Source organism: Neltuma alba, unplaced genomic scaffold (genome assembly GCF_004799145.2).
Source record: "Neltuma alba isolate B1F8T4 unplaced genomic scaffold, ASM479914v2 tig00013042_pilon, whole genome shotgun sequence".
Taxonomy (NCBI): Eukaryota; Viridiplantae; Streptophyta; class Magnoliopsida; order Fabales; family Fabaceae; genus Neltuma; species Neltuma alba.
The window spans coordinates 4750-55758 of record NW_021637386.1 but is presented as its reverse complement, the minus strand read 5'-3'; the positions used below and the strand labels follow the sequence as shown (position 1 = coordinate 55758).

Below are 51009 nucleotides of genomic sequence, written 5' to 3'. Positions count from 1 at the left end.
AGAGCAAGGGTCGAAATCTGGAAAGAGGGAAAAGGTAAGCAATTTTTCCGTTAAAACGCTAGTATCATCCGATTTCTTGACTCGTTTTTGCTGCAATCTCGAATGGGGATGGGTCTGTGAGTTGTAGAGGGTTTGGATGAAGAATTTGACCAGGATGAGAGAGTGACGCGTCGGAAATGGAAAAATGATGACAAACAGTAGGGGTGTTCATCAAGCCCGCTAGCCCGATATGCCCACCCGAGCCCGCAAGAAAATGGCCCTGCCCAACCCGAAAAAAAACAGCCCAAAGAAAAATGGGCATTTTTGGGCTGGGCATATTATGGGCAAGGCTGGGCTGCGGGCATGATATGCTGCCCTGCCCATTTGGCCCTGCCCGTGATATATATATATATATATATTTATAATTCTTTTTTTTATACCAGAAATACTTATAATGATATATAATATATATAATAATATATATTATTCTCTCCTCTTCCATTTGCCATAGATATATTTAGTGGTATGCGTAATTCTTCCTTCTTAGTATCTTTTTAATTTTTTTAATTTGGTTTAGTATCTTTTAGTTTGTTTTTATTGTTGGTTGTCTTGCAAAGATGCAAAAGCAAGCTCATTTTAGTGTTGCATTAAAAGATATATCAATTTAAGACAAATCAAAATTATTGATTTGTTGAATTTATTGTTTATTCAAGTATTTATTTCTTTATAGTTGTTATATAATACCTTTAACTAAAAATTTTTTCACCAAGATATCACTATTTGGGCTTGGAAGCCTGCCCTGCCCAGCCCATTATTGCCCAGCCCAAAAATGGTTAGGGCTTCTGTGGGCAGGGCAGGGCAGCGGGCCGCAAAATGTAGCCCGCTCATTTTTCGGGCCGGGCATCGGGTAGGGGACATGCCCTGCCCAGCCCTACCCATGAACACCCCTAACAAACAGTAAGCATAAGGTGGTCAGTGTTGTTAAACTCATTAATGAAGTTGTAAAATCCTATATTTAAGTTGTTAATGGAGTAAGTGGGTGTGTGTGTGTTTTTTGGGTGTTTCGAAAGATAAATGAAATTGATTATTGGGGAACTAAAATATTGATTTATGCTTCTTTGTTGCAGGTTAGCAGGCTTTGATGACATCTAACATTGGGTTTAACATTGAAGAGTAATTTTTTTAGTGTAAATAGAATAACTTTTGAACCCTTAATTTTTTTGGGAGAATAGCTGATAGAGAGGTTATCCTTTTTGTAAATGATGTTAACTGGGTAGGATATGTTTGTAATCTGAATGACAAGGAAACATTAGGTGGTGGTTTAATCTTAATGTTAACTTGTCATTTGAATACAAGTTATGTAACTTCTGTCATAGGCGTACTGGTTTTTGGTAAATATCATCACTTCAGTAGTCAATTCCATTATACATGTAGTAAAGTCTGAATGTTAATACAAACATATTATGATGTTCTTCAGGTGTACTTGTATGCTATTTTGTCAACACATTTTACCATTTGCTTAATTCCTCCAAGGGAGATGGTGGAAGTTGCCAATGGACATGACCGGAGTGGTTAATTTGATTACAAATGCTGTTATTCACATTACAAATGTTGTTATTATCATTATCGGGGTAGTAAAATTGGCTGAAAATATATGTTATTTAGATTTGAAAGAAATGAGTTAACAAATGGCAATAGTAAAATAGTAACTCTTATTACAAAAGTTGTAATTCACGTTACAAATATTATCATTATCAGGGTAGTAAAATTGGCTCCAAATACATGTTAAATTCATTTTCACATTAACCAGTTGCAAATGGCAATAGCGAAATTGTAACTCTCATTACGAAAGTTGTAATTCACATTACAAATGTTGTTATTATCATTATCGGGAGTATGAAATTAGCTCAAAATACATATTACTTGGGTTTGAAATAAACGAGTTGCAAATGGCAATAGCGAGATGATAACTCTTATTACAAAAATTGTAATTCATATTACAAATGTTGTCATTATCATTATCGGAGTAGTGAAATTGGCTCCAAATACATGTTACTTTGGTTTAAAATAACGAGTTGTAAATGACAATACGGAAGTGGTCACTTTCATTACGAATGTTGTTAATCACATTACGTGTGTAGTGAAATTTGGGTTCAAATAGATGTAATTTGGGGTACAAATAATTGAGTTGCAAATACCATGATAGAAGTTACAACTTTCATTATGCATGCTGTAATTATCATTACTTGTTTAGTGAAATTATTCCAAAAAAGATTTAAATTAAGCCAACAAATATCATAACTTACAACTTACAACCATAAGTCAAGTATTTTGATAATATCTGGACACTATTTTCACAAATACTATATGTTTAATTTATGTAATCTTTACTACTATCACAGATGTTGTCTTTTGGTCAGTATGGTGGCTTCATTTGATGAAAACAAGCTCAATGCTTTGTCATGTCTTGAATTAAGGTCATGATTCACTAGCCACCATACGAATGCATAATTCAGTAACTTGAAACTGATTTTTCAGCTCCTACTTTGAGCTCATAGGCTGTAAAACAATCTGATTCAAAACACAATCATAATTCAGCACATTAGAGACATAAATCATTATGTTCAAATCAGTTTTTAATCTCTAGCTTTTCAATCCTCAAACCAACAGTTTTTTTTAAAAAAGAAAAAGAAAGGAAAATCAATTTTATGCCTCGATACTTTAATTCACAAGCATCAATTCACAAGCAATAGCCCACATACTCATATATATACAACATTTTACAAGTATTGAATCAGCTTTTAACCTTCAAAATATTTCAACTAGCAGTAATATATAATCTGTAAATTATTATCACTTTCAGAACATGCTAATATATAATTCAGATTCATTAAACAGTCTTTGAACACCATTATATCAGCTTCTAAATTTCCAAAACTTGAATCCCACAACCTCAAGCATTAATAGCCCCAGCAGTAATGAATACACGCACATGCTTGTAAGATGACATGCCATAGCCACTCACTACCCTGATAATGATGATAACACATTTGTAATGTGTATAACAACATTTGTAATCAAATTAACCACTTCGGTCATGCCCATTGACAACTTCCACCATCTCCCTTGGAGGAATTAAGCAAATGGTAAAATGTGTTGACAAAATAGCATACAAGTACACCTGAAGAACATCATAATATATTTGTATTAACATTCAGACTTTACTACATGTATAATGGAATTGACTACTGAAGTGATGATATTTACCAAAAACCAGTACGCCTATGACAGAAGTTACATAACTTGTATTCAAATGACAAGTTAACATTAAGATTAAACCACCACCTAATGTTTCCTTGTCATTCAGATTACAAACATATCCTACCCAGTAACATCATTTACAAAAGGATAACCTCTCTATCAGCTATTCTCCCAAAAAAATTAAGGGTTCAAAAGTTATTCTATTTACACTAAAAAAATTACTCCTCAATGTTAAACCCAATGTTAGATGTCATCAAAGCCTGCTAACCTGCAACAAAGAAGCATAAATCAATATTTTAGTTCCCCAATAATCAATTTCATTTATCTTTCGAAACACCAAAAAAACACACACACACCCACTACTCCATTAACAACTTAAATATAGGATTTTACAACTTCACTAATGAGTTTTTAACAACACTGACCACCTCATGCTTACTGTTTGTCATCTTTTTTCCATTTCCGACGCGTCACTCTCTCATCCTGGTCAAATTCTTCATCCAAACCCTCTACACTCCAGACCCATCCCCATTCGAGATTGCAGCAAAAAACGAGTCAAGAAATCGGATGATACTAGCATTTTAACGGAAAAATTGCTTACCTTTCCCTCTTTCCAAATTTCGACCCTTGCTTAGCTTCATTTCGCAGCTCTCTCTCTCTTCTGGTATATTATTGTTTTCTTCCGGTTCATATACTTCAGAGAGGTTCAGGGTATTTTAGTCTTTCTACCGAATTGACAAAATTCCAGATTGATACCCCATGCCCATTTGGTCATTTCACTTATTTGCATGCCCATTTTGTCATTTCCAATTTCAACAGTCCTTTTTTTGTCATTTTCCCTTTTTTTTATACATTTTTTTAATTCATTTTCTTATTGTTTATCTTTCTCACTTACCCTAAATGTATTTAGGACAAAAAAAAGTATATTCTTACACACACACACACGTTATTTTAATTAATTTTAACTACTTTGATACTCCTCTTGTCCTTAATATAGGATTCAATTCTTGAGTTAATTTTGGTCCTAAATATAAGACCCGTTTATCATATTTATCAATTTTTTCTAAATTACCTCTATAGATATTCCATCAACTATAATCAAGTAAAAGAGAGATGAGGTATTAAGCAAGATTATTATGGTGTTTTAGAAAAAATGTGTCACTTTTCTTATAATTAACTCACTTACCTAACTTTCTTAATCTAATCAGATTAGTTAAATGGGTCTTATATTAAGGATCGGAAGAGTATTATTTGTAGGTGGAATAAAATGAGTTGATATGACAAATAAGTTTAAAATAAATAGCATTATATTGATGCCAATTTTTTGGGTAAAAATATTGATTCCCATTTAATCAAAAAAGAAACAAGAGACACAGAAAACTTATGCCGGAATATGTTATCTCGTTTATTAACCACATATTGAATCGTACACTAGACTTGATGCAGTTTAATTCAATTTGTAATCTTATATATCATTTTGTCGGCGTATTATTTGATTCATTATCATTCTCAATTCATATTATGCCTAAACGAAAAATAATTTCCCAATGAATTGCATTATTTGTAACTTGTGCATGTTGATGAACGATGCCTTTTTATGGCTCTTGTAACTAAGAATAACATGACAACGTGTTTTAAAAAAAAAAGCAAATGGCAAATCTGAGCATATCTGCTAATACAAATCCCACAGAAGCGCGAAAATCTTAGCCTGTTCGCAAATCTGACTATCTGCAAAGAAATAGGATTTAAGAGGTGTTTAACGACTCTTAGAAGTACTTTTAAGAAATTTTTTTGACAAAACAAAACAAACTCATCTATATATTTAATTCATAAACTGTAAAAACACTTTTAAAATCATAATTTGGTTTTCATTTAAACATCTCTCTAAAAAAGACATTCATGAAAAATAAACCTCCTCGGAGGAAAATGTTCACTGGGAAGTAGATGATGATAATAGAATGGAAGGGATCAAAACAGGAGGAGATGACGATAGTGAAAGATGGGAGGCAATAGACGCGACGCCTTTATTGCTTTTAATTAAAAGTAAATTTCATCACCAAACTAAAGAACAACTAAACACATTTTCTTAGTAATATTATCTCTAGTTTTTAATATAAGAGCTGGCTTGATATTATTAATTTAATCCTTAATATAAGACCTTAATTTATTTTGTCTTTTATATTTATTCATTTTTTTCCAATGTAGTATTTATAGTAATTGTAAATGTTAAATGTTTTATTAAGTGGTAATTCTAGCTAATACACATGACTAACAACGACATTTTAGGAAAGAAAGTACATATTTATTACAAATAACTAACTTAACTAATTTTCTCAACTTACTCAAATTGGTTAACTATTACCTTCGGTTCTATTTATAATACCTCATTTGTAGATCATAGGTAATAGTTCTTATACTACATCCATTCTTTAATATAAAAGTTAGTTGACTAATTTGAACAGATTAAGGAAGTTCGTTATAAATAAGTATTATCTTTCCTAAAATATCTTACAAATCAAGTTTATTAGTTACAATTATCATTGTTATACGCACTACTTTGAAAAAAATAAATAAATATGAAAGACAAGGTGGATTGAGATCTTATATTTAAGATCGAAAGAAAAATCAAAAGAGTTTTTATACTACCTCCGGTCCTTAATATAAAACCCTGTTTGAATTTTATTTTGGCCCTAAATATAAGATCCCAATCCACTTTGTCTCTCATATTTATATATATTTTTTCTAAAGTAACATTTTTAATAATGATAGTTCTAGTCAATACATTTTATTAGCAAAGATATTTTAGAAAAAAAACAACGCTTATTTAGGACAAATAACTAACTCAATTTACTTCTTTAATCTCTTCAAATTAGTCAACTGGCTCTTATAATTAGGATCGGAGGTAGTATTAAAAACTGGAAGTAGTATTTAGTAGATAGTCGACTAATGTGGCAACATATCACCACTTCTAAAAAAAAATAAAAAAAATGCTTTGAAATGATCTTTTTTTTTGGTATGGCTCCTGATAAAAATTGGGTGACTAGTAAAAATTCAACTTGGGTTTGTATCAATTTTCCAGAAATACTTTCATGCAAATCAAACAAAATTCTCTGTGAATATTTTATATATTATAAAATTACTCTTAAAAAGCTAATATAAATACTCCCAACAAGTAATGAGCGGGAGATATAATTCCTTTCCTCGAACAAAAATCTTGTTAACGGCTATAATAGTATGTTTGCAAATGTTCATTGGGCGATTGATCAACCGCTGATTACTTTTCCAAACTTGATTCCTCATCGACCTAATGTTCCTGTGCAAAATTTGAAAGAAATGGCACCATTGTGAACAAAACAAAACCATAATTGAAAATCAAATCAAACCGAATTTAATTTCGGTTTTTCAGTTTGGTTATTTTAGTTTTCGGTTACATATTTAGTTTTTATTTTTTAAATAATTCGGTTTTGGTGTTTGGTGCTATTAGTAGAAAAAAAAAATAGTTATAACCGAAAAACCAAAATAAATATATTATATATTTATATTTAATAAATATTATTATAATAAATATATATGTGGGTTTATATGAATTCTTTAAATATATTTATATTCAATAAATATGGTTATAATAAATATTATTATAATAAATCATATTGAATGATGAAATATTTATTAATTAATGGGTATAATTGTGTTTTATTATTATTTTTAATTTAAAATCACTTTTTATATTTATATATTTCGATTAACTGGTTAACTGAATTGAAATATTTCAGTTAGTTCGATTTCAGTTTTGTGTTTAAAATTTGCTTTATTCGGTTATTTGGTTAATTCAGTTACCACTGATAACCGGACCGAAAAACTGAATACTCACTCTTAATTCATTTGATGAATATAATTATATATTACCTTTTATGCTTAATATTCAATTTAATCATAAATATAAGATGATAATATACTTTGTTTTTTATATTTATTTATTTATTTAAAATTAGTCTCTATATTAATTGTACATTTTAAATATTTCATCACATGATAGTAAGAGTATTAAAAATTTTCTTAATCTACTCAAATCAATCTTTTTAAAAAATTAATCTAATTATACACATAAATATTTAAAAAAAATCATGTAACATATATTATAATTAAATAATTTTTTAATTTTATTAATTTTTTGAAATTAGCTAACTGAATCTATACTACCGTTAAAAGGTGGTGTGGTAGCATGTATCGGGTTTGATGCGTACCATGAAACTGGTGTAAAAAAAACCAGCTACGTATCATGAAATGAAACACGTGCGGGGAGCAGGAATCGCTCCCTGTGCGTTCCCGCATCACATCGCTGCCGAAACCGACAAAAGAAGCATGTGACGATGCTTATCGCGCAATCGCCACGAAAAACGACACGGCGGTGATAAAGCATTTTCAACGGCAAGGCTTCATACTTGGGCGAGGTAGACGACGACGGGAGCGGACAAAAGTCGCCGGTTGGTGGTCGAGCCGTACGTAACGCTCTGTGAATCTTGATCGCGTGTAGAAGATATTAAATTGATCGCCATCCTCGAACCCCCATCCTCTAGAATCCCCCAGACGAGAATTCTCGACTCCTTAAAGGTACGCCCTATTCCGTTTGTTCGATCGGAGGTCGATTTTCCTTTCGAATTGAAATCTTGGAGCTGTTGAACCTATGTATGTTGTTTAGGGCAGAATCTTTCAAATTTCATTATGTAAATGTGCTGAAAATGGCGTTTTAAGGGGACGTATGCGTTGTTTCCCGATCTTTTGATTTCATTTATATGTCAATTATGGTGTTCTAGGAGGTTTATTGCCCGGGGGCCCTACGGTTGTTGGGAATACTTTGGTTTATCACTTTTATCTCCTACCCCCAATCCCCAGGGCGATCCTCAAACGAATTAATTCTAGTTTGTATAAATTTCAAATTCTTAATTTTTTTTAATTATGAGCTCTTCTGGTGCATCAATATAATTGATCACTTCGGTGGGACGTTGTTGAAGTATAGATGACTTGATCAGACATCAAAATATTTACTGAATATCATATAATTTCTCTGTTGAATGGGAATTTCTATCCTTTTTCAATAGCTGGTGAGAACATAAAATTATACCTCTTCCTTGCTGCAAATCATACAGGGAGCATTAGTTTTAATTTTTTTTTTTCTCGGTGACAAGCATTAGTTTTAACTTACTCCCATGAGATACCGTGTTTTACTTATAGAAGTAATTTGAATGTTAACCAAACACCTAAAGTAGAATGGTGTAGAACTGTAAATTCATCTAGTGGTGGATAAAGTTCACCTTATCTTTATATCATCGGTGCAAACTATTTTATTTTTCTTTATATTCTGTTTGGTTGCTTGAAAATTTGTTGTTTCCCGGAAGAAATTTATTTGTTTGTGCTGTTGCTTGAGATGAATATACCTTAGTTGAATAAGACAAGCTTGCTGTAATGTCTCCACGGTTATTCAATGCATCCAGAGGGTGGTAGATTGCAATCCTTTTGGACATTGGACTATTTTGTTAACATGTATCTTGCTTATCATATGGATTGGAAAAGTTCTCTATATTGCCAGATAATATTTGAATTTTGGTTGATAATCCTAGATTCTAGGTTACATCACTTAATGTGACATCCTGCTTACCGTTTGCGTGTAGATACTGTATTCTTTTCACCTAGCAATGATTTATTTTGTCAATTTTTATCAGGCCAATGGCATCGTCTTCAGACTCATGGATGAAGGAGTATAATGAAGCCGTGAAACTTGCTGATGATATCAGTGGCATGATTTCTGAACGGAATTCGTTTGCTACATCTGGACCTGAAACCCAGCGCCATGCATCTGCTATAAGAAGGAAGATAACAATATTAGGGACTAGACTTGATAGCTTGCAATCCCTTTTGTCAAAGCTTCCTGGGAAACAGCCTATGTGAGTGTTTAATAATTGATTTTTTTTGTCAGTAAGAATGGGTCTTGCTATCACAGCAGAGAGAGTTCGGTGACTCCAATCCTCTGAACTTTCAATTTTTGAAATTAATGTTTTGAAGAATATTCCTTGTCACAGTGATCTCTTTGCTGGGATGTCTTTAGGGCTATACTCTATTCTGGTACTAACCAAGAGGCCATAGTAAAGGCAGTGCCTTTTTCTTTCCCTAGATCTTAAAGTTTCATTATCTTTATCTGAAGCCTCATTTGATGATGACAGATCTGACAAGGAGCTGAATCGGCGTAAGGACATGATTGCAAATTTGAGGTCAAAAGTTAACCAAATGGCATCAACATTGAATATGTCTGGCTTTGCAAACAGGGATAGTTTGCTTGGACCAGATACAAAACCGGCTGATGCCATGACCAGAACAGTTGGCTTGGATAACGGTGGACTTGTTGGACTTCAACGGCAAATTATGAGCGGTCAGTTAATTTGAATAGTTTGAAAATTCAAATATATTCTAGTTTATACTTTGGATCTTGATTGGAATGTTACTCAATCAGAGCAAGATGAGGGCCTTGAGAAATTGGAGCAGACTGTAACAAGTACAAAACATATTGCACTGGCTGTAAATGAAGAACTGGATTTACACACAAGACTCATTGTATGCTCCCTTTCTCTGCAAATTGTAGATGTGCTTTTCTTCCTACTTTTTGTTGGCCCATCTTTATCTGTGTCTTTAAAATTGAATCCTGTTGACTTCCCTGTCAGGATGACTTGGACCAGCAATGTAGATGTTACAGATTCTCGGCTGCGGGTAACACATACATTTTATTCTATAACTTTATCTGATAAAATAACTTGCAATTTACTCAATATATCCGTACTGATATTGTTTTGTCTTTTGAAAAGTGATAATTCAATATTGTTGAAGTTTTGGTTAAAAAGCATGCCTTTATTGTTCCTTTTGTGGTGTGAAACAGAGGGTGCAGAAGAACTTGGCAGTTTTGAATAAGCGTACGAAGGGTGGTTGCTCCTGCTTGTGTTTGCTTTTAGCAGTTGTTGGTATAGTGGTTTTGGTTGGTGTTATATTTCTGTTGATCAAATTTTTGTAAGGATACTGATTCTGGAGTTGGCAAAAAAAGTAATGATACTGATTCAGGGACTCGATTGCCTTCTCCTCTCACCTATGTGTCTTGTGTGAGTTGTTATACTGTAACTGGGTTTCCTGACTTTTTTTATGAGTGATTTGTCACCGCCTTTGAAGTCGTTGAAGTCTTGGAAGGCTTTGTAAGATAACTATATGCTTACTGGCAGATTCTACTGTTGTGTGCGTGTCTGCTGTCTATCTATTTTGTAATTGTGTGAATGCTTAAGCCTGCACTTGATCACTTGATCACTTGTTCCTAGCCAGAAGGCCCAGACATTAATATTGGTTCCTATCTCAGAACCTGGGATGCCATTTTTCTTTGGACGTAACTCTGGTAGGTTTTCTCTGTTTTTTTTTTTTAAAACTGAACTCTGGTAGATTTTCCTAGAAGGTTTCAATTTAGATTTTAAATGTTATCCTAACGCGTGGTATGGGTAGTTTTTTCCCTCTAAATATTCCCTTTTTTTTTTTGGCCCTTCTAAATATTCCATTGATTCGTTGACTATTGTAAAAATATTTTTCCACATGTCATGGTAACCTTGAATGATGAATCGGAGTAAATTTCTTGCTTCTTTCCGTGGATATGTGCATTGAATGGATTCATTGGCAGCCCCAGGTTGAATCTCTACTTTCCAGCATAATATGAAAGTATACGTTCTTCATTACGGCAATGTAGGATGGATTGCTCTATATTTGGTTTGAGTCTCGTTAAAAGCATTCGAAGTCGTCGATATGGCTGTTTCAAATAATCCCTTAGAAATAATTTTTTTCCAGGGGATTGCTATATATTTCAAATTATTCCTTTTTCTCCTGAAATTATCTATGGGATATTATTTAAAATAAATAATCTTATTAAAATAATGATCATTCAATTAAAATTCATTCTATCTTGAAGTGTTCGTATGTTGCGTAGGGTTAACTTCAACAAACATCAGTGATGAAAAATTTACTGCTCATGTACATGTCAATCGTTTTTAAGACTATTTGGAACCAAAATTGTATGAACCATGCTGGCTTCTTAACATACTCCTCCAATGTATTTTATAAGTACTTATTAACTTTATCTATATTAAAAAAATTAATTAAGAACTAATCAATTCTTATAAAATTTCAGAATGGTCTTTAATAAAATTTATTAATTAGAAGAGATTGCTTAGTTAGTGAACATGTTTAATTAATTAGAAATTTTTAAATCAGGATATTTAGAGAAAAATCGACGTTTTAGGGGGGGAAAAACTACATTACGAAGGGATGTAGTTTTTTTTTTTTTTTGGAGTGAAAAGATGTATTATTAATCAAAAATATTTACAAGAGTTTCATTACAAACAAGGAACGAAACTAGCAAAAGCTTTTATAATCAGCTTGGTTTAATTCTAAGAAGGGATGCAGTTTTTCTTGTAACATCCAAAACTATGGATTTAGAAGTACTTTTTTGCAAAACGAGACAAATTCTTTCATATATTTACTTCGTAAACCGTAAAAATATTTCTAAAATCATGGTTTGGTTTCTATTCAAACACTTCTTTAAACACAACATTTGGCTACAACACCCAAATTCATTGGCATTATTCACTTCTAATTTAAATAATTATTTAAATCTAAATTATATAAAATTTATATAAAGATGTTATAAATAATGTAAGTCACGTTAAGATTCATATAAGTTTCTTCAAAAGTTTTCTGTTCTTTCTTCCCATATTTCATATAACTCCGTATAATTTTATTTCCATCTTGACAGTCTTTAAAAATGAATTTTATAATATTTTTAAAATGTTTAACTATTATTAGCATTTTTATTTGGTGGCCAAAAATTTGTTCTTAACATCTGTAATTAACAATATATTTATCTATTTTTTTTCAAAAAATAATGTTTATTTAAAGTTTCCCTCGCTTTACAGTCCTGATTGTCCTAAACGCATCAAATTCCCTATTTTCCTCTCTCTCTTTCATTTATTTCAACCAACACTGTCCGATTCAGGACGGGAAATGCAGAATGCTTCTAATTGAATCTTGGACAAATATAGCCACTTGATTATTCGATTTTCATTTACTGGAAACCTGAATTATTTATTATGCTAGTGTTCAGCTAGGTTTTTGTTGATTGTTCTGCCAAATCTGTGGAAGGCCTCTGCGACCATTGATTGATTAGCAAAGAAGGTGAATTGAGATGAGTGCCGTTCCGAAAGAGTCAATTGAAGTCATTGCGCAGAGCATTGGCATCCCCAATTTGTCTCCTGATGTCGCCCTCGCTCTCGCTCCCGATGTGGAATATAGGGTTCGCGAAATTATGCAGGTATTAACTATTAAGAAGCAGCTACGATAACGCCCTTGTTTGGGCAAATTTAGATGTAAAATGTGGGCCATCTGAGAGCTGTCATTAAGTAGAAAGTGCTAGTGGATGACAAATCTCTTTGTTCATTCTCATGTATAGGAGTCTATAAAATGCATGCGCCATTCAAAGCGAACTGTTCTTACGTCAGATGATGTGGATAGTGCACTTAAATTAAGAAACCTGGAGGTAAGTTGCTTTACTTTTGCTGTGTCTCTGTTATTAGTGTCAGTTACATGTTAGGAATGGTAACCTCGAATTGAATTTGAAAAGACTATGGATACATTTTAATGGTAGTTCCATGCTTAAATCTTTCTACACGTACGAGCTTTTTTCCCATTATTATCTCTTGGTTTAGTAGGTAGGAGTTCATGGACAACCGGTCAGATTCAGATGGGTTATTTTCTGTTTTGCATCATGTTTGTTATTCAATTCAGCTTATCCAAGCACTCCTCTTTTCCTTGCATAAAAAATTGCTTCTTCTTGTTCTTGTTCTTTTTCTTTTTTACCCGAAACACTTCTCTGGAAATATGCCTTGAGGGAGTTGCGGCGTAGTGGGGATAGAAAAGGAAAAGGAAAAGGAAAGGGAAAGGAACGGCACAACAATGTTACGATCTTGTTCAAAGAAAATGTAAATTTCATTTAAAGACCCTTGATAATAGATGAATAGATAAATCTAACTTAGTCAAAACATGTGAGAGATTCTTACACTTCACATCACTCACACACACACACACATCATATAACTATCAGAAACAAAATCTCAAAAAGCTGCATATGGGAGTTCCGTTAAGTATGTCTCTGAATTTGTTTGACAAGCAGGTACAAGAAGTGTGCTGGAACCAGGAAGTGTTAGAGTAGTTTATAGGATCACACCTTTTCAGTTTAAGATTTTTGATGATGCTTCAGTGCGTGATTGGTATGTGCCGTAGTTCAATGGTAGAGATGTCGTATTACAGTGAATGGCACCGTTGATGCTTTGTAGATTGGTAAAAAATTCTGCAGTGCTGGTCCAAAAATTTTGTGAATTTGACCATGCGTGATAGTCTGTAATCTCCCTTTGAAAATTGGGCTCCAAGAGGCTAGACTTTTGTACAGTTCATGCACATGAACTCACGTCCTTTATGACTGGCTTGGCTTTTGTGAGCTGGGAACCTATTAAGCCGTGGTGGCATATCTACATAAAGATGTCATGTCTCTGCCAGTATAAGCATGTGTGGGCGGTAAATTGTAGAGCATGCTAGGAAAGTTACCATGTGCTTCTCTATTTGGTGTGTTGTGTTTATGTTTAGTGTTTACCCATAAAATCTTTAATGCCAGTTCCAATCTGCTCTCATTATGTTGGAATTGCTGTTTTTCTCATGATACTCTTTTTGGTTTCATTTACTTCTTGCGTTTATTTATCAGCCAATATATGGTTTCACCTCTAATGATCCTCTGCGGTTCAAAAGAGCTGCTGGACACAAGGATTTGTTCTACGTTGATGACAAAGATGTTGAATTTAAGGATGTAAGTATCCACTAAGTATAAGATTCGTGTACTAAAAAGGTCGAGCCACTTTCTGAAATGATTCTCAATCTTGACATTTTTCCCAATTTGAATAGGTGATTGAAGCACCACTGCCAAAAGCACCTCTTGATACGTCAGTTGCCTCTCATTGGCTGGCAATTGAAGGCGTACAGCCTGCAATTCCTGAAAACGCTCCAATTGAAGGTATTTTTATCAACTGAGGTGCAATTAAACTATATGCATGTCCCTAGTGCACCGGATGTAGGTGCATTACCACCTGCCAGCTATATGCTCTTAATTTTTTGCAATGCAAAATTTTGAATTTATAATGTGCATTCTCTTTTAATTGCTACGAGCCATAATAATATGATGGGAAAGTTTGATTTTCCTGTCCATTGTCGTTTCAGTCCTTTGATTTTCCCTTCCATTGTCACTTCAGTCTGTTTTATTGTTACTTGCAGCTCCCTTTGAAACAAGAAAACCCGACTATAAGGAAGATGGACTTCCTGTTGATATTAAATTACCTGTTAAACATGTAATTTCAAGAGAGCTTCAGGTATGCACTAACTATCATACTGCATGCACAGTTTTTTTTTTTTTTTTGGGTTTCATTTTCTTATGGTAAACCTCTATAAACTTTGTTTTCCTCTACAGCTTTACTTCAACAAAATAACTGAGCTGATATTAAACAAGCCAAATACCGTTCTCTTTAATAGAGCATTAATTAGCTTGGCAACAGATTCAGGGCTCCATCCTTTGGTTCCTTATTTCTCATACTTTGTTGCTGATCAGGTACAGTCAAGATTTTATCAATGTTATTGTTTTCTCTTGACCTTGTGCACTACATATCTTGTTTGAAAGCCATCCTTTCGTCAACTTTATCCTTTTTTCCAAATATCATTTCAGGTGGCTCGAAATTCAAATAATTTAAATCTTTTATTTGCTTCGATACGCCTTGTTCGGAGCCTTACGCAAAATCCTCACATACACATAGAGCCCTATGTAAGTATGGTGCTAATTTTGTAACTGCATTTACATCTATAACGTGCTGACTCCAGATGATTATTATCTTCTTTCTTTTGCGTGTGAAACTCTGCTGAGATTGATTAATTATTAGTTACCATGCATAAACCAAACAATTCTACCTTTTTTGGGTCACACATGGATGGCTGTTATACTTTACTAATGCTTTAGCCGTAATTAATGCAAATGGACTTTGATTTGATTGGCCATCTAATATCGTCTTTCCATTGTCAGTTACATCAACTGATGCCATCTATTATGACCTGCCTTGTTGCAAAAAGGCTAGGGAATAGACTATCTGATAATCACTGGGAACTCAGAAACTTCAGTGCAAACCTGGTTGCTTCAATATGCAAAGGGTGGGTGACATTTTTTCTGAGTAATTCAAATTACAGAAGAATAGAAATATGATAAACATGCTATGTTCCCTCAGTATTTTGAATCTTATTCTCTGAGTCTGAAAATTCGCAGATTTGGGCATGTTTATCATAACCTTCAGCCACGTGTGACAAAGACATTGCTTCATGCTTTCTTGGACCCTAAAAAATCTCTACCTCAACATTATGGTGCAATTAAAGGGATAGCAGCTCTTGGATCCAACATGGTATCTCTGACCTTCATGAAGCTGTTTTCAGTTTTGACATAAATTATTTCTTTCTTGTGGGCTATGAGCTATGACTCAAACTAGAGAGCTGTGTGGCTGTCTGTTTGAGTAAATATGATTAGTTACATAAAAGCTCGACATGATATACCAGAGACACAAAGAGGCTTCTCCTTTAGCATCTCAAATATATGCAACTGTTAATTCCTGTTTCTCATTGCAATCATATGCATGCATGCATGTTTTCTTCTTTGGTGATGTAAGACCTTCAGTATATTGGATTCAGACAGTTATGGTGTCTTTTCAATTTGAGCAGGTTCGCATGCTTATACTTCCGAATCTTGAGGCATATCTACTCCTTCTTGAGCCAGAAATGCAACTTGAGAAACAGAAAAACGCATTAAAGAGGGATGAAGCATGGCAAGTTTATGGAGCATTGCTGGTTAGTTCATCCTATAAAATAAATAGGTTTTACTGAATAGGGATCTAGTTCTTTTCTCTTGGAACATCCCTCAGGCTAATTACTGAACTCATAAACATTTCAGTGCGCCGCAGGCCAATGTATTCACGAAAGAGCCAAAGTCTACAGCCGTATGCTCTCTCCTGCTTCTACTCGTGCTTTTCAAGCGGCTGTGGAAAAGGGTCACAGCAACGCCAAGTATGATTTCCTTTTCACCAAAGAAGCTTAACGTAGTAAATTGGTACATCACTACGAGAGAAATTTCAAAATGATGGATTAAGAACCTTCAATATGTCAGTTGCATTTCATTGAAAGGGTACTGAAGGCATGAGTTTGTGATTGCCCTTAAACTTTTTCCCCTTAGAACTAACCTTCTCCATCAATTTCGTTGCTTCTTTCGGTACTCATTTTTCCTAAGTCTACATTAAACCTTGAGTTTTTAATTTTTTGATCCTTGTGCCATTTCTTATTTCCCAATGAATGAAGGCAAACGTAAAGCCAGCACAGACAATCTAATGCAGCAACCTCCACTGAAGAAAATTGCAACAGATGTTTCTGGAGGTTTGATGCCAATGAACTCCTTGCCAGTTGATATGCAAGGCACGCCAGGTGGATTTTCCAATTCAATGGTAGCTTCTAATGCCGGCATATCCTCTGTGAGTCGTCAGTTATTAAATGAAAGAAACCAAGGAAGAGAGGTTGGAGGTCAACAAGGAAGGTATCGGCAACTCTTGCTCAGGCTTGGAAGGATGACATCGATGCTGGACATTTGCTATCATCTGTGCATGAAATATTCGGTCACGGTGTATTCTCCTTTATTCCAAAAGCTGAAGCATCCATATTCTTGTGAAAGGTGCAATACTATACCGGTAATTACTGGGCACGCGTTTGTCCTTGTAGGCTAGGAGAGAACAATATGTATGCAATCAATTGATATTTTATTACAGTTCCAGAGTTGTCCTTGATTGTTCTGGGAAAAACATTGTAGCACGGTAGTGTGAATATGTTTGAATAAGCATTTTTCCCTCACACTTCAATCGTTGTGTAAATAAGTTGTTTTAAAATTCTTGCAGCATGAATATAAGAGAAATCTTTGTCATTGCTTGCCTACAATTTGTCTCGTCTTTCTGAACGTATTAATTTTACTTGCATCATATCAAATTTTTGCATACCTCGGGGATGGCTGGAGGCACGAGGGGTATGAATATTAATTAGAAATTACTATTTGTTCGATTCGCAATAAATCAATTTTTACTGATTTCATGAAATATAACGAGAAATATTATTTATCAATTATAAATAATGTTCATATTTTGGACTTGCATTACACAGGACCCACATTTTGTTTTTACAAATTTCGACTAATCTTGAATAAAGTAATTAGGATCTATCTATCTTATTGTTTGATAGAATTCAGTGAACTATGATTAGCTTTGGATGTGATAGTAGATCAATGTCGCTAGAACCGGGGGGGGGGGGAAAAACTGTTTCAGCACTTGCGGAGGAGGGTTTGCGTTACTCGTAAATGATTAATCTAATACCGAATGTATCAAGAAAAAAGAAACAAAGCACAACTTGGAATCTGAGGCAGATGCTTCATATTCATATCTCACCCTGCTAAAATGACAGCAATATATCTCTCAATTAAGCTTCAAGATCAATATACAATCGAATAACTACAGCAAAACTTGACTACAGAAGAATAAAATCACAAGGTAAAAAGACCTAAGCAAGCAACTAAAAGAAGAGCCTTCGTGAGGATGCTCTAGATGATGGAGCTGTTGAGAGTGGAGGAGACATTGCCTTGCTTTCTTGGCCTCCATCCTTCTTATTAGCCAGCTTTGCAGCCTTAGGATCTGTTAGTAGTGTCTTCTGAAATGACTGTGAGAAGCCGGTTGCGATTATAGTCACATGAATCTCTCCATTGTAGCGATCATCAACAACAGCCCCAAATATAATATTAGCAGAAGGATCTGCCAAACTTGTCACAACCTGCGAATTACCAGTGTTCAAGATAGAGCTCGAGGAAAGAGGATGCAGAAAGGAAGCAAATGATCAGGGAAAACAGCACAAGGCAACCGTCAATCAAAAGCAAACAAAATAGTAAAATCCTACACATTAAATTAGGTCCTTCTGAGAAAGAACTAATGATCCTCAGCTGCATGAAAGTAGAAACTATATTGCTTTTCTAATGAAGTGCTGGGTTGTTCATCAAAGGCTCAAAGCTCCAGTATTGAGGCAAGTCAAATATTATTAGGTCTGTTTACCATGCAATTAAATATAGAAAAAAAGATAAATTTTTAAGACACAAAATGTTCCTGGCGTCATTACTTTAAAAATAATAATAAGATAAAAATTGCAGATTAAGTATTAAAAGGACACAATAGACATTGCAAAACCAGTCCCCCGAAAAAAAGAACAAGCATATCAAAAATTCAAACGTTGCAGAACTCAAATTGGAGTCACATAAAATCAATAACCATTATCCAACATGATTCTAGGAGTAATTTCTGTACTGATATGATACATTTCTAATTCAGAAGGTTGAAGAGGTAAATAACAGAATGTTTATTTGACAAGTGCTGATATGATGAAATGATTTAGTACCTGAGACACTCTGTTCACCTCTTGTAGGGTTATGTCCTTTCCTCCAGTAATGTTATATACAATTCCAGTAGCTGACTGGATAGATGATCCAATTAGAGGAGCCAAAGTAGCCTGTTCTGCTGCTTCTTCAGCACGATTTTTGCTGGAGGAAACACCTACTCCAAGCATTGCAGTTCCAGAATCTTTCATCACAGCTTTAACATCAGCAAAATCCACATTTACCAGCCCAGGTATCTGACATAGCCATTAATATTATCGATAAAAACCAGCATACACATGTCTTAGTTGAGTAAAAGTTCAATTATGAATGCAACAATGTGTGGATGCAGGGCTTTAGTACTTTGGGCTTCTGGAGGCTCTTTCTTTTGACAGGTTACCCATATTTTTGGGAAAACATAATTACATTATTCACAATAAACTCACTGTGATGATGTCAGCTATTCCTTGTACTCCTTGGCGTAAAACGTCATCTGCAAGTAGAAAAGCATCCTGAAGAGGTGTCTGCTCATCAGCAATGTCAAGCAGACGATCATTTGGTATTACTATAAGTGTGTCAACATTTTTCTGCAGTTTTTCTATGGCTTCCAGTGCCTGAAGATAGAGCAAATGAAACTAAATAGTTAGTTTCAAAATTTCAAATAACAAACTAATGTTTTCAGAGAATACTAACTGTGGTGAGCTATCAGCTCAGAACTTTAATCATTATATTCATACTGACAATAGTTAGTTTCAAAATTGCAAATAACAAACTAATGTTTTCAAAGAATACTAACTGTGGTGAGCTATCAGCTCAGAACTTTAATCATTATATTCATACTGACATTACCATTGGCTCTAGCATTTTCTCTATAGCATGAATTCATGACAAACAATGCTAAAAATGTAATTTATTAGATAGATAAAATGATGAAATCATATTCCAAATAAGAACAAAATGACACCTGCCTGCAAGGATCTTTTGCGTCCTTCAAAACTGAATGGATATGTAACCACACCAACTGTCAAATAACCAGCCTCCTTTGATATTCGTGCCACAACTGGGGCAGCACCAGATCCTGTGCCCCCACCCATACCAGCTGTTATGAACACAAGATCTGAACCTTTAAGAGCATTAGCAATTAATTCTTGTGATTCCTCTGCAGCTTGCTCCCCCAACAATGGATTCCCACCAGTACCTGCGCATCTCTATCAAGTAATTTCAATCAAAGGCCACACAAGTATAGATTGTAGTCATGAACATAAGTTCAGATTCACAGGAAAGTCGAATAAAGGAGGCTCCAAAACAAATGAGAGAGAGTGCCTGACCTAATCCACGAGTCAGAAGCTCCCCAATTTTAATTGGATTCTCGGAAGCAGAATGTAACAGTGCCTGGGCATCAGTATTTATTGCATAGAAGTCTACTCCCTAATAAAAAAGAATCAGAGTTTAACATCAGTAATCACTTAAAGATGCAGGAAAACACCGAGGCTTCTAGGTAGATAGCACCACATTGACAGATAATTCATTTAACTAGATGCCCAATTAAAAGAGCATTCTTAAATAACCGAACTTCATCAGGGTAAGAGCAAAGGAGAAGATTTGAAATTCCAAAAAAGAAGAGAGAAGGGAGGGGGAGAAGAACCAAAAAACCCACTTGCAAACCACTACCAATCATGCGATTAACAGCATTGTTGCCACCACCACCGATGCCGACCACCTTAATCTTGGCATTGTCAAGAGATGCGAAGGAGCAGCTGACGGACAGAGAACGACGACTCTGGCGTTCGAAGGAACCTCTTCTTCTGGGGTTGCAGGAAACAAAGGAAGAGGAAGAGAATGCATTGGGGTAAATTAGAGTGGCAATTGAGGAGGAAGAGACCAGCTCGGTCGGGCTTGACAGGGGAAGCGTGGCCATGATTATTCTGAAATCTTACGGTGTGAAATAAGATGAGGAATGAGAATCCTATTTTGCAATTTTAGAATTAGGGTTTTAGGGAAAAGAAGTAAAAAAGACGGGGAAAGGTTTTTCCATTTCGTTTATATGCGTTTCCCCTCCATCTTACGTGGATCGAAGAAACGGCTTCCTATTACAAAACCAACGGCGTCGCATTTTTGCCGCCTTCAAATGAGAATGTTAATTGTTAACTAATCTTTAACTAATCTCTAGCTCTAAGTAATATAAAAATTAATTAAAAAAATTAAAACACCTAACAAGCAGTATGAATATAGAGAATTGTGCGATTTTTCATGCCCCTCACCCCATTTATCTATTCATTCGAACATAATCTTCATTTTTTATTATCTACATTTAATATGTATGAAAATGTATTTATAAATGGGGCATGTCATCCGTATTATAGTTTTTCAAGTCAACAAATAAGAATAGGTTTTTTTTGAAAACACTTAAAATAATCTCATTTCTTGATATACAAAAATTCTATTTCTTTCTAGTAATAACATGCAACAAACATCTAAAAAAGAGTATTATGAATATAATAATATTTATATGGATTTTATATCTCTTTTATTATCTTATTTTATCTCTATGATTTATAGTTATCTCTTATTATTATGTAATCGGTGGATTCTTTTAAAATTATAAAGTTGTGACTATTAAAAGAGAACATATATCATGTATTTAGTATTTTAAATGAATGAGAAATATTTTTATCTTCTCTTCTCCATTATTCTTTCTTTATTTTGATAATATTTTCCTAAATTTTTTAAACACCTCGTTTTGGAAATATTATTCTTACTCTAATTTAACATAATTAAAAATACAAATGTTAAAAACTATAATTGTTCTTAAAGACTTAAAATAATATTTCGACTAAATTCAAAAAATAATATCACTAACCTAATTAAAATGGTATTTTTTATGAAATACTATAATTATACTTTTTAAATTGATTTAATATTAAATCGAATTCTGAGATGTAATTTTTCTTTTTTACATTTTCGATTACTCAATCCCAATGGAATTGGATTCAAAATTAAAAATCATTGGATCCAACAAAGACCCAAACAAAAAGAGGCCTTTTCTTTCCCAGTGGGTTTAAAGCCCAACCCAGTTCATATTCAATCATGGGACGATCTATATGCCGTGCGTGGGCAGATCAAGCCACAGCACCGTGAGATCTAAACGACGACGAGCTTCGGATCTCCGGGTAAGATCTTCGTGTTCCTAAATCCTGCTTTTTCTTTTCCTGCACTTTCTCGGCACAAGGACGCCAATTGAAGGGGCGATTCTGTGATTCATTTCAATAGTAAGCGGTCTTGAAACTATTTTTACGTTGTAATTTTTTGGTTTCTAGTTGTACTGGAATGTAAAATTAGTTCGTTTTCTATGACCGTCGTTGCAGGAATTCATATCCTGATTAGGATCTGGTATAATCGGCATGGGTTTCTTGATAACAACGCTAATTTTCGTTGTGATTGGGATAATTGCGGCCCTTTGTACCAGAATTTGCTGCAATAGAGGACCTTCTACTAATTTGTATGATTCTCATCTTCGTTTCTTTCTGAAATCTGCATATATTTGGTCTCTCAACTGTTCTTCGGATTTTCTTTAATTTGATTTCTTCTCACGTATTTGATGATGTTCCGGTCCCCAGCACGCTTGAGTTACTGCATTTGTTGATTCAGGGTTCTATACTAATGTGTGGAGTGGTTTACGGGATGGCCTTATTTTATTAACTGTTTTTGCTATCAGAGAATTAACCGCATAACGGGAAGCCGGTTATGGTTTCCTGATCTAATTTGTCCTTCGCTGTTTCATTTTTAAATTTTGTCGATTTTTTGAAGTTGGAAGTGGGTTCTGTTATTGGCATCTTAACGGTACACCTTTTGAGCGAATGGCGGAAAATTGCGTTTTCATTACTAAGGCAGATAAAGCTGGACGATAATAACTCTTCATTGTTTATCTGGAATTGTATTTCTTTTTCTTTTTGTTTTTTAGATAAAATGGAATGGTATTTTCTACCATTTTGGACTCAGCTATCAATATGGAATTCAGAGAAGGCTACCTAATAATTGAAATAGTTTGATGCCCATCCTGCAGAGAATAAATTGACTTTAACGGGCATTTTTACTCAACCTAGAGAACGAAAATAGGCTATAGTTTCGGAAATACTACTTTACTTCAAATCTTTAGCTGCTAGAACTATATAGTCCTGCTGCTGCCATGCTTTTAATTAACTCTTTATCATTTTTGTATCACTGAGGGCGAAGACCCTTCACACGAGTTCCTTTACTGGATTTAAATATTACTATACGCCCTTGCACATATTGTGCCGAATATTGATCGGTGCTTGATGTTGTCATTGATTGTTCACCCCAATTTCTTGCTGCGTTTGTAATTCGTCACTTGTGCAATAATGTGTTATTCTCATTTACATGTTACTGAACGTCTATCACTCTACTGCAGGTTTCACCTTACTTTGGTTATCACTGCAACAGTATGTTGCTGGATGATGTAAGTGCATGCTTGATTAGTGTTCTTCTTTTGTTTTGTGCTGGTCGGAATAGGAATTGGAACATGTATGGCTTGTATACCTCGTTTGTGGTTATGGGTATGCTTAAAGTATTCTAATATACTTCTGGTGATGTTACTGTTCTGAGTAGTCTGTGATTCAGTTAGCAAAGAAGGCTGTCGTTTCTTACAACTGCCGTGTCATACAAAAGCTGCATTCTAACTACATGATTTTACAAGGAAAAGCATAACAGTAATTTACTTATTCATTTGAGATTGGATGGACACAGGACATGGAAAAGAAAATATCTTTATTCAATTATGTTTCTGTTTTCATAAACGAAGATCATATGTATTATTCTTTGAGAGCTAATTTCCGAATATAAATTGTATGCCTTGAATTAATGAACTTTATTGTTATTTTGCTTTTGATAACTTTGTCATCTGATAATAGTAATTCTAATATGTGAATAATCGTGTTCATTTTTTTTCCCCCTTGTTTTAACGAGCTCACATGGGTCTTTCCTTTGCGTTACTAGGTGGGCGATTGTATATTTGGCACAGATGAAACCACTCATAGTACCAGTGCTGAATGAGGGCGAATAAATTTCTGCACGTAAGGTATTTATTTACGAATTAGAAAATGTGGTTCACAGATTAGCTCCTGGAGAGAACATGTTCTCGTTATTGTGAATTATCAGTGTCTTCCAAGGTTGGGTTCATATGTATTTCTTGCCGGACAGTGAAGTTTCAATATGCATTATTGCCTCATTAGTTCCTCTCTTGATATTGTTGTAACTGATCCTTATTCATTTTGGGGATTCTGTAGACAAGGTTACTGAAGTATGTATTTTTGTTCAATAAGTTGATGGAAGAATATCTTCTTGAAAAATAAAATATGTCAAAAGTTTAGAGAGGAGGAGAATTTTGGTAATGTCATGTAGCATTTTCCGAACTTTGGTGATGGGTTATGAAACTGTGGAAATAAAAATGTCGCGCGGATACAATCTGCTATAACAATAAATTTTTCTAGGATAAGAAAATGAGATGCGGCTTCAAAGTGTTTGTTATCATTTTCTCTTTGAAAGGCTATGCTCATACTCGTAATTTTAAAGAATTTGGGATCACGTATGGAATTGAATACAGAGCTAGTTTCATGCAAGATTGCAATGCACTGCCAGGTGAACTCTTTCAATTAACTCAATTAAAAATTAAATGCACAAATATAAGGTGAATAGTTTATGAATAGCAGTAATAATTTAGTTTATATATCCACACGCTACTAAGTAATTAGGTTGGGATAAAGTGAACATATATAAAACGAAAACGTATGATGAATATATTGACGCAGGATGATAAGGGATGAAAGTTTGACTTACAGAAAGAGAACAGAGTACTCAGGATTATTTTTAGCTGATAAGCGTTGCTGCGGTCAACCGGGTTTTATAGATTCTTAGGATGACATTTGGAATTTAATTTCTAGATATCATCTATATCTTCTATCAAGCTTTTGCTTGCCCTTTCATCTAAAAAAAAGAAAAAAGAAATAGAATAGAGTGACACAACACATCTAAAATATTATGCCAGAAGTTAATGATTTGAATTGTATAATACTATCTCCGGTCCTTAATATAAGAATTTGTTTGATTTTTATTTTGATCTTAAATATAAGAGTTAAATCCACTTTGTCTCTCATATTTATCTTTTTTTTTTAAAGTAGTTTTTGTAATAAATAGTAGTTGTGTTCATTGCACTTTATTAGTAAAAATATTTTAAAAAAGAGAACACATAGTTTTTATAATAATAGTAATTTTAGCTATTACACTTTATTAGTAAAGATATTTCAAGAAAAACAGTACTTATTTATTATAAATAACTAACTTAACTAGTTTTTTTAATTTACTCAAATTAGTTAACTAACTCTTACATTAAGAAACGGATATAGTAGCAATTTTTGATGTCTTTGGGGACTGTAAGCCCGGAAACAAGAAGTTCAAATGAACACATTTAACCATGTAATGAGGTAAGGCCTGCTTTTCCCATCATCCATTCCAGAAGACTCATGATTTCTTTTGCGGCTTTCTCATCCGCCCCGTTTCTCACCACCGGCGGAAAGAACCACCAGTGGGCCGTGACAATCACAAACGCCACCATCATGGGCCCATACACAACAGAACAAACCCCCCACTTGGGCCGGCCCAACAATTTCTTGACCCTAGACTCCACAACCACGCTTACTCCGTGGAGCACAAAGAACCACGTGACCTCCCACGTCGGAGCCTCGCGCGTGACGTAGTAGAATATCAGCTCGTGCATCAGCCCGGATACTACGAAAGCCGCCACGACTCCAACAGTGCGGCCCAATAAAGGCCCACAAATTGATCTCAGCGGCGTGTACACGGCATCTCGCAGAAGGCTCGTGACCGTGAGATTCCACCGTCTTCCCCAGAAGTCTTGCAACGATGTTGAGAGGTAGGGCTCATCGGACGGCATTTCCAACTCCATTCCGAAAACGGCTTTCGTAAAAGAATTGCAGATTCCCGAAACGACGTCGACTAGAAGATACAGCAAGCAGCAGTAGATAGCGAGGAGGAGGATCGGGTGGAGATTCTGTTTCTGGTTCAGAGTTGGCAAAAGGAGAACGAAGAGAAGGGATTTGAGCGGGGAATTGAGAGGCAGCTTGGGGGTTTTCTTGGGGCTTTGGCTGGTTTTGATTGGGAGGCAAGAAATGAGGAGGAAATTCTGGAGAGATTTCGATTGGTGAGAAGAGAGAGGGCCTAAATCGAAAGAGAAAAGGACGAGTTTGAGGGTGGAGAGCCATGTGATGAACAGCGCGATAAGACCAGTGGGAAAAACAGAGGAAAGTTTGAGAGGGAGGAGGATGAAGACGAAGAAGACTGGGGAAAGAGAGAGGAACCTGAGCTTGCCTTTGGGAATTCTAGAGCCAATGAAGAAAGAGTAGGATAGTGAGAAGAGGACGGAGAGATGAACCTTGATAAGGTTATTGAACTCTTGTTCATGCATGCCCTCTGGTCTTGACATCTCTCTCTCCCTCTTTTTCCCTCTCTCTCTCGCTCTCTGCTCCGTACCAGGCTCTGATTTTTATTTTCAGATGGTGATTGGACACTCCAAATTTCATAGAAGAGTGCAAAATAAAAGCTCGAAATGGTGCTATTTTTATCCATATTAAATAAATACTTTATGCCAGCACCTGGGGTCAATCCCTGCCTTCAACTACAAGCTCTGCTTGCCTATTAAATGAATAAATAAATACTGTAAAAATGATGGTTTCAATCAGAATATGGCATCACCCTTCCACTAAGAGCATCTTTGAACACAGTTAATGAGAGTGGTACAGTCAGATTCAGAAGTGACATCTTCCATCTCGTTAGAGGCGAGTCATGAGCTCTGCAAAAGCTGTGATTTCCCACTCAGAATCCATCCACATTGGCAAATGGCAACAGCCGCCAGCTGAAAAAGAACCATCACTGATAATTTCCAGACTATCACATTCATCAGGAAGAATCCAATACCATCAATAATTCTCAAAACCATTATTATTTTCGCTTTTTGTGATGCATAAAATTAAATACTATTCATTAATTGAGACCATGTGGTTGGTCTGAATAGATAACTTTTTTTTAAAATAATTAATTGTTGACATAGATAGGACTAAAACCACTGTGAATTGGAAGATGAGTTTGAGATGATTGATGAGCTTCTCTAGTTCTATCATCCATAGCCAAAAAATAAAAATCAACCAATGAATAAGTCAAATAGTGATACGAGTCAGTTGTACAAGTCAGTTTGTTAATTAGCACGTGTCATTCTGTTACAACTTGTATAACTGATTAGTTGTTAAATACCCCGTAATTGTACGTTGGATGGGATATTGGAAATAATACACTTCTACGTAATTCTCTCTCTCTCCTCTGCTGCGTAACAACTTGGCATCAGAGCCGACCTTCCAGCTACGCCATCATGCCGGAAACAAGATCCGGTGAGCGGATCAGTGACATTGAGCATCGCCTGGATTTACATGCTGCCGCAATGGAGATTGCTCGTGCGCGATTGGAATAGAATTCTTTGGACATTGGCGAACTGAAAACTTCAATTTCTCGTATGGAGAACTATATGGGGGATTTGATGCTGAAACTTACGTCCATAGCTCAGTCCTCATCACACGACAACGTTGGTGCTTCTTCTTCTACTCCTAATCGCCAGCCAGTTCCTCAGTTTGGCACTTATGGATCTTCTTGATCGCACTACGCTCCTCCGACAAAACAGAGTCGCGTGGAGTTTCTGAGATTTGACGGCACCGACTTCAAAGGATGGGCTTACCGATGCCAACAATTCTTTGCTGTCGATGGTACTCCGACTGATCAACGGATACGGCTTCTTAGTATTCATCTTGAAAAGAAGGCCCTCAAGTGGCATCTTAATTTCATGGCGAAGAGACAAGATTCGGAAGTATCTTGGGATGACTACTTCAAACAAATGGAAGCCCGTTTTGCCGAAGTGCGTCGCATATCTCCAATGGTGGAACTTCGTAATCTCCATATGACGATGTCGGTTGATGATTACATTGACGCGTTTGATGAATTATTGACAGAGGTTGATATTCCCGAGAACGTTGCTATGGATATTTTCTTGGGAGGGCTACATTTTGACATTCAATCGGCGGTGGATACTTTTAAGCCGTCTTCGCTCGCGAGTATGATGCAGATGGCGCGACTTCAAGAACGAATGCTTGCGGCTATATTTGTGCATGCTCCTACATCTATTCCAGGCCATCGTTTTAGTCAGCATATCAGACCTTTAGTGGAGAGTTCTACCAAACCCTCCATGACTTCCTCTATTTCGAAAGGTTCTGTGAATGACAGGGAAGGATCATCTCCTACTCTAGCTACTTCAAAAAGGCCTGCTCTGACCTTGTCTAAAAAAGAAATGGAAGAACGGAGGAGGAAGGGGTTGTGTTATTGGTGCAATGATAAATACACAAGCTCCCATAATTGCCGTACTTCTCATGTTATGATGCTTGTTATTCAGAATGACAGTGATGAGGATTTCCTAGATGCAGCTGAACAGTTTGATCTGGGCAATGATCCAGCTAAGGTTGATGCAACCATTAATGCAGCAGAAGGTTGGGAGGGCTGTTCCACCTTGAAGGTTGAAGGGTACATAAAGAAACAGAGAGTCCTCATTTTAATTGATACAGGCAGTACGCATAATGTACTTGATGCTACAGTGGCTAAACGTTTGCGTTTACCTGTCCAAGAACAAGAGGGTCTACGTGTCGCTGTGGCTGGAGGACGACGCATAGTAATCAATAAATTTTGTCATAACTTGACTTGGACTATGGCTGACCATAATTTCTCTGATTCATTTTTGGTGATGGACATAGCAGGATTTGATGTTATTTTAGGAGCCCAATGGCTTAAACGGTTAGGCCGAATTGTTTTGGATATGAATGACCACTTTATGGCTTTTTGCTTTGATCATAAATACTTTGAGCTGACAGGTGTAGCGAGAAGAGACTTTCCACCTAATGAAGACACCTTGTATTCGTGTGATCTATCGGTGGCATAACACATGTTTCTAATCCAAGTGTTGGACCATGGTGATGGGTCTCTTATGTCTCTATCTGCCACCTCCGCATTAGCTGGCCCTCAACAGCGACAGCTTAATGATCTTCTTCTCTCCTTCAAAGATGTTTTCGCTGAACCACAGTCGCTGCCCCCATTTCGAGATTTTGATCATCAGATTCACTTAAAATCAGATCAACCCATCAGTTGCAAGCCGTATCGTTATGGACCGGCACAGAAGACCGAAATTGAAAAACAGGTGCAACAAATGCTTCAAAATGGCATTGTGCAAGAGAGCCATAGTCCCTTTGCCGCTCCAGTCATATTGTTCGACGCATCGGAAAGGGCTACCTGCGGAGGGGTTGACTGGCAAGGGCCGAGTGAAGCGTCGTAGAGTGGAGCTGCCGGGACGTCGGCTTTCCGGGGAGGATGTATTGATAGGGACTTTGTATGGGCAAAGTCCCACATCGGGTAGTATAGGCTGCTTGATGGGGTATTTAAACCAATGGCTCTCCCTCCCTAACAGCTAGCTTTTGGGGATTAACTTATGAGATTGTGTATACTAAAGGGAAGGACAATAAGGCTGCCGATGCTCTCTCTCGCCAATTTGAGGTTTCTTTAGCTGCAATTTCAGTACCCACAACTGAATTACATACTAAAGTCAAACAGACCTGGACTACAGATACTCACGTGCAGCAACTTATCAAAGATTTGGAAATGGACCCCACTTCCCATCCTAAGTATACATGGCAGCAGCAACTTTTAAAAAGGCTTGGCAAATTGGTAGTTGGAGTTGATCATAACTTGCGCCACGAGTTACTTTCTTTCTTCCACTCGGACCCTGTAGGAGGACATTCTAGAGCCACTGCAACTTACAGACGCCTTGCCTTTGTGTTTTATTGGAAAGGAATGCAGTGTGACGTAAGGGAATTTATCTGTTCTTGTTCTACTTGTCAACGTTTCAAGTCTGAACATGTCGCTTCTCCTGGATTACTGCATCCCCTTCCCATTCCAGATCATATTTGGTCTGAACACTCCATGGATTTCATTAGTGGCTTGCCTTCCTCTTTTTCTAAAACAACTATTTTAGTAGTTGTTGACAGACTTAGCAAAGCTGCCCATTTCATGCCTCTTAAACACCCATTTTCAGCTACAGATGTAGCCCATGTATTTTTGGATAATGTTGTCAAACTTCATGGTTTTCCTAAGTCTATTGTGACTAACCGTGACCCTCTTTTTTGTGGCAAATTTTGGAAAGAACTTTTTAGGCTTTATGGTGTGAAGTTGCAGTACTCTTCAGCCTATCATCCACAATCTGATGGTCAAACAGAGGTTCTTAATCGTTGCCTTGAAGGTTACTTGAGATGCATGACAGGTGACTTTCCCAAGCAATGGGTTCATTGGCTTTCTCTAGCTGAACTGTGGTATAATACGAATTACCACTCTTCCTTAGGTATGACACCATTTGAGGCAGTCTACGATGTGGCTCCTCCTGTTCATTTACCTTACTTTCCTGGAGATTCATCTAATGATCTTGTTGATCGACTTTGCACTGCACGCGAAACTACTGTCCAAGTGTTGAAAGAAAGGCTTTTGAAAGCTCAGCACCGTATGATACAACAGGCCAATAAACACTGCTCTGAAAGGGAATTCTCGATTGGTGACATGGTTTATCTTAAACTTCATCCCTTCCGAAGAAATTTAATTAATAATTCTACATTACATAAGCTTGCCGCCCGGTACTTTGGTCCATTTGAGGTACTAAACAGAGTAGGCAAGGTTGCTTACGAGCTCAAGCTTCCTCCCACAACAAGGATACATCCAGTCTTTCATGTGTCATTGCTGAAGAAGTGTGTTGCTCACAGCACCCTAGTAGCTACTTCCTTATCCATGACGGATGCTGACGGCCAATTTTCACTTGAACTTGTAGCTATTCTCGATCGCAAGCTTGTTAAACGTGGTACACTACCTATCACTCAACTTTTGGTTCAATGGCAACATAGCAGACCTGAGGACGCCACTTGGGAGGATCTTTCTTTCCTCAAGCAACAATTTCCAACGTTTGACTTCTCTGCTCCACCAGCCAACACCATCCTTGTGGACAAGGATGCTCCTTAGGGGGGGTGTAAATTGATACGAGTCAGTTGTACAAGTCAGTTTGTTAATTAGCACATGTCATTCTGTTACAACTTGTATAACTGATTAGTTGTTAAATACCCCGTAATTGTACGTTGGATGGGATATTGGAAATAATACACTTCTACGTAATTCTCTCTCTCTCCTCTGCTGCGTAACAAATAGGAAGTACCCCTAATATTTGAAAAAGAAAATATTTTCTGACCAAAACCAATCAAACCAATACCTGCCAAAGGGTGGTATTAACTGTCCAATCACGTGGATTCCATTCACATTAACACTTAATAATCATTCCGTAATACTACCTCTAATACTATCTCTGCTCTTTAATATAAAAACTAACTAGTTAATTTAAGTAAATTAAAAAAATTTGTTGAGTTATTTATTTATAATAATTAGATATTGTCTTTCCTAAAATATCTTTACTAATTAAGTGTATTAACTAGAACTACCATTATTATGAAAATTATTTTAGGAAAAACTAGATAAATATGAGAGACAAAGTGGATTAGGATTTTATACTACCTTCGGTTCTTAATATACGACCTCATTTGACTTTTATTTTGGTCCTAAATATAAGAGCCCAATCCACTTTGTCTCCTATATTTCTGTATTTTTTTTTCAAAATAGTCCTTCTAATAATGGTAGTTTTAGTCTACACACTTGATTAGTAAGGATATTTTGGGAAAGACAATACGTATTTATTGCAAATAATTAACTTAAATTATTTTCTTAATTTCCTCAAATTAGTCAATTAGTTCTTATAATTAGGACCGAAGGTGGTATTTGAATCAAAATAAAACTCAAACGAGATTATATTAAGAACCGCAAGTAGTATTAGATTATTTATATAACTAAGTTATACAAACTAAAACATTAGTTAAAATTGATCAAAGGCAATAAAAAATATACTACCTCTGGTCCTTAATATAAGACCTTGTTTGACTTTTATTTTGGTCCTAAATATAAGACCCTAATCCACTTTGTCTCTTATATTTCTGTATTTTTTTTCAAAATAGTCCTTCTAATAATGGTAGTTTTAGCCAACACACTTGATTAGTAAGGATATTTTGGAAAAGAAAATACGTATTTATTGCAAATAACTAACTTAAATTATTTTCTTAATCTCCTCAAATTAGTCAACTAGTTTTTATAATTAGAACCGAAGGTGGTATTTAGAATTAAAATAAAACTCAAACGAGATTTTATATTAAGAACCGCAAGTAGTATTATATTATTTATATAGCTAAGTTATACAAACTAAAACATTAGTTAAAATTGATCAAAGGCAATAAAAAATATACTACCTCTGGTCTTTAATATAAGACCTTATTTGACTTTTATTTTGGTTCTAAATATAAGACCCTAATCTACTTTGTCTCCTATATTTATGTATTTTTTTTCAAAATAGTCCTTCTAATAATGGTAGTTTTAGCTAACACACTTGATTAGTAAGGATATTTTGAGAAAGACAATACGTATTTATTGCAAATAACTAACTTAAATTATTTTCTTAATCTCCTAAAATTAGTCAACTAGTTCTTATAATTAGGACTGAAGGTGGTATTTAGAATCAAAATAAAACTCAAACGAGATTTTATATTAAGAATCGCAAGTAGTATTAGATTATTTATATAACTAAGTTATACAAACTAAAACATTAGTTAAAATTGATCAAAGGCAATAAAAAATATACTACCTCCGGTCCTTAATATAAGACCTTGTTTGACTTTTATTTTGGTCCTAAATATAAGACCATAATCCATTTTGTCTCTCATATTTATACATTTTTTCTCAAGATAGTCCTTCGAATAATAGTGGTTCTGACTAATACGTTTGATTAGTAAGGATATTTTAAGAAAGACAACAACTATTTATTACAAGTAACTAACTCAACCTATTTCTTTATCTCCTCAAATTAGTTAATTGGTTCTTATAATTAGGACTAGAGGTAGTATATAATATAACTCATGAAAAGTATGAGCAAGAGAAACCAACGGTGGTTAAATCGAAAACTGAGCATAAAATATATAAAAAATGATTCAAAAAATTAAAACTTATAATATCAAAAAAAGCGGAGAAAGCTTTTGTTTGAATAGTTGAAAGATTAACACCCAACAATTAATAATTCAATTCAACCAACGGTGGTTAAATCGAAACCGCAATATAATGGCTTCAATACCCAGTGTCGATCTCACTGTAATAACCTGGACTTCACAAAACGTATCATTATTGAGTACTCCTTTATTGCCTTCCTATCCACCCCATTTCTAATTAACTGAGGAAAAAACAACCACTTGCCGGTGACCGCCAAAAACAACACCGTGACCGGCCCTGACACTGCCCGGTGCAACCTCCATCCACGACGTCCTGCCGCCTTCTTCACCTCCACCTCGACCGCGGTGCACACGCCATGCAACATAAAGAACCACGTGACCTCCCACGTGGGAGGCACACGTGCAAGGTAATAATACATCAACTCATGCATTAAACCGGACACAGCGAACGTGGCCAACGTGGCTGGGATTGGGCTGTATGGGCCCAATACGCTCCAAGATAAACGTCGTATAGGGTCGTATACTGTGGGCCGTAGGATACCTGTGACCATGAGGTTCCATCTGCGACCCCAAAAGTCCTGAATCGACGTGCTGAGATACGGCTCGTTGAACTGCGGCTCGATCTGGAAGCCGAACACTCGAGCCGGAGCTGCGCAGAGAGCCAGCACGAGCTCCAAGCCGAGGTACATGTGGCAGCAGTAGAGGAACAAGATGAAGTGCGGGTGGAGGTAATCTCTGTAGTCGTAAGCGCGGATAATGGCAGCGAGGAGAACCACTTTCAGGAAGATAGTCGATTTCGAGACTCGTTTTTCTGAGTTCTTTGTGGGAATCTGAGGTTTAATCTTGATTGGGAGAGAAGAGATGAGTACGAAATGGAGGATGTTTGGAGGGAGGGGCGATAGAGGGCCTTGATCGAAGGAGAAAAGGAGGAGTTTAAAAGTGCAGAGCCAAACGAGGAAGAAGGTGGTGGGCCCACCGAGGTGGAAAGAATGGAGGGTTAATGGGAGAAGGAGGAAGACGAAGAAGATGGGAAGAAGAGAGAGAAGCCTGAAGAAGCCTTTAGGCATTATTGAAGAAACGTAATAGCAATAACAGAGGCACGAAATGGCTTTGATCCATACCTTGAAGAACTCGTAGATTTCGTCGTCCATTTTCTGGTTTGCTCTTTCTGCTTCTACTCCAATTGCTTTAAGCTTGTTAAATGTGTTTTTTTTTTTTTACCAAAAAAAAAAAACAGCTTGTTAAACGTGTTTTGGTTTAGAATATTTATTATGAGTTAATGTGATGTGGGGCGCTAATTAGTTGGAAGATCGAGGCAGTTGGTAATGATAAAATAAAATATAACCACTCGTTCGTCAAAAATCTCATGAAGAAAACGAATAATAATATTGGAGTCGACGCATTTTCTTCTTGTTTTTTTTAAATTAATCGTGTATATTTGGTGAAAATAATCAATAAATTGATTGTTTTTTAGCAGGAGTTTACCCAGGACATTTGAGTATGAGAATCTGTGAATAAGGGGAAAAAAACAACGAAGAAAGACATTTATTTACTGCTAAAAAAGTAGACGCCTGTATTTCTTTAATTATTATATTCGGAGTTGTTGTAATTTTGAAATGTATTTTAATTGTACTTGTTAGAGATTTAGACAGCTACTGTGGTTTAGCTTTTTGTTTTTCTTTTTGAAAATGAAAGAGATAGATAATTAGATATTGAAAGCATAGATCATAAGTACGATTGAACTAACAATACTCACCTACAATTTTTTAGTTACGCTACTAAGCTATAAAACCATTAGCATGGGTGTCCATTTTTTTTTATTTGATTAAGGATTTTTCTTTTTCAAAGTTTAGAACATAAAAGGATTTTTGTTCTTTACAATAAGTATATTTTTCGAAATTCGAATTTGTATTTTTCTTACATCAACCAATAGTAAAATATTGGATTTGAATATGTATGAACGTGAAAAATATTCTTATAAAAGCTAATCCCATTAAGAGTTTCACAATGTGCTTGAATTTGTTTATTAGGAACGTGATGTATGTGAAAAATGCCTTTACAATAAGGTCTCACCAATGCTTAAATACCAACGTAAAAAAAAAAAAAACTTAAATATGATCTATTAGACCTATGCATCACCCCTCGTCCTCGGGTGTAGTTGGTAAGGATACTCTCACGAATGAAATGGGTTCGATCCTTAAGCTGATTGAGATGCTAAGGGAGGTATATTCACAGTTTAGTGAAATTGAGAGATTCTACCTATTGAGACAAAAAAAAAAAAAAGACTTACTTGTCATGCTCTCGTACCTATAAAGATATGTTCTAGTGGATCATGGGTTAGTTTTCCTATCTTGGATTGTGGGTGGACCCAACCTTTTTTTTAAAATTTCTCCATTAAAAAAAAAAAGCATTAGGCATCAAATAACGCAAATATGAAGAATGAGAGCTACATACTTTTATCAAAAATCTAACCATACTTAAATCTAACCCATTAGTATTCTATACAAAGAAGCATATAAAAAAAAATAGTGCTTTTAGTGTAAAAATACAAAAAAGATGCATAGACTTCTGAGAAGAATAATGAGAGGGAACATGACATTAAAAAAACCTTGAAAATTATTAAATTTCAAATCAAATTTATTTCTTGCATTTTAATACGTTTTAATTTCATTTGATTTGAAAATAACTACATGAATTCTTCATTCGGTATTACACAATTTTTAGTTTCTTTTTTGTCATCCTCCCATAATAATCAGAATATTTTCCAAAAATGTCAATGTCATCGTAACCTGGACTTCACGAAATCTACCATCATTGAATACTCCTCGATGATTTTCCCATCCACACTGTTTCTCTTCAACTGAGGAAAAAACAACCATTCACCGGTGACAGCCAAAAACGCCACCGTGAGCGGACCCGACACAACCCGGGGCAACCTCCATCCACGACGACCAGCCACCTTCTTCACCTCCACCTCCGCCGCTGTGCACACGCCATGCAACACAAAGAACCACGTGACTTCCCACGTGGGAGGCACACGTGTAAGGTAATAATACATCAACTCGTGCATCATACCAGACACAATGAAAGTGGCCAGCACGGCTGGCATTGGCCCGTAGTGCAGGCCCAATGCGAGCGTAGAGATACGTCGTATAGGGTCGTATACGGTGGGCCGTAGAATACTGGTGACCATGAGATTCCACCTACGACCCCAGAAGTCCTGAAGCGACGTGCTGAGATACGGCTCGTTGAACTGCGGCTCGATCTGGAAGCCGAACACGGCTCGAGCCGGAGCCGCAAAGAGACCCAGCATGAGCTCCAAGCCGAGGTACATGTGACAGCAGTAGAGGAACAAGATCAAATGAGGGTGTAGATTATCTCTGTAGTCGTAAGCGGAGACGATCGCAGCGAGGAGAAGCACTTTAATAAAGAGAACCGGTTTGGATCTTCGTTTTTCTGGGTTTTTTATGAGACCTTGAGGATCGATTTTGATTGGGAGAGAAGCAATGAGGATGAAATGGAGGATGTTTGGAGGGAGGGGTGACAAAGGGCCTTCATCGAAGGAGAAAAGGAGGAGTTTGAAAGGGCAGAGCCAAGCGAGGAAGAAGATGGTGGGCCCAGCGATGTGGAGAAGAGAATGGGGGGTTAGGGTTAAGGGGAGGAGGAGGAAGATGAAGAAGATGGGAAGAAGAGAGAGAAGCCTCAAGAAGCCTTTTGGTATTCTTGAAGAGACGAAGTAGCAGTAACAAAGGCATGAAATGGCTTTGATCCATACCTTGATGAAGTTCTGGATTTCATCCTCCATTCTCTCTCTGCTTTCTTTTTCTTTGACCTCTGCTGGTAAGCTTATTGGACGTGTTTGTTTGGTGAGAATATCTAATGGGCAGGATTGATTTGGGGAAATGAAGAGCAAATTGAAATAAAATAAATGGCAAGACAAGATTCCTCCATCCTCTTACAACATTTAATTTTTAAATTCGTACAATTCTTTTTATAAGATACGGCTTAAATTTGAGAGAATTACAGTCAAATCCCATAAAAAAATAATTACCAAAAAGTCTTAATAACAATCTCAATAGCTTATAATAACAAGTCTTATAGTGAAAATAACAATCTCTGAGACTTGTTTTTCAATTGTTTTCTTTGCTTGGAATCTCATTATAATTCTTCCTTTAAACTTTTCTAAATATTAAATATATTTTTTATATCAATTTTACTCCTAATGAATTGTATTATCTTTCTTTTTCATTTTTTTCCTTACTATTTCTCTCCCTTATTTACCATCTTAAAATATAGACATATTTGGAAAAAATACATTTTTTTTCATATTTATTACTTTTAATTATTTTAACTAATGTTAACCGATTTTTTTAAATGGGTTGTTTGAATTTAATTTTTTTTAAAAAAAAGATAGGAGAGGGGGTACCAGTAAAGGTGCTCGCAAAATCTTATCAAGAAAACAAAACTTGGCAGTTTTACTCGAATTTGGTTTATTCAGAAAGCATATTTTGATATAATATATCAGTATTTTTTTTTCCCGGTTGGACCGATAATGTGGGCTTACGCTTTAAATAGTATTTAATACTTTTTGTTTTAAAAATTTTTTTAGCCTTTTAATGGAGTCCACACTAACAAAATTTGCTTGTGTCTCTATTTGGTGAAAAATAATCAATCACTTGGGGTCACAACAAGACGGAACCAATTGATGAGAACATCTCCCAACTTTTGCAATTTGTAATGTAGCAAAGACATTTGAGACAACAAAATATAATAAGGAAAGTTCCTATCTCTTCATTACATTGTGGAATCAAGGTCCAGAAAAATGACCCGCAAATGGCACTTGCTATTTGGAAGGATTGGTGTCATTTCGAGGCCAACCGTTTAAAGCTGATGAAGAATCTCACGGAGACAAATTAAATCACTCAGACCATATCGGCAACCTGGAGTAAAAATTAATCACTACATTCAGTCACTCCTTGTACAAGTTACTACCAATGTCACGTCGTTTCTTTGTATCCCAGCATGTCCAATACTGTGGTATTCTGTATCTATTTTGCATGAATCTTCACAACATATGATGCATGACATAGATCCACCAGCTAAACAACCAAATAAAAACTAGGATCTAGCTATAAAATTGATAAAGATAGATGTATCTAGAGAAGATAAACGTGAAAGAGGGGAAAAAAATACAGGTAGTCAAGATTTAGTATATCTGGTTGGCACAAATTAAAAAAAAAAAAAAAAAAAAAACAACAGCAGCAGCAGCAGCAGCAACAACGTATACCTGAAAAATTCCTACTTTTTCATCTTTTATTATCTTCCGCCTCTTGATGAAGTTGATGAAAAGAATATAGCACAGAGGACTGCATGTTTGCCATTTCTACAAGCGTCTCTAGTGCTGCAAAGAATTTTGGTAGGCAGAATAAATCAAATTTCCTGGCTCTAGAAAATTAAAAGCAAATATGCCGATAGAGTGGTGGGAAGTAAGATCTTATATTCTGATATTCACCTCTCTCAAATGACAACTGGGCGGCTCGAAGCTTTGGGGAAATCAAAATTCCAAACATTGACAGTGATTTGGATCGCTCCTTACAAAACTGAAAAGGCACGAATAAGATCCAAGGAATTACGAACAGGCAATTCAGGGTTAAGTGAAGATAAATATTGAAGTATTTAATAGTATTATTTATTAACCAAGTAAACACAAAATAGCAGTTATACCAGCAAGCCAGTATGAGGTACTTCTAATAGATGTGCTAATTACAGAAAAACAAATATATAACACAGGAGTTCAGGAAGCAGTAACAGTTGCAGAATACCTACTTGATCATTGTCTGCAGATTCAGACAAGTTCTTTGAAACAGTCACCTCAGCATTTTCTTCAGCTGAATAAATATACGACGAGATGAGAAACAGCTTGCACGGTTCTTAAGTTCTAATAACATATTGCAGCGGAATCATCTTGTAAATTCAATTGAACTTTACTCTGATGTGTCTGCTTCATTTCAAACATACAGCTTAAGTTATGCGCTCTTCCTTCCTTCCTTTCATTTTTTTTTTTTTTTGCCGGGGGGGGGGGGTGGGGTTTGCACTGCACAAATCCTCCCCCTTACATTATTCAGGGTCCACAGAGAAAAGTATTCCATTCAATCAATGCAAAGCGAGAAAGTCTCCATACCAGATGATTGCAGAATACCATCACTCTCATGGAGATGCACATTGTTATCTTCTAATTGACTATTTCCATGTTCAGATGATACCCATTTGCGCAAAGTGAAGCATGGTTGTACTGCAACGGAATCAACCGCAACATCTGAAACAAATGCTTCCTCAATTTCAATGCAGGGAAAGCATGGAGCAAAATGAAAGCTTTGCCACAGTGAAGAAGCTTTAGAATACTTGCCAGCACAATGAGAATAACAAAATCACAGAGATTATTTTAGGGATTGGCTGTTAGAGAGTTGGTATAAGGGAAGTAGTACGATTCAGCAGTTACAGGCATGCGTGTCCTTTAAAAATAGAACAGTCTTTACCATCATATTGGGTTATCTTCACTGTTGTAGCAGCTGAATGGAGTTTCATGTTCAATAAAGAACTATTGATGCGTAAGCCACCCATAGAGTGTCGAGCACTTGCTAAATCCAGCCATCCCTGTTATATTTTTAGAACAGAAAACATGCCACATCAACTGAAAAAAATGGACAATATAAAATTTCTTAGCCGGCAACTCAAGTGTAAATTGAGCTTTTATAGCTTTTCTAGGGAGGGCGAATAAATAATCTATACGATAAGACAACCAGAATTAAACCACCGAGATTCCATCATTAAGTTATGATTGCCAAATCCTTTTAATATTTCTGTTCCTTCTCATCAGAAAGGATAAAAACTTACAGATGATTCAATTCATTGTATATTATAAAACCAATTAATAGGTAACAAGTGAGGGAGAAAGAGGAGGAGGAGGAAGAGAATGTTTATCATAATCTTTCTACACAATTATATTGGTATCAAATTTGCAGAAATTGTCACTCAACTTTGAGCCAAATGAGAATGAGCTTAATCAGCTCAAGAACTTTCACGCTTATTTGAAATTAAATATTGCAACTTTCTTTGAAGAATGAACTCGATGAAAGATATTTGTACAGGTTTTTCATATTATTTGTGAAATGCAATAGTCTGTGACCAGTTGCATGAATAAATCGAGGCATCCGGGACTAATGGTTTCCAAAACCTACGAGAAACATTAGTTTAAATTACACTGCACTGACTATTGAGTATTTGCTATGAACGCAGATGTCGATTCCTCTATGGAAGGGATTTATCCAAACACAGCCTAAAATCTTTTTCCTCTTCAACAGAAGCAACCTAATGAATAGAAACATCTTCATTCTCCCGTCGTCTTAAAATAATGAACAATTTACTAATTCAGAGAACACCCAAACATTTAAAAGTCACAATTAAGGCATAAGCAGCTGTAAGATGGCTGTGATTAGGTAAGAATCGATGTTTCTACCTGACGAAATGTCGAAGACAAAGCATCAAAGAGGGAAAGGTAATTATGCATAGAATCCATGAATTGCAAGACAAGTTTCTCTTCCACTCCAGGATGGAGCCGTGGTCGTCGCAGTTGCAGCTGTTGTGGTTGTGCTCTATCTACTTCCCGCGGCTCATTTCCTGTTTCTTTCTGACTCCGATCTTCTTCTTCCATGGGACTTCACCAGCAGCTTCTGACTGGGGCAGCTCTGTTTTGTCAACGGCAACGCTAAGCGAATGAAAAACCGGCCGGACTATCCATAATTAACAGACCTATTCGGTTAAGTTTATATCAGAAATTATAACTGGCAATGCACCTGTGGAGGAGAACTTCAAACTTCGACTTCGATTTTCGTGTTGCTAATTTCTGAGGAAGAAAATGAAGCCCGAGGATCTCACGTTACAAGCTCGATAATCACATCTGAGAACAGAACAGTAAATTTTAGGGATTTTAAAAATATCAATTTTTTTTATTGAGGATGACTTCATAAAAAATAAAATAAAATAAAATTTAAGTTAAAAGTTTTTGAATATTCAATTGAGAAAAAAATGTAGGCTGAATTTTCAACAATAATCCTTAGAAAGAATAGTTACTGGAAAAATAGTTTTATTTTGCACTAAAAAACTGGGCTTCGTTAGCAATTTAAATTGAGAAAATCTCATATAAAGTAGCCTGAACTAATAAAATCCTTCTTCAGATTATCTGACTAGGTTAAAATTTTATAAGTTTATTGACCCCAATTAAAATTTAAGTTATTTAATTAGCTTTATAAGCGATTTTCTCCATTTAAATTTATAATCAGTGCGAAACACTGGTCATTAAAATGAATATAGAGCCCAGTTTTGAATCAGGTTTTTAAATTTATTTATTTTATTGAGTCCTTTAATTTTATGCCGTTAAATCTGTTAGTCTTTGTCGTTAAATAAAAACCAAACGCAGTCAAAATTTCTGTCAATAAGCACAGCTTTGAAACATCTTCTCAATTTGAAAAATCATATCCGTCCATCTCCTCCGTCATATCCCAAGCTTTGAAACCAAGCTCCCCCTCCATCTCTTCGTATAATACTTCTCCGATCCTTAATATAAGACCCATCTAACTAATTTGATTAGATTAAAGAAGTTAGGTAAGTTAGTTAATTATAAGAAATATGATACATTTTTCCTAAAACACTACAATCATCTTTCTTAATACCTTATCTCTCTCTTTTACTTGATTATGGTTGAGAGAGTATCTATAGGGGTAATTTAGAAAAAATTGATAAATATGATAAATGGGTCTTATATTTAAAACCAAAACCAACTCAAGAATTGGGTCCTATATTAAGGATTAGAGGAGTATATATTTTATATGTTAAAAAATGGGGCTTTATCGTGTCGCCTTGGATCGCCACAAATGGAGCAAGCACAATGGAGAGAGATTTCCCTGTTAAAGTGAAGCTTGGAAATGGAGGAAGAATGACCGGAGTTTCATGCTTTTTTAGTAACAGATTGGGATTCATTCTATAGAAAGAGAAAAATGCTTTCCACTAAGAAGTAATACTCTTTGGCTTACCAGGAAAAGACATTACCCTGTGAATCCGATCCCTTGCGTCATTTTTCACTTCAAACTATTATATCCGTCTTAATTATAAAAGCTAGTTGATTAATTTGAAGAGATTAAGAGAATAAGTTGAATTAATTATTTATTCTAAATAAGTATTATCTTTCCTAAAATATCCTTACTAATCAAGTATATTGACTAGAATTTTTATTATTAGAAAGACTACTTTGAAAAAAAAATATAAATACAAAAGACAAAATAGATTAGGATCTTATATTTAGAATTAAAATAAAAATTAAATAAGGTCTTATATTAAGAATCGAAGGTAATATCTTAAAAAAGCAAAGAAAAAAAAATCTTGCTGTTATGAAAGGTTTGTCTTTTTTTTCAAATGATCGACATGAGTTCAATTTCAGCTCTTCACGAAACGCTCCGTATGCTTGGTCCCTCAGCCTGGGTTATGGACTTATGGCAGAAGAGAAGGATGGGCAAAGTGTTTCAGATGTTCAGCTTTGCTTACTAATAGAGATTTTAACGGTGTTTGTTTTAATTTAACGGGATTAACGGATCTAATGGTAGAAAGTTAAAGAATTCAATTAAATAAAAAAAAAGGCGCTTAGGCACCTGATTCAAAATTAATAAAAACTATAAAGACCTCCAAATTATTTTTCCTTAAAAATAAATGGTCTAAAATAATTTATAGTGTTTGCACTTTTTAAATTTGTATAGAAAATTTTGGCCACTCACAACTGAAGGACACCGCAGTAAGTTCAAGCATACTTCAAAGACATGTTCAACACCATATACCGTATAATCTAAATAAGTCAGCATGCCAACAAATTGAAATTATAGTTGTTTTCCTCTAAGGAAAATCAATGGTCAAGGGAATATTTGAGTAGAAACAAAATCATAGATTTAAAAGTGTTTTTACGATGTATGAAATAAATATATATGATATTTTGTCTCGATTTAGGAAAAGATATTTTTAAAAAGTATATTTTCACTAATCCAAACACCCTCTGCGTTGAATATAAACAAAGGGAAAGCTGATTTCTTCATCAAGCTTGTTTCGTTGTTAAGAAGACCTATTTTCTCTTTTCATGGGAAAAACTATAATTATTTTTTTAAAATTTTTTTTTCAATCTCTAGTCAAATATAATTAAAGATCATAAGATTTCATTCCATCAAAATTCATGCTCATTTTCATTTTCATGTCCAATCATTCTAATTAGCTCTGCACTATTTATATGCTGGCTTCTATTCAAAACAAAACGAGATTCCCTTTCCTAAGTCAATACTATGGTTTCACGGGCCAGTATCCAGCAAGCAATCTCTGACCATGAAAAACCTAACGAGCAATCTACTGCAGGAAGACATAAAGAATAATAAGTTTTGCCTGCTGACTCTCAAACAAAATAACCAATTTTTGTTTGTTAGCAAGTGATGGGCTAGTTTAAGCTTGTTTGTTTGCTTGCTTATGATTATGATCCCTACTTTTTATTTTCATGCAAACCCATCTCGTGAACCTCTCTTACAGACTGGCCTCACATGACACGCCTAAAACAAGGAGAACTTTTGACGCTAAACTAAACTAATGCAAAATATTTCCAACATATCAATTCGAATTCTCTATAAATTAACGTTCAGACATGAGAGCATTATCAACTAGACCTAGCTAATTCACTGCTTCTGAGTTCTACCTGGTCAAGTATGGCTCAGACTAGGGGCAAAGCTTTGGGGCAGTGGCTGGTGGTAGCACTGCTCATTGCCTTGTTGAGTGGTGCCCAAGCTGTTGTGATATGTAACGTGGAAACATCCAGGCTGAACTTGTGCCGTGCAGCAAGTACTGGGAGGCACCCGCCGCCCCCCTCGAGGAGATGTTGTGCGGTCATTAGGCGAGCCAATCTGCCTTGTCTATGTCGTTATAAGTCTCTATTACCTGCAGCTGGAATCAACCCCAGAAACGCATTGGCCTTGCCTGGTAAATGTGGTCTGAGAACACCTCGTCGATGCTGAGGTATTCATCTCAACTTTGAATGAAATATTTAGGTACAACTTCGGATTTATACTTGGTAATATTTGTTTTGCATTGGACGCTTTGGTAACTCAATATTCTTTGTTGTTGCAGCAAAGTGAACCAACTGTTGAAGACCATATCCCATTGCAGGCAAACTCTTGGTTTGCCTTCATTTCCTCCATTGACTATCGAAAGGCTTTTGAATTAACATTTTGTGCCTCTCAAATAAACAATTAGTGTATCTGCACTCATTGGCTTCATCTCATGTGTCTGCACGCAAAAGTTGATGTATGAATGTGTCTTGTCCCACTTGTACTGTAAAATTTTACTCAGGATTTGTCTGTAAAACAACTCGAAAGTTTCAGTATCCATTCCTGCATAAATCTACAAGAATATTAAAATATTTATTACCCCTCGTGCAATCTGCTAAAACATTTCTGCAGCCATTTAAGGCAATAAACAGTAAAATATGAATGCATTGCCAAGAGCAAAGGCCAGAATGAAATATAACGATCCAATTTAAAGACATCATGACCGAATCACCCCCCCCCGGGGTTCATGAAATTAGGCCAATAAAACCAGCAAATACATTATCTACCAGCATTATTTCAAAATGACAAATAAGCTTAAAAAATTACTGCTACTACAAACTTGCTGCAACAGTTACGGCCAAGAATCCCTGTTATGTTTAGGTGCTATCTGGTCAGACTCACTGTAGAACTTCACTTGCACAAAGAGTTATGGCTAATAATTCCTGTTATATTTAGAAGTTAGCTGGACATACTCACTGATGGAACTCCAACTGAGTATCATATATATTGGCACTGAACATTCAAGGCAGCTATCAAACTTCAAAATCGAACTGAAATATTTGATTCATCAAATTCCAAGGGCATCACTGATGTTAGCCATTTGCTTATCCTAGAACTTTGATTGATTACCTCAGGATTAAGGGGTCCTCAAAGCCATCCACAAGCCTCCTCCAATAGGAATTTCTGAAAATAGAAACAAAGAAAGTGTGATTGGAAGGAACAAGAGGGACTTAAGAGGGCTATTTAGAGATTTGTTTTGCACCATAACTATTCCACCATCTCCTAGTATAAGAGATTTTGAGGCTAAGGTTTAGGAACTATAACCTCCACTATTTCTCTCAATCTAGTTTTGTAATCACTATTTGTCATGTTTCAATCAAAACTTCTCAAAGATATAGTCATTTTGACTCGAGCATCACTAACTCTAACTTTATCACAAAGCAATGATTCTTGGGAACATAATCGTCACACTTTCAACCGTCATGATTCAAAGTAAAATTTTCACAAAAGTAGACGGGAATCACTTATCAGCTGCTTAACCCAACAGTAGGCTCTGCAAGCGTTCCAGATAGGGCCAAAATTAATCATGGATAATCTATTAAAACTTGGTTTAAATACCATTGGGTTCAAGATCGATGCCAAGTTTCTAAGCTAACTGTCCTTTGACATTTCCACGGTTTAGCCATCACATCCGAAACTTATAGAGATGCCTCATAGCTTAGAGCATGCTCCAACCAGCTTTCTTTCCTATTGAGCATCTCTCTATCATCATCCTTCTGACATTTTCTGCTCCTTCCCACTTCCCAATGGAGCTATACATATTGGCTAGCGTCACATAGTATCCATCATTTACTGGATCTGAGTCAACAGCGTACTGGGCAATCCTTATTCCCATCTCAATTTGATTATGAGTTTTGCAAGCACTTAATATAGCACCCCAAACACCGCCATCTGGAGAGATGGGCATGGATAGGACTAGAGCTTCTGCTTCTTGCAGATTACCTGACCTCCCTAGAAGATCTACCATACAAGTGTAGTGCTTCAAATTGGGTTTCATAGAGTAACTCCGCATTCTAGCGAACAGGTGCTTTCCTTCTTCAACAAGTCCTGCATGGGCGCATGCTGTGAGAAGAGCAAGGAAGGTAATTTCATTTGGTTTAACATTTGCTTTTTCCATTCTTTGAAATAAATCCACAGCAGATTCTGCATATCCATTCATTCCATAACCTGAAATCATCGCATTCCAACAAACTACATCCTTCTCTTCCATTAAGTCAAACATTTGTCTTGACCTTTCTAGTTGCCCACACTTAGCGTACATATCAACCAAAGCTGTGCCAAGTGGTACATTGAGTTCAAAACCTCTTTCATTTAGATAATGGTGAACTCTTACTCCTTCCTCCAGAGATGCAAGGTGAGAACAAGCTGAAAGAATAACAACTAGGGTGGCTGTATTTGGCTTTTGGTCTTCTACAACCATTTTATTAAATAGGTCTATAGCCTCTTGGTGATGCCCAGCTGGAACAAGAGATGATAGCAGGGCGTTCCACGAGACAACATCCCTCTCCATCCTATCAAATATTCTCCGAGCAAAAGCCATCTTCCCACATTTTCCATACATGTCTATTAGTGAATTGGCCACTGAGACATTGACATCCATAAAATTCTTTATCACATTGCAATGGATTGACCTTCCTATTTTGGTTGCTCCTAGCTGAGTACAAGAAGCAATTGCAGAAACTAAGCTTTTTGATTCAGAATGAATACCTAAATGTTGCATCTCCCTCAAGGTTTCAATACATTTCACACTCCTACCCATTCTACCATAACCAATAACCATTGAGTTCCAGCACTCTAGGCTCTTTTTATCCCCGTGGAAAAGCCTCTCAGCTAAACTTAACATTCCAAACTTGCAGTACATAGACAATAACGTATTGTGGACTATCTCATCAAATACATAATATCTCCTTACGATTAACCCATGAAATGCTTTTGCTTCGGATATATTCATGGAATTACTGAAACCTAAAAGGATGCAGCATATGACAATTCCATCCGGATATATTTGTTTTTCTTGCATTTCATAAAAAAACCTTATACATTCGGTCATCAACCCAAACCTTGCAAAATTACCAATGACTGATGTCCATGATAGTAGATCTTTGTTAATTAATTGACAAAAGGACTGGTAAGCTTCTTGGGGAATCCCACATTTGCAATACATGGACAAAATTGAAGATTGTACGACTTGTGAACATCCAACTCCACTTTTTAATGCTAACCCGTGTAAACATCTGCCTTCTGAAAGAGCACCAAGATTCCCACAAGCTTGAAATCCACCCTCCAATGTTCTAAAGTTGGGCTTCACATCAACTTCACCAATCCTATGCATCTCACAAAGACAATTCAATCCCTTCTCACTCTCTTCATTTTGCACATACCCTATAGCAAGCGCAGTCCAAGCAACCACATCTTTAACAGGAATTTCCTCAAACATGTGAGATGCATCATCCAGTTGGCCACATCTGGAATACAAGGACACAAAAGATGAACCCACTGCGGACCCATCAGCCAAAAGCCCAAGCTTGGCAGCCAAGCCATGAACGTTTTTTGCATAGTCTAGCAACATCAGCTCTGCACACGCAGAAACAACCATGGGGATAGTGAAGCCATTAGGCAAAACAGCGGATTCTCGCATTTGGGAGTAGAAGCTAAGAGCTTGAGAAAAATTGCCATGGGAGAAATGGCATTTGACAATGGAGTTCCAAGCAAAGACGTCCTTGGAATCATCAAGTGAATGAAATACCATGGTGGAGGAAGTGGGGTGGTTGAAGGAATCGTAGAGAGATATGAGCTTGGATGCAACGAAGACATTGTTGGAGTTGCCTGTAGTGACAGTAATTGCGTGAAATTGAAGTAGAGATTGGAAAGTTGGGATTTTGGTGGAGAGGGTAGTGAGTTGGTGAGGGAGGTAGGGGGAATGAGAGGAATACAAAGCCGACGAGATTTTGCAGACGAAGCAGCTTCGAACTTTGAAGAGCACGCGCATGGCAAGGGGTTGCTCCTATAGGGACTTGGGGAAATGGTTGGCGAAAATCCCCAGCCTACACTCACACACATTGCTTCAAATAAGCAGTGCATGCTATTCGGACCTTGAAACGGATTTGCATTGGGTGCTCATCAGCTTGATGAGCACCAGTGCTCATCAGGATCTGGACCGTCCAGATCAGATCTGGACGTCCAGATTTTTTTTTTTTTTTTTATTTTTTAAAAATAATTATTTTAATAGATATAGAATAAAAAATAAAGATAATTTCTTAACTATCATGCTTTTAAAAAATAATTTTTTCTATTTTAAATAATTATTTAAAAATATTAAATCTGGACCGTCCAGATCTAATCTGGATGGTCCAGATTTCTCATCACTTGATGAGCACTGGGTTACTTAACGACGCAGCCCCACCTTGAAACTCTGCATCGACGAATGGTGCTACTTAACGACGCCGCATGGGTTATTAAAATATCCTGGCCGTTAATTGAACGTGTTAATACTCTTCCGGTCCTTAATATAAGACCCATTTAATTAATAATTGATTAGATTAAAGAAGTTAGGTAAGTTAGTTAATTATAAGAAAATTGACACATTTTTTCTAAAACACCATAATCATCTTTCTTAATACCCCCTCTCTCCTTTACTTAATCATAATTGAAGGAGTATCTATAGGGGTAATTTAGAGAAAATTGATAAATATGATAAATGAGTCTTATATTTAGGACCAAAACCAACTCAAGAATTGGGTCCTATATTAAGGACCGGAGGAGTATTTCAATATACAACTTCGGATCCTAAATATAATAATTAGTTAACTAATTTAAATAAATTAAAAAAATAAGTTAAATCAGTTATTTGTAACAAATATATGTTGTCTTTCTTAAAATATCTTTGCTAATTAATTATATTGATTAGAACTACTATTATTAAAAAGATTACTTTAAAAAAATATATAAATATAATAGGCAAAATAAATTAAAATTTATATATAAAACTAAAATAAAAGTCAAACAAGATTTTATACTAAAAACTGAAGGTAATAAATCATTATAATTGAGCGCGTTAATACAAACAAAGATGCTAGTGAAGATAAGTGGCCACCTTTTAAACATCTTTTTTTTTGGTCGTCCATAGAGAAAAAAACTAGATTCACGGCTCCAAACAGACTCTAAATGTTTTTTTTTATAAATATCCCATATATAATTTGAAGTTAGCACATGCAAATAGAAAATTATTGAGCTTGTTGGTATACAAGAAAACAAGATATATTAAGTTAGATTAAGCTTAGACTTTCAAGTCTATTTGGGGATACCTTTAAATTATCACATCACATATAAAAAAAATTTAGCAGTCAAGAAAGAAATTTTTCAATTTTCGTCTTAGTCCTTACCCCTTTATAGTAGAAATGGACAACATATCTTTTCTTAAGATGTTAGATCACAAGAAGAAGACTCTCCCAAATGGCGAAGGATTGGTTTCTATATACGATACTGATATTTCTTTACATTCTTAACTAAAGCTCCTATTGCTCAGAAATGAAATTGGCAAGCAAGGCCATGACTGTACTTGCATTCTCCAGCTGTTAGAACTTGGAACACGTTTGCGACCTCTGAAACTTCCTGGACCAGCACCAACTTTGGTGACCATTGTGAGTGATGCATTAGGGCATATTGCACTAGGGTTTAACTCAGGCATTTAATCTCCCATATTCTCCCTTGATCTATATTGCATTAGGGAATGAACCTACCAAAGATCTCGAGGCTGACAAATTGCACGTCCGTAAGTTGATACAATCATTCTTACAAATAAAGGAATTTGGAGCACTGCAAATAGAGCAAGTGGGAGAGAAGCCAGAAGAGTAATTGGAATTGGCACCCATTTGAGTCTTTCCCTAAGTGCCAAAGAAAGAGCTGCCCCAAACGCTATCAGTATAGTTGCTATAGAAACGAATAGAGAGGCCAGAGCCAGAATCATTTTCCGAGGCAGTGTCTTGAGGAAATCTTCTTCAGCATAGTACGCAGTTAAGATTGATAAGAACATAAAAATAGAAGCTACAGAGGAAAATAAAGCTAAAGCATTTGAGACAGCAAACACCATGAATGCTTTATCCCTCAAGAAAATTGGGATTCCTTTAGTCTGGTCATTGCCTCCAGGAACAGTGACAGCAGCAGCAAAAGCAACTGTGGCAATAAGAGCTGCCACTAACATACTGGAGTTTGATGTATCCTTCATCCACTTCTCTCCTTGTTCATGCAAACCCTTATGCTCATCCTTGAATAACTGCCAAGCTGTCTTCCCCTCTTGGTTTTTAACTTGCTTATGAAGAGGATGGTCCAATTTCTCCACTTCCTACAAGGGCAATGCAGTATAAGAAGATATATCTATTATCTTCTTTGCCATGTAACAATGCAATTACTATTTGGCGATTTGGGTTTGTAGTTGGGAAATTAAAGAACCTAGGATCATATCATGAATTTGAAGCCAACAAAAACCTTTTATGCTTAGGGTTTTCTTAACCGATATAGTTGGGCAATTAAAGAACTTAGGATCACATTATGAATTTGAAGCAAAAAAAAAAAAAAAACCTTTTATGCTTTGGGTTTTCTTAGCCACTATCCCCATTCCTTATCTTTAAATATGTGTCTATTCAATTGTAGTTGTTATACTTTACTTATTGATTCATTGATTTGATCCTTGAAGTTTGGAGATTTTGTTCTTTCATTCCACCCCCTTCTTGTTCAGCATGAAAGGGACTATCTCATTGTTGCTATCTGTGAGAAATTAAACTGTGAGCCTGTAAGGAGGTGACTAATAAGATTAGACATACCTTGAACCATTGTAACTCTTTTTGCATCTGAAATGCCGCGCCGGAAACTGATGCTAGCTGAGGAGAAAAGTCAACCTTGCTGCAAGATGTGATGTGGTGTTTTGTGATTCATCTACCACCAAAACTAGCAGCTT

General features: G+C 35.8%; 9 protein-coding genes and 2 pseudogenes across 12 annotated transcripts; 4 read left to right on the top strand and 7 right to left on the bottom strand.

Moving 5' to 3' along the window:
- The first annotated feature begins 8960 nt into the window (after positions 1-8960).
- On the top strand, positions 8961-10366 carry LOC114733918 (syntaxin-52-like). The gene is given in 6 exon segments (XM_028921406.1): positions 8961-9182; positions 9459-9664; positions 9746-9846; positions 9954-9968; positions 9970-9999; positions 10166-10366. Coding segments are annotated over 6 exon segments (702 nt in total). The 5' UTR covers positions 8961-8964; the 3' UTR covers positions 10298-10366.
- Positions 10367-12354: 1988 nt separating this feature from the next.
- LOC114733919 (transcription initiation factor TFIID subunit 6-like) lies at positions 12355-17198 on the top strand (annotated as a pseudogene).
- A 628-nt stretch (positions 17199-17826) lies between these two features.
- On the bottom strand, positions 17827-20844 carry LOC114733892 (cell division protein FtsZ homolog 1, chloroplastic-like). The gene is made up of 6 exons (XM_028921382.1): positions 20496-20844; positions 20167-20266; positions 19807-20036; positions 19285-19452; positions 18862-19095; positions 17827-18246 (listed from the first exon to the last, which is right to left on the bottom strand). The coding sequence occupies exons 1-6, from the start codon at positions 20754-20756 to the stop codon at positions 17992-17994; spliced, it is 1248 nt and encodes a 415-aa protein (XP_028777215.1). The 5' UTR covers positions 20757-20844; the 3' UTR covers positions 17827-17991.
- A 1060-nt stretch (positions 20845-21904) lies between these two features.
- On the top strand, positions 21905-24096 carry LOC114733898 (V-type proton ATPase subunit e1). Of its 2 annotated transcripts, none has more exons than XM_028921391.1 (4): positions 21905-22008; positions 22204-22337; positions 23268-23315; positions 23852-24096. In XM_028921391.1, exons 2-4 carry the CDS (start codon positions 22240-22242, stop codon positions 23916-23918), a joined length of 213 nt encoding a protein of 70 aa, XP_028777224.1. In that variant the 5' UTR covers positions 21905-22008; positions 22204-22239; the 3' UTR covers positions 23919-24096. The 2 variants fall into 2 exon arrangements, with proteins under 2 accessions (XP_028777224.1, XP_028777223.1); XM_028921390.1 differs by having other exon boundaries at positions 21966-22107.
- A 1150-nt stretch (positions 24097-25246) lies between these two features.
- On the bottom strand, positions 25247-26550 carry LOC114733893 (probable long-chain-alcohol O-fatty-acyltransferase 5). Its single transcript, XM_028921383.1, has one exon. The coding sequence runs from the start codon at positions 26352-26354 to the stop codon at positions 25320-25322; it is 1035 nt and encodes a 344-aa protein (XP_028777216.1). The 5' UTR covers positions 26355-26550; the 3' UTR covers positions 25247-25319.
- Positions 26551-33140: 6590 nt separating this feature from the next.
- Positions 33141-34241, bottom strand: LOC114733896 (long-chain-alcohol O-fatty-acyltransferase-like). Its single transcript, XM_028921385.1, has one exon. It carries the CDS (start codon positions 34239-34241, stop codon positions 33228-33230), a length of 1014 nt encoding a protein of 337 aa, XP_028777218.1. The 3' UTR covers positions 33141-33227.
- Positions 34242-35753: 1512 nt separating this feature from the next.
- Positions 35754-36938, bottom strand: LOC114733894 (probable long-chain-alcohol O-fatty-acyltransferase 1). Its single transcript, XM_028921384.1, has one exon. The coding sequence runs from the start codon at positions 36893-36895 to the stop codon at positions 35870-35872; it is 1026 nt and encodes a 341-aa protein (XP_028777217.1). The 5' UTR covers positions 36896-36938; the 3' UTR covers positions 35754-35869.
- A 911-nt stretch (positions 36939-37849) lies between these two features.
- LOC114733897 (coiled-coil domain-containing protein 115-like) lies at positions 37850-41034 on the bottom strand. Of its 3 annotated transcripts, XM_028921388.1 has the most exons (8): positions 40944-41034; positions 40607-40835; positions 39627-39744; positions 39272-39406; positions 38917-38978; positions 38603-38690; positions 38378-38491; positions 37850-38030 (listed from the first exon to the last, which is right to left on the bottom strand). In XM_028921388.1, the coding sequence occupies exons 2-7, from the start codon at positions 40799-40801 to the stop codon at positions 38397-38399; spliced, it is 693 nt and encodes a 230-aa protein (XP_028777221.1). In that variant the 5' UTR covers positions 40802-40835; positions 40944-41034; the 3' UTR covers positions 37850-38030; positions 38378-38396. The 3 variants fall into 3 exon arrangements, with proteins under 3 accessions (XP_028777221.1, XP_028777219.1, XP_028777220.1); XM_028921386.1 differs by lacking the exon at positions 40944-41034 and having other exon boundaries at positions 40607-40929; XM_028921387.1 differs by lacking the exons at positions 37850-38030; positions 40944-41034 and having other exon boundaries at positions 38248-38491; positions 40607-40929.
- A 2843-nt stretch (positions 41035-43877) lies between these two features.
- LOC114733901 (putative lipid-transfer protein DIR1) lies at positions 43878-44183 on the top strand. Its single transcript, XM_028921393.1, has one exon. The coding sequence runs from the start codon at positions 43878-43880 to the stop codon at positions 44181-44183; it is 306 nt and encodes a 101-aa protein (XP_028777226.1).
- Positions 44184-45530: 1347 nt separating this feature from the next.
- Positions 45531-48071, bottom strand: LOC114733891 (pentatricopeptide repeat-containing protein At4g39952, mitochondrial-like). The gene has a single exon (XM_028921381.1). The coding sequence runs from the start codon at positions 48043-48045 to the stop codon at positions 45715-45717; it is 2331 nt and encodes a 776-aa protein (XP_028777214.1). The 5' UTR covers positions 48046-48071; the 3' UTR covers positions 45531-45714.
- A 1438-nt stretch (positions 48072-49509) lies between these two features.
- Positions 49510-51009, bottom strand: part of LOC114733900 (uncharacterized) — a 3944-nt pseudogene continuing 2444 nt past the window's right edge.

Bases quoted from the DNA above. Each gene is read 5' to 3' on its own strand.
- LOC114733892 (XM_028921382.1), bottom strand. From the start codon at position 20,756: ATGGCCACGCTTCCCCTGTCAAGCCCGACCGAGCTGGTCTCTTCCTCC. The intron at 19,096-19,284 runs GTGAGTTTATTG...TGGCTATGTCAG, and splicing joins GAATAGCTGACATCATCACA to ATACCTGGGCTGGTAAATGT. The intron at 18,247-18,861 runs GTACTAAATCAT...GGTAATTCGCAG, and splicing joins AGGTGAACAGAGTGTCTCAG to GTTGTGACAAGTTTGGCAGA.
- LOC114733898 (XM_028921391.1), top strand. From the start codon at position 22,240: ATGGGTTTCTTGATAACAACGCTAATTTTCGTTGTGATTGGGATAATT. The intron at 22,338-23,267 runs GTATGATTCTCA...ACTCTACTGCAG, and splicing joins AGAGGACCTTCTACTAATTT to GTTTCACCTTACTTTGGTTA. The intron at 23,316-23,851 runs GTAAGTGCATGC...TTGCGTTACTAG, and splicing joins ACAGTATGTTGCTGGATGAT to GTGGGCGATTGTATATTTGG.
- LOC114733893 (XM_028921383.1), bottom strand. From the start codon at position 26,354: ATGTCAAGACCAGAGGGCATGCATGAACAAGAGTTCAATAACCTTATC.
- LOC114733896 (XM_028921385.1), bottom strand. From the start codon at position 34,241: ATGGACGACGAAATCTACGAGTTCTTCAAGGTATGGATCAAAGCCATT.
- LOC114733894 (XM_028921384.1), bottom strand. From the start codon at position 36,895: ATGGAGGATGAAATCCAGAACTTCATCAAGGTATGGATCAAAGCCATT.
- LOC114733897 (XM_028921388.1), bottom strand. From the start codon at position 40,801: ATGGAAGAAGAAGATCGGAGTCAGAAAGAAACAGGAAATGAGCCGCGG. The intron at 38,979-39,271 runs GTATGGAGACTT...ATATTTATTCAG, and splicing joins TGGTATTCTGCAATCATCTG to CTGAAGAAAATGCTGAGGTG. The intron at 38,691-38,916 runs GTAGGTATTCTG...GTGCCTTTTCAG, and splicing joins AATCTGCAGACAATGATCAA to TTTTGTAAGGAGCGATCCAA.
- LOC114733901 (XM_028921393.1), top strand. From the start codon at position 43,878: ATGGCTCAGACTAGGGGCAAAGCTTTGGGGCAGTGGCTGGTGGTAGCA.
- LOC114733891 (XM_028921381.1), bottom strand. From the start codon at position 48,045: ATGCGCGTGCTCTTCAAAGTTCGAAGCTGCTTCGTCTGCAAAATCTCG.